Source organism: Castor canadensis, chromosome 7 (genome assembly GCF_047511655.1).
Source record: "Castor canadensis chromosome 7, mCasCan1.hap1v2, whole genome shotgun sequence".
Taxonomy (NCBI): domain Eukaryota; kingdom Metazoa; phylum Chordata; class Mammalia; order Rodentia; family Castoridae; genus Castor; species Castor canadensis.
Genome location: NC_133392.1, coordinates 616,143 through 687,245, shown reverse-complemented (window position 1 = coordinate 687,245; position 71,103 = coordinate 616,143). Strand labels below are relative to the sequence as shown.

Here is a 71,103-nt window from a genome sequence, read left to right as displayed (position 1 = left end):
AAGGCACAGGAAGGGCTCTTGATCTCGCCTGAGGAGAGCAGGCTGGGCTGCTCCAGGTTGCTCCATGTGGTACAGACAGCAGCTTTAATGCTATGCCTAACCTTGACTTACTCCTTTTCAAAAAGCAATAGTTTTGACCTATGCTACTCCATGTTGCATAAAGCACCAAAACAGAACGACTCTACATCTTGTTTACACATATAAGCAACTACCATCTGTCAGCACACCAGGAGGCACAAACTGACAGCTTATTTGTGCCAACAAACAACTACATCAAATCATATCGGAAACCCCAACACGTGAGCTCATCTATCACACTAGATGTAACCCCCTCACCAGGACCATAAAAGGAAGAGCACCCAAGACCGAGATGTGGCAGGCATACTGACCCTTCACCTGGTCACTCGTCAAAGTCTCATCCAGGATAATTGTCAAAGTGAAGGACCTCTGACCCTGTCCCCAGACTCTGGCTCAAGTGCAATTTCTCCCGCATGGGACACACAGCCCACTTCAAACTGACCTTGGAAATGGCCTGCCTCCCAAACCTGCATTTGACAACTCTGCACCTTGAACAGCTCTGCACCTATAGTTCCTAGAACTTCTTACCTGGTCCCCTGCAGAGCCTTTTCCTTATAGAGACTTTTCCCTACAGAGCCTTTTCCCCCCCACAGAGACTTTTCCCTATATAGCCTTTTCCCCTGCAGAGCCCTTTCCCCTGTAAAGACTTTTCCCTACATAGCCTTTTCCCCGGCAGAGACTTTCCCCAGGTCTGCATCAGCTCTGTGCCTGTACCTCCAGCACAGCCCTCTGAACTCTGCCGCCTCTTTAACGCTTTCTCAGCATTGCCTAGATATTGTTATTGTGTGAATTGCAACGTGTGATCTGAGAGTTACAGGTGCCTGAGCAGAGAAGGAGGAAAGGGGCTCAGGAAGACCCACTGATGCCTTGGGAAAGCAGGTGAGGACCAGATCAAAGGCTATGTGCCAGTCCTTACCCTATAGCCCAGGATCACAGTCCTTGGCCCAGCTGGGCCCCTCATTCAGTCAGTGAGCCCTGTCCCTGCTGGAGGGGATGTGGGATGAGGGGAGGGCATGGCTCCTGGTCGGTCTGACATTGCTGGATCTGTGGTGTCCTGAGGGGCTCTGGAGTCTGAATGCTTCCTGCCCTGGTATGGAACTCCACGGCTTCTTGGCAGTGTGGAAAGCAATGAGCTCCACCGTGGAGCTCACCAGCCCATTCTGCATGCACAGACAGTCCCGTTCACAGTTGTTTGTTTCTTGGATCTCACGGGGCCACACACCTTGACAGGTAAATCCAGGGTCCCACGGCAGGAACTGGGTCTCAGATGCAAGGACCAGAAGGTTAGGTTGATTCTGCAGCTACATTTGTCACAAGTCAGTCACTGCCCTGTGTGTTGACTCCAGCACTGGCCAGCTGAGTGAGTTATCTCTTCATTCAAAGGAAGATTCAGGAAAGAACCAGATCACTTTCCTCTTAAGAATGTGCTAGCATACATGAACATGCTGAATTAGAGCAAGGTTATTCCAAGTTACTTGGCACCACTTTCTGCATCTCAGTTTTCCAACAAAAGCTGAAAGAGCTCTGCTCAGCCCCAGAAGTGCAGCCCACTGTGGGGCAGGTGGTTAACATACAGCCCAGGCTCCTGGATCAGCAGGGAAGCATGGTCCCTCTGACACCAGACCATTGTACTGGCTCCAGAGGTCACACTTCGGGCTGTGAGCTGTGCTCCTGAGAGACAGGAGGTAACTCGGTCCAAGGAGAGTCATAAAAGTGCTGCCTGAGCTGTGAGGGACAAGGATGCAGAGCTGTGTCCAGAGCCAGGGTGGCCAACAGACCCAGGGGTGTGCTATAAGCACACGTGAGGCTCAAAACTGCCCAGGGCTAAGGTGTCGTGGCCTGTGGAATTCTGGGGTCCCTGGCTACGGGTGGGATGCTAGCCTGGCTGAGGTTGGCACAGGCTGGGCTAACTCCCACTGCCCCCCACCCAATGCCTGTGCCCTGGAGAGTCAAACCTGGAACCAGGCATCCCAAAGTCATAACGGGGCCCCACTGACATTGGTCCCACCATTCATGGATGGGAGTGGGCCTCATGGTCCTTGCCTGAAGCCAAGGCCTCCACAACCTACAAGGTGACATACGAGAGTCCCGCTGGTCTCTCTTCCCATTGGTCCCAGGTGAGCTGAAGGGCATAGAGGTGGTGCAGGCACCAAAAGCCATTGAAAAAGAGATAGAATACAGGAAGCCCCTGAAAGCTCTGCCCACAGAGTCTACCACAGAGCCGGCACAGGGGACCACATGGGCATGGCCACTCCTCCTCGGTCCTGGTCAGGGTTGGGGATTCTCACTTGAGGATACCCAGAAACAGTGTGGAGGCAGCATCTGAGCTGTGCCAAGTCAGAGGCCATCATGAACCTTGAGACATGGCTGATGCCAGGACATGGGCTGGAGAATGGAGCAGAGTCTCCCTACCACTAAACAGGGATTAGTTGGATTGTCCTTAAACAATGGTCACTGCCATGTGCTATGTTTCTGGTGGACCTGGGGTAGGAAGGCCAGGGCCAGACCTTGATGCTCTGCCCAGCCACCCCATGACCTTGGCTGAGCTTTCCCCTGCAGCCTGAGTGTCCTCGAGCTCCTTTCCGCCTGCCACCAACTGGTCTGTGCAGAGAAGGGCTGTATCCCTCAGCCCAGCCATGCCTCACAGCTGCCCACTATTCAGTCACATACAGCACCTATCCACATCTGTCTACACAGACAGACACCAGCAGATAGAGAAAGGACCCTAGCCGGGCAGCATGACCAAGTCCCACTCAGCTTCTCCCTGGACCCTTGAGCACTGGGGGCCACCCTGTCACCCTCAGGCATGTGGTGGAAGTGACCCCTTCAACAGCCTCGTATGCCTGCCCACCCCACGGGTGTGAGGACACACTGTGCTGGGACACAACCAGGGAGTTCTTCCAGCAGCCAGGGCTCGTGCCCTGGACAATCAGAGCTACATGTGGCATAGCAGACCTGGCACTTGCCAGTTGCACAGCAAGCCTCTAGGGGTCTCAGGTCTGCTCTGGAATGGGATGTAACAGTCCGTAGCGGAGGCTGGCCTGGTGCTCACCACTGCCCTCTTGGGGCGCCTGTGGCCACCAACCTAGGTTTGTGGACATTGGCTGAGCCTGCAGTTCTGACTATCTTGGGAGCCATTCAAAGTGACTGGTCCCCTTCATCCATCATGGAACAGCTTGAAATCGGGTGGAACGTGCAGAATACATAGGGCAACATGGGGCCATTTCCTCTCCTGAGATACGATGAGCTAAGTCAGATGCTCCAGCAGCCCCGAGGTCATCCAGCCAAGAGGCTAAGGAGAGACAGGAGAAACCTGCATCTCCCCAGACTGGGGACTCAAGTCTGAAGGGACTATGGACAGCAAGGCTGCCCCTCCTGAGGGAGGAGGAGCTAGCAGGTCCAGGGAGGTGGGATGGGTAGGTGTTCCTGCCTCAGGGGACCTCTGGGAGTGCCTGGGAATGAAGGGTCCTCAGGATCCACCCCCAATCTGGGACAGAGGCAGGCCACCTATGCGGACACAGCCACATGGCTAGGTCTCAGCTAGGAGGCCAGCAAATGGAGTGAGAGCTGCCTGATGACCCACATTGGCCCTCACACCCCAGCAAAGGGAGCATCAGAGAACCTTGCACAGAGGTTTGGGACATTTTGGTGTCTTCTGCCAAAGATAGAGCCCAAATCTGCCCAGAGCTACCAAAGCCAAGCACAAAAGCCAAGGAACCCTGTCTAACAGACCACCCCTGGGGTCCATGTAAGCCTAACCCAGGCAGGGACAGAGGGTAGACAGAGCTGTGAGGTGTGGTCTGCAAGGACTGTCCATGCCACATGAACTGTGAGGGTCTCAGAGGAATCCCCAGGCCCACAGCAGCTGGTGGTTACTGGGACACGGTCATGGTCACTCCCAGCAAGTGCAGGCAGAGAGGGGGCAGAGGTGGGACCACAGAGTATGATGGGGGAGCAGCTGGGAGTTTGGAGTGGGTGAGAGCCTTGGCATGGTCTGGCCCAGGTGTGCTCAGAGGTACATTCCCCTGTCAACCCACGGCGCAGGGACGCAGCTTCGGGGCAGTGTGGTTAGGCACGGTCATTCTTACAGGGAGGAGAATGGAAGGAGTAAAGCGGATAGGCACTGTCAACTTGACCAGTGAACTAGCCAGATGGATCCCACACAAGGACAAAGGGATTGTGACATTCACAGAGAGCCTTAAGAAGACCTTTCCTGGGATCTCTCCCCTGCAGGAGGCTGAAGTCACACATGGGGGAGTTTGTTGGCTACAAGATCCAGGAGGCATTTGAAAGCAAACTGCATGACCTCCTTCAGGTGCACATCAGGGCTGCAGGATGACCAGCAAGCTCTTCCCCCTCCATCCATCTCAGAGTCTGACAGCAGAGGCCAATCTAGCCTCTCAGCACCAGGGGATGCCCTCTTAGCACTAGTGTAATCATCACCTCAAAGTCAGGGAGTAGAGGCCCAAGGCCACAGGCCCAGGAATCCAAGCCACAGGAACGGGCCAAGGTCACAGGCCCAGGAATCCAAGCCACAGGAACGGGCCACAGAGAAGGTGCTGGGGTGGAACGTCCTGCCCACATGTGGGTTGTTGTGAGCTCACTGTCCACACCGGGTCCCAGCATCCATTCCAGAGCCCACAACACACTAGAGGGTTGGAGGGAGCCTGTGGGGCTCACATCAATCCTGTGAGTCTGCCAGAATGTCTTCAGAATGGCTCTCAGCTCAGAACTAATTTAGAAGGAATGAAATAAATTATATCGACCTTGCTGAAAACCTTGTCCAGAACCACTCTCCCTGCCCCCACACGTCGCATGAGGAAGGAGCGGCAGTTTCTGGCTCCTGAAATCCTCGAAGACAGACATCCAGACCACACCACCATGTGGCTCTGGACAATCCAGATCCCACCCCAGAGGCTGTAGGTCCATGGGGGTGGCTGCTCCCTACAGAAGGCTGGGTTTTGGGGTGGACAAGAACCATGTTCTTAGTTCACCAAGGGTGGGGTACAGGTGCCCATCAGACACAGGAGAGGGACAGTGGGTCTTGGCCTTCTACTGCATCTTCCCTTCACCAGCTGGGTGAGCCAGAGCAGAGAAAGTGGCTACAACTGAAACCCAGGAGCTAAGGCTCCAGGTACCCTGGACCATGGCACAGAGCCTCAGGAACAACGTGTGCACTGCCCAGTCAGCCATGCCTGCTCCCCGGGGAGCTTGTGAGTTGATGCTCTGTGCAGGTGGCTGAAGCAGGTGGGGAGGGAGGGAGAAGAATGCCAGCAGCCCCCAAGGCTGACTTGGACAGCTCAAAAGGCAGTCAGCAAGGACAGGTGGAGGGTACATATGACCAGCACTGGGACCGCCCACTACCCGAAGCAACAAGAAAGAAGGTCTCTTACTCTAATCAAGATTGCACGGGTCCCAGCATGAACACCACCCTGCTGGACAGTAGTGTGCATCCCGCAGCTCAGATGTAGATCAAAACATGACAGACCTCTCCAACATCACAACTTCTTTGCCCAATAGAGTCCGTTAGGTACTTTCAGGAGATCCACTCCGTGGGTCTCAGGTGAAACAGATGCAATAAAACTCAGAACTTCCAGCTCACTGTCATGGTGAAGGGCTGTGGGGAAAGTGTCGTCTTGTGAGAACTTGGGGGAAAGAGGACAAGGCAGGCGTGGACTCCACAGGAAGGAAGGTCAGCACTGAGTAGACGCAAGGTCCTGTCTACTGACCTCCCGGCTTCTCCCTTGCTCACAATTTACATGTCCTGCATTCTCGTTTTCTATTTCCAAGGTCCACAAGAGCTGGGTTCAGTCTCCATCCATCAGGAGCTCCCCCAAGGACTCTGAGCAATGGGGCATCAGGCACCACCTCTCCTTCCTTGTCTCCTCCCTCACACCCTTTCCTTGCATCTCTGTCCACTGTGTCTGCTTCATGCACTGCACAGTCAAAAGCCTTCTCCTTCTGGGAATCTCCTGGCCTCTCCAAACCCTCACACTGAGCACTGTTCACTTCAGGAGTTTTGCTTTTGATTCAAATAGCTCCTTTTCCTCTGGTTTCCCTCCTAAAAACTCAATTCTGGTATATGGTTATGACATTATCTTACATGTCAAGTCCACTGAATAAAGAGCTTTCAGTGTGCCATGGTTTGTCTGGAGTGCGAGCTTTCCCTTGTCCCTCACGTGGGCCTGTGCCTCAGCCTATCGCTGACCCAGGGCTGACCTCCCAGTGAGGGGCTCTTGACTTCACTTCCCACCGTTGCCTTTGTTGGGGTCAGGGAAAGGAAACTTGTTGAACAATCAGCCTTATTGTTGAGGTGGGAAATTCTAGACTCCTGGTTTGTCCCCATCCACATCTGTTGTTAGGGCCCTCTGAGTGTCGTCAGTGTGGGACAGCCCTGAGGATTGTCTGCAGGGCTGCTGCTTGTCTTTCTTCCCAAATGCATAGTGGGATTTAGAGCACTTCATCTTTTCCCTGAGAAATAGGGTTCTCTACATCCTAAAGTCAGCACAGTGATTTAAAATAATCCAGAGAAAATAAAGGAAGTTGGGTTTCCTGCGGAAAGGAATTGGAACCCCCTGCCTCCTCCTGGAACTCCCAGGGCCACTTTCCTCCTACCTATGTCATCCAGGTCTCCGCATGAGTGATGTGACTCCTCAAGGTGCAGAACCTTCCTGCCCCACAAACTTCCCAAAGTCAAGCAGGAAGCGTTCAGCAGGCCGAAACTGACTTGACCTACCCGGTTCCTGGCACTTCAGGGAGTGGTGGGGCACTGGCCTGGCCCTTCCAGTCCACCTTGAGAGCCCTCGGAGATTGCGGTGCTAGACACTCACACTCATCATACTCGCCAATCTGCTCTTCGCTGGAGACGCTGCAAAAGGGAGAATGAGGGGCTCTGTGTTGCCTGCATGGTCACAGGTGAGAACTGCCGCAGGAAGGAGTCCCTGCTCTCCCTTCTTTGTGCGTTTCAGTACAGGACGCCTATGCCAGTCTCTAAGGGCACCACAAGGCAATGGGCGAGGGGTGAGGGGGCAACTGCAGGGTCAGAGAATGGTAGAGACGGAGGCAAGTGGTCATCCACTGGCCAGTTGCATGCTGCAGCTGATCAGGTGGGCAGGGCTCTCCTTAAAAGCTCCATGGAACCCCAGCTCCTGTGACTTCCACATGGCAGCAGGCAAACACCTGTGACCTTTGCAGGGCTGTTTAACACAATGAGCTGCAGGGTGCTGGCTTCACTAAGTCAGCATCCAGAGCCCAGCATAGAAGGGCCGTCAATTCTGCTTGAACTGACAGAAGAGCCCTGGCCTCTATGTGCCAAGAGCCCAGGCCTGAAGCTCTCCCAATTTCACCCCAATGAGCCCAGCCTCCTCCCTGGACCCAATTTCACCCCATTGGAAGAGCAGCAAGCCTTTGATAGTCATCTAACTGCTGTGCTAATACATTTTCAGGGAAAAGTCAAATGAACACAGCACATTAACTTTCTGTCTTTACTGTTATATAATAGAGTCAACCAGCCAGGAACTCCTGCTCTTGAGGTGGCCCTTCAAGGTCATTCCTCTAAGACTCTACTTCATGCCCAGGTGATAAGGTCTGATATCACAAGGCCCCATGTAAAGGTAGCCCTCCCCACCTGACCATCCAACTTGAGCCCACTCATCCAGCAGGGCATCAGGACCTAGAGGCACAGAGAGACCAAGCAGCTGTCCCTGGGAGGTTCTGGCCCCAGCCAGCGGGGGTCACATTTGCCCTGGTTAGGCAGGGGTTCCATCTGAACTCATCTGTCATAATACAATAACACAGTTGTTTGGGGGTTCCAGCCCTGGATGACCCTAGAGACTTCCAGGAAAAAAATGAAAACTCACTTCAGTTGTTACCACACTGGCCTTTTCCAGAAAGCCCAAGGTGCTGGCTTTCCAGGGCTCAGGAGGACCACTGTCCTCTCAGCTGCCCTCACCTGTAGGGAAACCCTCTGCAGAGCACAAACTCCAGGAATGGCCATGGCACCTAGCAAGAGTAAGAATAAAGCACAGAGCTCTCACCTGGAACCCCCTGAGAAGCACTGCTGCCTGGCAGGGCCAACTCTCTCTCAGCTACATCTGACCAGGCTCCAGATCACAGGCCACAGTCCCTCAGCCCATGAGTGCACTTATGGGATGGTCCATGGATCAAGTGGGAACCTGCCTCCTCCTGTGTCATATCACATGTGTACTGGCCCCTAAGGGTATAAGCCCAGAACTGGACAGAGAACCCCCTCCCCTTTGGAGATCTCTTGTAGCTCCAGTTGTCAGCCAGGTTAGCCCCACCCCAGGCCTCCAGATCGGGTCAAGCTCCTGCCACTAGAATCTCACCACACTGGCCCCTGCTGGTTCAGGGCTAGATGAGGGTCATCCTTGCTCTGAGCCTAGGCCCCATTGGGCCAACACTAATCTTCCCCAAGCTTCTTAGCCAACATCCTGCCCTGTACTCAAAGGTGCACAGTGGACATTTGATGATTTAGGCCTGCACTCAATTTTGCTCTGCACTGGGAGCATAGGAGAAAAAAGGGCTCTAAGAAATGAGGCCTGTGTCACATTCCAGCCACACAGTCAAATGCAGACACCCCATTAGGAGGGCACTCATTTCTAAAGGTTAAATATGATGGTGCTTAAAAAGTAAATCTAGCTGTTTAAATTTAGGGCACTGAAAAAAAGTTCAGTCAAGAATGTTCTCTGGCTCGAGGCGGGCAGCACTTCCCTTGATGGTGAATCGGGCGCTTTGTGTTTGCTCCCCTCCTCCCTCAGGGTGCCGGATGCAGAGGCCTGGTTTCTGCTGAAAGTCACTGGCTAGCCCCCTCCCCTTGTTCCATTGACAGTTAAACATCCTGCTAGCCAGTGAGGTCCAGAAGGAAATGGCAAGGAGACTGACCCATCATGAAAATGCTGATGCCCTCCATCTCAAGTTGCTTCCCGGCCACCTCCTGGGCTAGCCCTTACTCATCCAGGAACCCATTTAGGGGACGGGTTAAGCACTGGTTTGGGGGAAAGACAGCCCCACAGTTGCTGTCTGGGGGTTACACAAGCAGCCAGGTTATAGTGCATGAACGGGTGGTGTGTCATGCATACGCCCCTAAGAAAGCCACCTAATCGAAAAGCAGACTTTGAACAAGCCTCCAGAACACTTGCCCTGACTGGAGGTATTCCCTTGAGCCCAACATAAACAAGAACATGCTGGAGGTATGCCTCAAGTAGTAGAGCACCTGCCTAGGAAGCATGAAGTCCAGAGTTCAAGCCCCACTACCAAAAAGACCAGGATCACATATCACGCTTTTCTACTGCCAGTGATGGTCTCGCTGGGTGGGGTTCCTCACGTGAACATACCACAGCTGATTATTCTATCATTGGTGAGTATTTAGGTTGTTTATTTGGGCTCTTATGAATATACTGACAAAAACAGTATTGAGCTTTTCTTTAGGAAATATAAGCGCTCATTTCTCTCAGGTTATAAGGTGTTAGATGGAAAAATGGATGGGTGAATGAGTGGATGAGTAGATGAATGAGTGAATGGGTGGATGACAAGTTAATGGGCGGATAGATGATGAGTAGGTGGACGGACGGATGGATGGATGGATGAGTGGATGAGTGGATGGATGGATGAGTGGATTGATGGAAAGGATGCATAACAGTAGTGGACAAGAGAGAGGAAGAAAAAGCGAACAAATGACCAGAGTGTGGACAGAGGTGAGGTGAGAATAGAGGATGATTTCACCTTTCACAAAAGAGGAACAGAAGTTGAGTGCTAACAATTTATTTTAACCCCTGAATTCATTGTACTTCTGTGAATACAGACAGCACATGGAGGTGGACATACATTGATCGATTTCACTAGGAAACTTTTCTTAAAATTCAAGTATTGAATGAAATATGTTGGAGCAAAATCATGCCTGAAGCCCACTAAAAAGAATTATCAGCTCATGAGGAACAATGAATTACGGTAGTTAAGAGACTATTCTTTACTCCCTCATGTGAGATCAGAGCTGGAGCTTCTGTACGCACTACCAATGCTGCAGCAAAGCCCTATGAATGCTCCCTTCGTGGACACTGAGGAAGGGCAAACCAAGAACAAATTATGTTTGTTCAGTAAATTTGTCTTAAACAAGGTTGTCATAAACATACAAATTAGTTTAACAGAAACAAACATGTTTGGGAGTTCCTTTGCTACAGTATGAAAATTATTCCATCTTATGCAAAGAGATGATAGGTTTAGTGCTGTTTTCTAAAAACAGTCATTGCTGAGTACAAACCAGAGCTGGTCTGGTATGGGGTATGTGAGATAACAGACTTGCAGACACACAGACAAGCTCCATGCAGTGGGAGTCCCTTCCCCATGTCAGAGTGCTGTGGCTAGGTGTGGCTGCAGTGGAAACAGTGTGGCTCCTTGTATTCTGGTTGTTCAAATGCACCAGGGTCCACTGGGAGCATGGATGTGCCTCCCTAGAAAAGGAGCTCTGCTCACCTGTGCTGGGCCACCCGCCTGATGACCTTTCCCCTACTGGGGACTGAACCTGGCTAAATCCAGGTTCAAATAACTGTCATGGGTCACCATATGTTGTCAATTTGGTGCCTTGGACTTTCCTGCCCCTATTCCTTTTGTTTGTCCAGTGCTGGAATACTGGGTTGGGGAAGATCACAAGTGGAGAGTGAGGTACAGATCCATAGGGTGAACCAAGGCTATCAGGGGATACTGGCTGTCATATTTTTCAGGCCTCCCAGGCCTTACATAAAGGTTTTGCCACCATCTGTGCAGCCTTATGACATACTCACTGCATTGTGTGCAGGTCTATAGCAGTGTGGCTTAGAGGGAGTATCCAGTCTCTTAGTCCACTGCTGGATGGTGCAGAAGGCTCCAGAACGTCCTGCACTGGAGAGAGGCAACTGTGTATCCTGACCTGCATGGTCACATCTGGGCAGCAGGCAGGCCTGAGGCTCCCAAGCCCAGCCATACACCCATCTGACACAACTCATAGTGGCCTCAGCCATGTTCAGCCAATGACCCATTCTTATCCCCACCTTTTTACTCACCTAACCAGTCCCTCCTTGCTCCTGGATATCCAAGGAGCTCCTCTCCATCTGGGGTCCCACTGTCCCACCATGAGGCCATGGCTCTGCCATCCAATTCATCTGGACCCAGGGCTGTCAGCTGCAGGCATTGACCACAAAGCTGCCTGTGGCCAGGATGGCAAGTGACAGCTAGGCTGCAGCAACACCGCCCCCCCCCCCACACACACACACTGCTGACCTGAAGCATCCCCTGCGCCCCATTCTTGACCTTCAGCACATGGGGCTGCAGGAGCACTGGTCACCTCCAGCCCTCACTCAGATTCAAGCAGAAAGAGACACATTTGCAAGGGCTCCTTTGTGAAGTGATTGGCCTGGGGAGCCCAAGCATGGTCAGCAGTCACTCAAGCATGTGACTAATGGCTTCAGCAGCCATTGCTGAAGAAAGGTCACCATGAAGCCTGAGGGCTTTGCAGATGACAGGGGCTGGGGAAGAGTGTGGTTGAGCATGGAGCATTCTGGCTGGTGCCACAGTCCAGCTCAGGGACAGGCTGGGGGTGGGGAGGCGACTCAGAGAAGCCTGTCCCTGCAGAGTGGGGACCTGCCTGACCCCTAGGACCTCACAGGTGCATATTCTCCCAGATGGCAGCCAGCACTGGGATGGAGGTCCCAAACTAGGTGGTGATCCTGGGAGGAAACTCAGAGAATGCAGCCACATGGCAGGGTCCCCAGATAAGGCTGGGCTCTGGGTTAGAAGGTATATTCCTTGTGGACCCCATGACAACCAGGTGTTGCTGCAGACCCTGCAGAAGCTAAGTGTGTGCCCAGAAGGGCAATGCTGGGGTGCAGTTGAGATCAGCTTTGGTCTTCCCTCTGGGTTTATGAGTGGTCTCAGGCCTCAGGAATGGTGGCAGGATTGGTCTCCAGCACCAAGACTCCAGCACCTCAGGGACAGCTCACTCCCCTAAGGACCCAGAGCTGAATGGGGCCCAAGTGTGGCCCAGCCGGTCCCCTCACTGAGTCCTAGAGATGCTATATGGGGTGGAGACCACCTTGGCCTGTTCTGACAGGACCGCGTGGCCTCCAGTGCTCCAGATCCAACCCCTCAACGCCCACTACCTGGCAGCTCTGTCAGATTGGAGCCTAGAGACACCTCCTCCTCCCAGCATGGGGATGAGTCTTGGCCCATGGCCACATCCATGGAACCCAAGCCTGGGCCCCACATTCCAAGCCTACTACTTGCCCAAGTTCTCTGAGGCTCCTGGAGCCACTGGCAGTTCATCCTTTTAATTAACTCATGGCAACTCTGACCTTCTGTCACCTCTGTGGGGCTGGGCATGGCTCCATTGGGACACAGGAAAGATTGCCTTGCTGAAGGAGCTGCTTAGCACAGTGGCCTGAACAGCCAGTTTTAATTACTGCAAAACCCTTGGGTGGCTCTTTATCTGTTTCAGACCAAAACCAATAAACACATTCATGTATGTCTAAGAAATGGCAGACTGGGGCTCAGCACAGCCCTGACACAGAAGACCCTGGGTAAATCCAATCCTGTCCTTCACTGCCCTGAGCACCATGGCTCACACTTCTTGTGCCCACATCTGGGAAGCAAGTGGTGCAGTGACCTGCAGGCTGCCCTTCCAAGTCCAAGGCAGGGCCTGTCCTCACACTGACCACAGTACATGCCCAGCCTCTGTGGATGGTTCAAACCATAGCAAAGGAGGAATGGAAACACATCTGACATTTCCTTAAACCACTGAGAGATGTACTTGAGACTTTAACTGCATTGGCCAAGGATATTTAAATCACCCCAGTACAGGGTAACAAAACCACCTGCTGCCGGTGTAGGGCCAAGTGTGAATGTTCAGGAGACTCTGTGGTGCAAAGTCCTTCAGCTGAGACAGAAGCCCTCTTTCTGGACCCACTCATGCACTGACTCTGCAGCACAAGGCAAATAGGTTAATCTCCCTTGCCAGGCTCCTCTTCTTCAGCAAGGGCTTCTTGTTAGGAACAGAATCCCTTTAGACTAGGGGCAGGTCCAAAAGGAGGCCAATCAGAAAGGGAGGCCAAAAGAGGAGAAGAGGAGAGGAGGGTGAAGGAAGAGGAAGAAGAGGAGAGTGAAAGAGAGGAGGAAGAGGAAAGTAGAGGATGGAGGAGAAGGGAAGAAGAGGGCAAAGAAGGAGATTGTATGAGGAGGGAGGAGAAAAAGAAGGATGGAGGAGGAGGTGGAGAAGGGTAAGAGGGAGAAGGAGGAAGATGGAAGAAGAGGAAAGTATCAGGGTCCTCAGTTCATTCCATACTGGATGGAGGTGGGACTCCAGCCTTGGAACCCCTCTACCCACTCTAGAAGGGAACACTTGCAATGAAAGTGTTGCCATGGAAACTATTTGGGGTTGAAATCTGGGTGTGTTTATTGTGCAGCGACATCTCTCACTGCACACAAGGGTGTGTCCCTAAGAGGGTCACCTGGCAGGCAGCCCACACCATGGGAACACAGATGGGTAGCCCCTCCAGAAGATAGAGAGGCCACATTGGCTTTTCCAGACAAATGTGCCAGGTGATTTCTGCTCTGTACCCATTTTTCTTAGCCTCTGCAATTTCCAAGCCTGGCTCAAGCATCGGTCCAGCCTCCTCCAGAAATGACGCCCACAGGGTTGTCCAGGCCAGGGGCACAGATCAGCCGGAATGAGCCCTGGGCCTACAGGTGAGGTTTTTCCAGGGAAAGCCCCAGGCAGCAGGTGGGCCTCAGAAGTAAAATGTCACTCAAGGACAGAGGACCAGGTGTGGTGGCTTCTGGTGACCAAGGACAAACTAGAGCCTGCTCCTGGCAGAGTCGGTGCAGGGCGTAGTCACCAGGCAGGGAGCTGAGCTGAGGCTACCTGAGGATCCCGCTGAATGACTCCTGAGGCCAGAAGACAGCATCAGGGCTGATGTGAGTTGGCTGTGGGAGCGAGGCAGGGCGGGGCTGCAGTTCTAGTTGGGCTGTCCTGGTGAGGCTGCTTCTGCAGCCTCCTCATGGATGCAAAGTGCCAAATCTACATGTGTTTGTTACACCTGGCTGGGAGTTTAAGAACTTTAAGTATCACATTTACAGAGTGGTACGTCACGCTTCTAGATTTCATTTCCAATTTAATACCGTCTATCTGAAAGTGTTTTCCTCTCACACAGTCCTTAACGCTAAGCAGGAATGATCAGAGCTCCTTCAGCACTGCTTCCAGCCGCCGCACCCATCCTGGCAGCATTTGCGGCTGCTTGAGACCTGAAGTCATTAACCTGCCCAGGTGGCAGGGCTGCGCAGATGGAAGTGCAGCTGCTCACGAAAACGGGCGTCTTGATTTCTCTCTACCATCCTAAGCAAGCAACTCACCAGAGGCATCTGACTTGCTGGGGGAAATGGCTTCTGGGATCAGCCTCCTGTTTACCTCCTTCTTGTGCTCGTGGCACACACTTCCTGCCCAACCATCCAGCTACACTCACATCCAGGACTCATGGAGTTGCAAGCAAATACCCCTAGGCTGGGCCAGGGCTGCAGGACACCCAGCGAACCCCCAAGGAGCAGATCAGGAGCTTGGCCAGCTAGGTCCCATGGCCTCCAGCTGGCAGGACATGGGACTGCAGGGGCTGAAGGCTCCTGGTGTGACCAGGGCTAAGATGCACAACTGAGGTCCATGACAGGGGGTACAGCTCCTGCATATTAGCTGGTGGCAAGAACCTGATTACTTCAGAGACAGCAGCAGCCTGTAAAACACACACTTGTGTACGCACATTCACACGTGTTTAGTTTTTATCATGACATTTTCCGTCTGGTACAGTGGCAGAGAGAAGGGCACAGGAAGAGTCAAGGCCCAGTCTCCGTGACCCTCCAAGCACAGCCTCCCACATCTCTGTCATGCCTTCCTCTCCTCCACACAGACTATTTTGAAACAAACCCCAGACATTTCATCATTGCCTATAAATATCCACCATGATAACTGAAAGATAATGACTATTTTGTAAATATACTCATAATACCACTATCCAACCTTCAAAAGCCAGTGATAAAATTCCTTTATTTAATCAAATGTTAAGCCCAGGCTCACATTTTCTGGATCTTCATTACCTTTGCCCCTAGGCTGATGGGTGGGTGGGTCACTCAACACCCCCTGTCTGCTCCTCCTGGCCTGTCACTTCCCCTCACATTTCTGCTGAAGCAACCTAATCTTCCATCCTGCTGTCCCCCATCCTGGCTTCACGGTGTCCCTTTGGGTACCCTGACATGTTCTGTAAGTGAGCAACTGACTAAGGCCTGACAATTGGGAATTCTTGTCACATAACTAGTGTCCCCTCCCCCAGTGGTCATCATGGACAGTATCTAATCATTAGAGGCTGAAAAACCAACTGTCCCCTCTTCTTCTTAGGTAGAATACTTCTATAAAGAGAAACTTCCTCCACCCCAAGGCAAATGTGGGTAGGAAAAACAGAAGAGCAGTTCAGCACCTGAACCAGCTCCCAGGTGGCACCCTGCTGAAGAAAGGCCCACAAGGGTGAGGACATAGAGGGAGCCCACACTTCCAAAGGCACTAGGAGCAGGATCCAAGCTGTCCTGTCCTTACACTCCTTGTGAGCTCTATGAACATAGGGTTGAAACGCACAAAGGGCACAGAGGGACATCTACCAGGTGCAGAGAGCCCTGGGATGCTGAGAAGTCATCAGTTCTCATATTTAAAAGCTGTTTGGGGACATTTCCCCAGTAATAGATATATCTAATGGGCTATCCAAAAGCCATACTGGCAGAGAGCCTGGGGACTGAGTTCTTCATAGTCTGTCTCCTACACTACCAACTCAGCTCACAGTGCGCATGTGGGTCACTCTTCAGATGACATCTCAGCCCCAGGGGACGGCCAACATCCAGAACAGGTCCCCTTGGGTCCTGCCTCCCTCCAGAAGGGATCGGGGCTTCAGGGCTCTGACCATGTGTTCATCTGCAGGGTGTGAGGAGGCACCTGCTTTTCTCAGGGTCATAGAAGGCCAGGCCCTGCCTGGCCTGCAATCATGAGAGGGAAGAGACCACAGTCCTGAGCCTCCATATGGCCCTTGGCACCTCCCAGCAGAGGCTGGCAGCTGCCCTCTGTGCCTGAGGCTTTGCCCACAGCACAGCTCTGCCAAGGTGGAGCCAGATGAGCCTCACCTGGATGCTTTCCAGATGGAGGCCAGTGCTACAGATACGATCCTAGCCAGCTTGCTCTGGGGTCATATCTCCCCCACAGCAAAGAAAAACCAAGGTGGAGAGCCCCAAATCCACCATTGCATTCTGCTCCTTCAACAAATGTCCTTCATAGCCCAGTCTCAGTGCAGGCCAGGGGGAAGTCAAGAGGCCAGGCATGGGGCTGGCTCCACAGAAGCCTGGGAAGATCAGGAGTGCTTAAGTCAGATGAGGGGGGCATGGCTCACAGCTGGGCCTGGAGCTGTCACTGTCCCTACTCACCTCAAAGGGCCACTGCTGGGATCTCAGGATACCCTCCGTGAGAGCCCTTGGTCAAGTAAATTCCAGCAGTGGACAAGAGCTGGGTCCCTCCTGGGCACAAATCAGGTTCCATGATGTTGACCTCAGGAAGGGCTGGGCTGCACTCTGGGCTGGGCTGCACTCTGGGCTGGGGTCAGCCTTTTTTGGCTTTTTTGGCTGGCCCCACACAGTTCAGGGCTGCCCAATAACTCTACTGCAGCTCTTTTGCCCTTCCTCAAGCCACATATTCCCTGCATCCAAGGGATGACCTGGTGACTCGGGAATGGACAAGGGGAATGAGGGAGGGACCAAAGGTCACCAGTCTGGTGCTAACCAGTCTGCTGGGTACAGGTCGCATTTAGAGCATCCTTCATCAGGGTTCTGTTAAGGTAAGGATTAGCCAGAAGTTTGGGATGGCAGAGGGGACAGGTTAATGGGGTTCTGGTAATGCTCACCCTCCCTTCCCTACCACAATGTCCCCTGGGGTAATGCGCACACGGGTTCTGCTTTTGATACCTGCCTGATCAGCCTTTTCTCCCCGGGTCTATAAAGTCTGCTCCTGCTGGTCATTCTCAGTGTGCCTAACAGGAGGGTCACCATATGGTCTGGGCCTGGCCTGGACGCCTTTCCCAACATGTTGACTATCCCTGGGCCCCTCTCCCTGTGGATCCAATCCCAGCACTGCCATCTGTCCATGAGCCATGGCCCCTCCAGCTCCTTCTCTGGAGTTGGCACCCTACAACCCCAGCTGGCAGGAGGGAGCCGCTCGCTGAGGTGTGGTCCATTTGAGCACAGAGGCAAAGATGTGGATGTGGCAGCAAACTGGTGCCCTGGAGGAGAAGGGGTGAAGGTAGCTGGGGCTTAGCCCTTCCCTCCCACCACCCCAGTTAGCAATAAGGGTGAGGGCACAGGAAGAACTTCTCCCTCTTTATCTCCAGCCCTCAACCCCAGCCCCTCATTCTTGCCCGCTGTTCACTGCCATCCCTCAGAACTACAGAGTTGTTCCTGGGGTTTGGGCTGATGGAAACCATGCTACTGGCACACTTGCCCACAGTGCCCTGGAAGCATAGGACCAGTGGCTGTGCCTTCATCCCCAGTAGCTCCGCTGTCCTCTGCCATCTGCCATGACTATGTTCTCAGAACTCCTTCCATGCACTGGCTGCAAGAGCCGTGAAACATATGGCCTGATGGTCAAATGTTTGGAATTTGTGAACTGTACTTTGAATGAGGATTTTAGCTCTTATAGACTCTACAGTACAAAGCATGCCAACTAACTAGAAAAGGGTTCGCAGCTCTGTGAGAAGCCAGCATCCAACTGCTTTCTGCCATGTAGTCTTCGGAATTCTGCCACGTTAGCTTTCTGTCATGTGACGCAACACCTGAGAAAATCAACTAACAGGAGGAAAGATTTAATTTGGCTCATGGTTTCAGAAGTTTCAGTCCATGGCCACTTGGCTTCTGGGCCTATAGTGAGGCAGACATCGTGCAAGACCATGAGGTGGAGCAAAGTGCTCTCATTTCATGGCAGGCAGGAAGCAGAAAGATAGAGGGGCTGGGCACAAGACATAGCCCCCCAAAGCCCCCTTCCTTCAACTAGGCGCCATCTCCCAAGTTCCCATCCAATTACGAATCCATCGGTGAGTTCGCCCATCAATGAGGTCAGATCCCTCATGAACCAATCGCCTCCCAAAAACCTTTGGCGATATTTCAGGTGCAAACCATAATACGTGGGGCACCTGGTTCTGTGACTGCTCTCCTGCACGTGTTCTGGCTCTGAGGTATGAGTTAACCCTTTATTCTTCTAGATGCATGATTGACAATGTGGTTTCTGGGAAGGCCGTGTCTTCTCACGAGGATTTGGTGTTGTCATGGGCACCTCCCTGCCCTGATAGCACCTCCATAGGCATCCCCAGCCCAGTTCGCCCCCTTCGTAGCTCTGGGCATCACCTAGAGACCCAGTGGGTGTGGGTGCTTGTTAATCATAACAGCTACCCCCCCAGACACCTCCCTGCATTACCTCGACAGGACCTAGCAGGAGGTCACCACCAGTTTTGCATCTTGAGGAGCAGAGAGATGAATGTTCAACACATTCACAAATTTGACCCCGCCACAAAGGTCAAGGGCTTCTACTTCCATTTCTGTTTGTCGTTGTTGCTTTCCCTTATTTGTTGACTTTTTGTTTGGAATTAATGTTACTTTTCCTGCCCTGCTTTGTAGTAGAGGCACATGGAATAAACCAAATAACGATGACTAAGAAATTAATTGAAAAGAACTAAATGTCCCAACCCTAAAATGTTCATTTTTATTGTTTAAACTGATTTTATTGGGTTTTTAACAAGGCAATACAAAGCAAAGAGAGTAGTATCTGAAAATATGGGAGCAAAAGAGCATAGTGAGAGCTGACCTCTCCCCCACACCCCACCCAGTGCACAGGGCTCAGAAGTCACCAGTGCAGAGCGTGGTACCCTCATACGTTCACACACACTCACCCGTACACGTTCGCGCACACTCACATTCAGGCTACCCTCACACACACGCACACACTGACACATCGTCCTCACACACCCCCACATTCACACACTCACACCCTCACAATTCAGTCTCCCACACACTCATCACACACTTACCTTCGCACATTCACACACTTGTACTCATACACGTCTTCCACACATTTGCACACACCCTTGCATTCACGCACATTTAAGCACACATTCACTTGTACATGCACAGTTGCACACGAGTACTCACACAGTGTGTTCATGCTTGAACACACTGTACACCTATATGCATCTGCACACATCGTGGTGCATCTATAAGTAGGGGTTCACACCACAGCCAGCTTGCCCTGCTCTCCGTGGCTGGCTGGCCAGTCCTCAGTCCTCAGTGGGTGGTGTGTAAGTTACTCCACCTTCTTGCCCCACCCATTTTAGATATTTGGATTGTTCCAAATTTCTGCTATTACCAACAGCTCAAAGTAGGAATGACTGGCTGAAAATTTATTAGAAACTTTTTTAAATGTAAGGATTATTTTTAGGCTTAAAGATATTTTTAAAGGAGAGGAAAAAACGTTTCAAGATGTAAAGAAGCAGAAGACTGTTCTGTGGAGTGACACAGTTGCTAATCTAGAAAAACCAATGCCTTGGTATCACTAATTTGTAAACAGATAATTATTGTAACAGAACTATCAGGTGGAACTGACTTGCTTTCACCAGGTCCAATTTGGTGAAATTGCTCTGGCCCAACTGTCAGAAGCCTTGGCAGAAGGCAGGTAGGAGAAGTTAGGCTGGCGGAAAGGGCAGGCAGCTAGCGAGGCTGAGCAGAGAAGGATGCATGTTATAGGCAGCCCAGGCTGGTCAGAGTGGGGAGGCCAGAGGCTCCAGGTGGACGTCAGGTCGGGCACCAGGCAGAGCTGCCTCAGTCTTGGCGCTCCTCTGGGACAACTCCCAAGAAACCTGGTCCCCGGGAGGCGCTGTCCAGGCAGTTTGCTCCCTGGAGTGGAGCTGTCTGGGCAGGCTGGTCCCCAGGGAAACTATCCAGGGAGGCTGGTCCTCAGGAGAGACTGTCCAGACTATCTGTCCCCAGGGACCAGGCTGCATGGACAGTCCCTCCCAGAACCCAGGCTGCTCAGGATCTAATCTGTTTCTCTGTGGACTGCTTCTGGGCCTAACCTTCATTGCCCTCCATGGTTGCTGGTGACCAGCAAGTCAGGGGGAAGGGGAGAGGAACCAGGGCAGGTGAGAGTTGAGGGGCTGTGAGTGGTCTGTGGTCTGTCCTCTGCTGTAAGAGGACAAGATTCTTGGGTCACCTACCTCCCATCGATGGGCCTCCTCTCTTGGCCTGAGGAGTGGGATATGGTCCGGGATCCTGGTTCTCCCTGAATCCCTTTCACTGTGTCCACTATCCATGATGACAGGCCAACCAGGGGAGGTGTTCCAGTCCTGACAAAGCAGGAATGAGAAACAAAAATGCCCACAGCCACCTCCACTCCTGGGAGGACCCCAAAGGTGACCTCTGCACAGAGAGTGCTAGATTCCCCCACACTGCCCAGAAGGCAGAATCTTTTCATAAAAACCAGGTCCTTTGGTTGATCATTTAGGTCTAGAAACTAGAATGGTTTCTAAAACTTAAAGCCATCTGGATAACTGATGTTTCTGTTCTGCCTTCATCCCACATTTGAGAACAAGACAAACAGCCTCAGCCTGCAGGGTGGGGGCACAAATCTGCTGCAGAAAGTCCAGCAGATCTTGTAGAAAAGTCACTGTCTACAACATTCCTGAGGCCCGTACTAACTCCAGAATGCAGAAGGGATTATCGGCATGGGACTGGAGACTTTCCATGTGCCCCATATCGCCCCAAAGCCGGTGTCCAGTGCCTGTGTGCTTGACCAGCTGACGTGACAGTGACTGCTATTGAATTAAGCACTGCAGTGCCTTTGTGCACCGCTTACCTCTCCCTGTGACGAGCCTGCATTAAAATTCTGTGCTGCTGTGGAGGTGTCTGCAGAGTTCACGGGAAGCTTCCTTGTCTTGTGTCTGTGGCTGGGTGCCCAGGCCACGCTTCAGCTCTGGAGATGTAGATGCTGGCACGTTTTGGAGACTGGTGAGCCTACCCAGTGCAGCCGCCGTGCCTGGGGCAGCTACTGTGGTATGTGCTCTCTGCCAGGCACTGACAGGGTCCCCCCTTGGTCTGTGGAAGCCATGATCCATAAAGGGATCAGGCCTCATCAGGGCCGTCCATGCATGTCCCCAAAGTCAAGAAGAATTTGCTAGTACTTTGAGACAATGGATTAGCAGGTGTGCACTGTCACCCTCGACACAGATGACTCCGGCACCCTCTGACCTGCCCAGAGCTGCTGTGTCATTGTAGGAGTGGGAGGGCAGGGTAGAGATGCTGCTGTCTAGATCCTGGAAAAGGCTGTGGGCACATTCCTTCTGTGGCATGGCCAGGATTTGCTTCCAAGTCCCACACTCTTCACATGCTTCTAACACACGTTACCAGAGCGCCAGGAGTCACAGCAACGTCCCATCAGCGGGTGACTGAGGGCATTGGAAGTCCACGTCCAGGCAAGGAGGAATCTGTGGGGCTTCAGGGAAGAAAGGTAAGGAATCCAAGAGCCACAGAGTTACAGAACACCCAATGTCACCGTAACAGCTGAGCACAAGCCTGTCTCTTTCTCTCTTTCTCTCTGGGGAGTACCCCATGGCTTCCCAGTACCTACAGAACAAGTGAGAATTCAATACACGACTAGAGCGGTGTCCCGGCTCCCCCTCCCTGGACTGTGGGTGGGCGAAGTAGCAAGCAGGCCACATAGCTCCTCAGTGGCCACCAGGGAGTTGACAGAGGCAGACAGGAGCTGTGGGTGCCTCAGGCCATCCCTGGGTCATCCACCATCCTGGTGGGAGGAGGAGGACTCTTGATGGGGCACCATGTCATGAATTCCTTCCTCCTCCATCGCCTACCCAAAGCTCCCACACACCCAAGGGTCCTGGGGAGGGGACCCTTCTTCTTGAGGAGGAGGAGGAGGGATCAGAGGCCCAAGAGGTGGAGGCCAGCAGGAACCAAAAGCAGTGGCCTGGGCCAGGTGATGGTTACACGGAGGCAGAGCAAAAGGGGTGCCAGCCTATTGAGACCCCCACACACACACACTCAGCCTGACCCCATGACTGATAGAGTCCCCAGAGCTCAGCCTAGGCCACCAGGGCCTGGGCTTTCCTAAAGACAGCCTGGACATGGACATGCCAGGGCCCTGCGCTTGGCTGAGGGACCTCCAAGGATTAAGTAGTGACAGGCCCCATGCAGGGAACACCTTTCACAGGTGGAACCCACCCAAGAACACTGAGGGTGCCTGGTTATTACGAGCATGGTCAGCAGAAGCTCCTGAAACAGCCAGCATCCTCCACAAGGTTGTAGTGGAGGCTGGACTTGACCCCGTCTCTCAGGGCTCCCACAGTGAGTTATTAAAGGTGCAGCTCATCAGAATCCTTTAAGTTTGTTAATTTTATTATTTGGTTCTCAAACTCAGCTTCCCCTCAGGGTGAAAATGAGTTTGTTGGCTTGACTCTGTTAGAAACAGTCTGCACAAATTCAGACTGATGCCATGAAGGTGGGGGGTGGGGGGAATACGGCTGGTTGCCATAGCAACCAGAGAACCTTTTAAATTCCACTCCATAGCCTGGGTGCTGCACACAGGAAGGCCAGGGTCATCGTCCCACGCCCTCCAGGGCCAGGCCACATGTCCCCAAGGCTGCCATTTCCACGTCTAGCTGCTTCCAACTTGAGTTTCTCAGTTCCTATGAAATGGCTGGAGACCAAGGCAGCTGGGGAGACTCGTGTTCAGAAGGGGCACATCTAGTCGTGGCACCAGCAACTGTGCAAGGCCATCTTTATTCTTGGGTTGTAGTATTCCTCACCATGTCCTCAGCAACCTCAGCCTCTGCAAGAGGGAAGATGGCTCAGTCACTGCCCCGAGTCCCCTCAGACTTCAGTCTAACCTTCAATTCTGTTAGCCAGGCTTGCAGTCTGTTTGGAAGCCTGCAGATTTCTGAGGCCATGAGGTGCAGAGAGAAGCATAGTCTCCCATGGTCCCAGGCTCTGAGTACTTGGGGCTCAGCCATCAGTCACTGTGAGGGGGCAGCCTCTGAGCTGGGGTAGGCTCCTCCCCAGCTGGGTCTTGTCCCTAACCAGGCACAAGGTAAGCCCCACTGGGAATGGAAAGACTCTCCCAGACATGCCCACAGCAGGAGGCAGCCAGGTCCACATCCTTGTGTGTCACCTCTCCCACAGAGAGGGCTTGCCTCAGTTAGTCAACTCAGAAGCTGCTGAGGAGGCTACAACTGTGGCCAAGACCCTAAGGCTTCAGAGGAGGCCAGAGTCACCTCTGTGAGGCTGGCTGGTTTACACCCTCACAGGATTGTCCCGGAAGGGAGGCAAAGCCTCAGCGTGATGAGGGGATCTGTTGCCTTCTGTTCACTGGAGGAACCTAGAAATTGAAAGAAGGGTCAAGAAGTTTGTGGCTCCACCTCCACTGCAACCTAGGCCAGGTCTCTCAGCCTGCCTCACTTAGCTAGTTCCTGAGGATACCTCTCCTATAGCAGGAGTGAGAAGATGACGACCCCAGAGCCAATACGGCCTCCATCTGTCACATACAGCCTGTAAGCAGAACATTCCTACGTTTTAAGTAGCTGGAAAACAATCAAAAGAAGAATGATGTTATATGACACTTAAAAATGATGTGTAATTCTAATGTTGGTGCCTGTAGATAAGGCTTCACCCTATCAGCCTGTCTGCCAGCCTTCCTACACTACTTCCTCAACCCCAACCATACTTGCCAGGAGGCCGTGGCCTCTAACTCTGACTCCTCCAGGAAAGGAACAAGCACACAATCTGCACATGGAGCCATAGACCCATAACCAGCACCTCCTTCCTCCAGGAGCCCTGGACCACCCCACGATGGGCTTGGAGTCCCACAGGACAGACAGGTGACCTATGTTTGCCTTTGTACCCCACACCTGGGGCAGATACTGAGGTGAGCCCACCTGTCCAAGGACCCCTCCTTGACCCTTTCCCTATCCACTTGTCAAGGACCATTGTTGGGATCCATCAAGGAGATCCCAGCTGCCCTGCAGTCACTGGGGCAGCTACCCTAGGAAGCCAGGTGGCCTGGAGGGCTCCTGGATTCATGGGGTGCTGTGAGCAGACAAATCCCTCCCAGGTGTCATATCTAGGGCTCATCAGAGTGTCCTCACAGAATGATAGAACAGAGGATAGCTGACCACACCACACTCAGAGGTAGCACGTCCCCAGCTGGTGAAAAATGCCTGCCTTTCCAATGTGTCCATGGGTCCAATTCTGTCTTTGTGAATCTCAACAACAGCTCATCAGGCGTTTGGGCGTCAGAGCCCTCAAAATCCAAGGCAGCTGGGTCCTGGTGACCCTCTGGAGCAGGTGTCAGCTTCCAAGTCCCTTAGGGGAGTGACGTAGGCATGGGGAGCTGAAGACCAAGGACAGAAGCAAGTAGGGGAAAGGGGAAGGCAGCTGAGGGATTTAACCTTGTGAAGAATCAAGAACTACCAAACCTGAGCCTCAAGCAGCCAGACTGAGCCAGGCCACCCACTGCAGGTGGGACCCCATGCCGCCTCTCCCCGACATTTCCTCCTCAGCCCCCAGTTCTACCTATGGCCCAGGCTGTGGGAGGGGTACCAGGTATGGAGCAGGAGGGATACTTTCTGCCCAGCCAGGCCCCATCCATGGGCAAGACTAGCCCTGCTGACTCACGCTGGGAAGGATTTGGTTGGCTTTGCCTCAGTTTAAGCATATTTGGATTTCAGAATATTCTAATACAGGAGAATAAAAATTCTTCCAAAATCAATCCCCTTTTTCACGTCTGTTCTTGGAGCCCTCAACAGACAGGGGTTTTCTTTAAAAATGAAATAACATCATTTCATCTTCCTTTCAGAAAAGTGCTCTAAGGCAAGCTGTCTGAATCTGTTGGAAGTGAGCAGCAAACCCTGGTCGGTTGTCTCTTTAAATCGGCTCTGCAGTGTGACGGGCAGCCGGCTGGGCTGGCTGGGAAGAACCATTCCTCTTCTGCCGCAGGGAGCAGGGCCACCGCGCTCCGCACCTCCCCCAGTCCCCATGGTTACGGCTCCTGCTTCCCGGCCGGTCCCTAGTCCCTGGCTGCCGCTGCCATGGAAGGCAGGCACAGGAGGCTGGTATCCCCCAGCCCAGAGCTGGAGCCGTCTGCCGAGATCTCCTTGAATGCCTGCTCTCCCTTGCTCTGACTCATTCCGTCCGGTGCAGAGCATCATCACCTCCACCGTGCGCTGGCCACAGCCTGTCGCCGGGCTGCAGTCCTGCAATCTGTTGATAACTCCACTAGCGAGCTCCAATCGAATGCTTTTCATAATGGAACGCTGTTCCTCCACACGGGGAGCCCGCCACATCGAGCCTGCAACCAGAATGACAAGCCTGAGACCTGTGCCTCTCCAGCTGTTTTTATCAAAATAGGTGAGAAGTTGAGCTGTGTTGTCCTGGGGTCTGAGCGGCAAGGGGGCCTTCGGGGTCAAGCTGCTGGCTGGCAGCAGTGTCCACTTCCGAGGGCCATTTCTCCAGCAAAAACACCATCCTAGGTGTGAGGTGACTCCTGCTATTGGGGAAGCTGGTGCTGAATAAGTTTGGGTGAAGCTGGGACATGGAGCCCCAGTAAGACTGGGCAGCTCTGGGCACAGGCGAGAGCGTCCATGTGGGAAGATGCCAGCCCCTGAGGTCCAGACACATCAGGCAGCGGAAGGTTCTGCCTGCCAGGTCTGGCTGTGCATTGGGAGATTAATTCAGGTTTATTTGATTCTCTTGATTTAAACTGACAGACATGTTTATCTGGCTTTGTGCAGCCTGTAACGATCGAGTTTAGCTCTCGTGTTGGGATGGTGAGCAAAGATTGATTTTTAAGTAGGAAGACGAGCGCTGCCTGAAGGACAGTATCTGGCTGCCAGCAGATTCCCTCCCAAGTCCCCAAGACTCACAAGCCCCTGGTCATCACCCAGCTCCCTGAATGCCCCCAAGGGAACCTGAGCCAAGGACTCCAACAGGCTGGCCCAGAGAAGATGAGCTGAGAAGGGGCAAACTTAGGAAGTGATGGCCGCTCCCTACAGCACCAAGGTGCTGACCAGCAATGGGTGCAAGGGCTGAGAGCAGATAGGGAGGACCCTTTACCATACCGCTGACCATCCACTGTCCTCGCAGGTGGGTGCAGTGTGCAGATCCTCAGTTGCCTTGCCACGGTCACCCTGAGGCACCCTGCCTGGGAGTTGGACTGTGGCTGCTGTTTGGGACTTTGACCTTCCAGATGGCCATGGAGGCTGGAGGGGAGAAGGGTGCGACATAGTCGGCTGTGCCAGCAACACCACCCCCCACTGATGCTCTCGCCTCTGTAACTCCGCAGGGCTCATGGTGAGTGCACAGCCCCTGGGGCCAATGGCTTGGCACAACCCGACCCATGAGGCAGCCAAGTCGAGGGCTGCCACCCCTGTTGGAGGGGCCTGGGCAGGGAAGTAAGTTGTGGGGTGGTTGCTCAGTTAGCTGTGGTCCAGCACATGTTCAACCATGGGCTGGGGGTGCTCCATGGGGGCAGGTGGAGGGTAGTGGGGTACAGCCGTGCCTGGATCTCTAGCTGCCTGTCCAGGTTCCCTCTGCTTGCTGGCCTGCTCAGTGCTGTTCATACTGATTAGTTTCAGGCACATGGCAATATCAACTCATTTAATCAATGGAACGGTGCCCGTTCCGAGGGGCTTGTGCCCTGGGAAACCTTGTCTGGCCTCAGGCTGAAGTCCCCCACCCCCCCACCCCCCCGCCCTGCCGCCACCACCTTCAGCCCGTTCACAAGGCCCTTCCCCTCCCCATCAGAAAGTCAGCCAGCTTCAGCTGAGGCTATGAGGAGGAGGAGGAGGAGGGGAGAGGCTTTTGCCAGAAAGAGGTACGATGTGGTCAGCTGTCTAGCACAGTGGCCAGGATCCACTGGGGCCCATCCTGAAGGCTCCTACAAGCTTTTATTGTGACTACTGCCGGACTGGAGTCCGGGAAGGTTGACGCTGAGTAAATAATGCATTGTGTGTGCTCATAAGGAACAGCTGACAGGGGCGCTCAGGCCGGGGCACGTGCTAAGAATGCCGATGGCCCACAGGACAACACGTCCACAGCCCAGACGCGTGGCATGAGTGCCTTGGTGCAGACCTGAGCGTCTGCCTCGTGAGTAGCGTTCTGTGTGAGTCACAGCCTCGTTTCCTTCCTGTTCAATTCAAAATATCCAAGCGAGAGAGCTGCTTTCTGCCAAAATTCAGCCTCATTTCAGAGCTGCTGCAAACCCTGAGGATGAAGGCTGTGTCCAGCCTCTGTCCCGGACATCCACGTCTGACAAGGTGACCTGCTCAAGGCTCAGGCAACTCTCAGAGGGCAGCAGGCTGGGCCCTGGGGCCCTTGGCTTCTGACCCTGTTGCCCCCCAAGTGCCACACCCAACATGGCTGTCAGCCTTCAGTTGGCATTCATGGTTTCCGTCCTCAAATTCAGGATGTTTGCAAAATGGTCACCTGCCCTTGGCAGGTGACAGATGAACTGATTAGTGTTTCAGGAGGCAGGTGTGGCCGCACATCTTGCCCTGTGAGACCCACTGGCAGGATGCAGTTGCCCAGCTCAACCCCACCTGTCCACCCCTCTCAAGCCCCTGGGCCTTCCCGGCACACATACATGAAGTGACTCCCTGTGAAAGGGTAGGTTTCCCTCTGCCTCCGCGTCTATGTGCGGGATCCACCTCGTTCTAGCAGAAGTAGCTTGTTTCTACTCTACTTGCTGTTATGTTAAATCAGCAGACACCAGACGCATATGGTCTTGCTCTGTCACCTGTGACTTAGCACCGAGAAAGCCACTCTTAGGGAACAAAGTGACATCTGTGTATAGCACTGAGGTGTGTGCAACCCTTTGCTTTCTTTCTGTCCGTCTCCTTGAGAGCGGCTGAGTCTGCTGGGCTGAGGGCCTGTTTCATGAGCACGGGTCCAGTTTTCCCAGCAACATTGTTCTGAGGACAGGAACTGAAAGGAGGGTAGATTGGTATGATGGACATAGTATAGGATAGGGTGGGACAGCATGGTGTGGTAGAGTATGGGGTGTTATGGCAAGTGTGGTTTAGGTGTAGCATGGGGTGTTACGGGGTTGCTCAGTTTGGGATCGTGCAGTGTAAGATGGTGCAATGTAGGATGGCGTGGTGTGGAAAGGCATAGAGGATAATGGGATCGTGTGGGAGGGGGTGGTGTGGATGGGCATTATGGGATAGTAATGGCGTAGCATGGAGAGTTGAGGGATAGTGTAATATAACATGGGATGTTGTGGGATTGCATAGTGTAGAATGGCATGGTACAGAATGCTGTGGTATAGGATGACAAGTGGGATGGGCTGATGTGAGATATCACAGTGTGATATGGGATGGCATGGTGTAGTATAAATGGCTTAGGATGGACTAGTGTAGGACAGTATGGTGTGACGTGGGATGGCGTGGTGTGAGATGGAACGTTGCAGGATGACCTGGTATAGGATGGTGTAGTGTAAGATTGAGTGGTGTATGATGGCATGAGATGGCATGGGAGCAGAATGTGTGGGATGGCATGGTGTAGGATGGTGTGAGTGAGATGGGGTGTATAGGATGGTGTGGTGTGGTGTGTGGTGTGTGTGGTGTGTGGTGTGTGGTGTGTGTGGTATAGGATGGTGTGGTGTGGTGTGTGATGTGTGGTGTGGTGTGGTGTGTGTGGCATGTGTGATGTGTGGGATGGTGTATGGTGTGGCGTGTGTGGTGTGATGTGGGATGGTGTGGTGTGTGGTGTGGGATGGTGTGGTGTGTGGTGTGTGGTGTGTGGTGTGTGTGGCGTGTGTGGTGTAGGATGGTGTGTGGCATGTGTGGTGTGTGTGGCGTGTGTGGTGTAGGATGGTGTGTGGCGTGTGTGGTGTGTGTGGCGTGTGTGGTGTAGGATGGTGTGTGGCGTGTGTGGTGTGTGGTGTGTGGCGTGTGTGGTGTGGGATGGTGTGGTGTGTGGTGTGTGGTGTGTGGTGTGGTGTGTGGTGTGTGGCGTGTGTGGTGTAGGATGGTGTGTGGCGTGTGTGGTGTGGGATGGTGTGGTGTATGGTGTGGGATGGTGTGGTGTGGTGTGTGGTGTGTGGTGTGTGGTGTGTGTGGCGTGTGTGGTGTAGGATGGTGTGGTGTGTGGTGTGTGGTGTGTGTGGCATGTGTGGTGTGTGGTGTGTGTGGTGTGTGTGGTGTGTGGTGTGTGGCGTGTGGCGTGTGTGGCGTGTGGCGTGTGGCGTGTGGCGTGTGTGGTGTGTGGTGTGTGGTGTGTGGTGTGTGTGGTGTGTGTGGTGTGTGGTGTGTGGTGTGTGTGGCGTGTGTGGTGTGGGATGGTGTGGTGTGTGGTGTGTGGTGTGTGGCGTGTGTGGTGTGGGATGGTGTGGTGTATGGTGTGGGATGGTGTGGTGTGGTGTGTGGTGTGGTGTGTGGTGTGTGGTGTGTGGTGTGTGGCGTGTGTGGTGTGTGGCTTGGGATGCATGGTAGGGTGCTAGCTCCTGGCTCCCTGTACTTGCAGTATTTGTGATGAACTGATTGGTAAGCCCTCCTCTCCCAATCCATGTCAAGTGTGTACAGTCCATGGCTTTGCTGTGTTGTGGATGCTGCACCTGCCAGCAGCAGCAGCAGGCCTGGGGTTCTCACGGAGAACTCACTTGGCCTCTGCCTGCTCTGCAGTCAGGGTTGGCATTGCTGCCATCAGAATGGTCCTTAGCCAAGTCTGCGAGGGACTCAAGGCCAGGATAGAGCCAGAGGCCCAGCCTGGCCCAGCCCCTGACGGAGGTGGACAATCCCAATACACGATGTGCGTAGAACACCCTTGTAACCATTGTTTCCCTTTCCACACATAAGTGCCCCACATTCAAAACTGACACGATGGGATTAAAAGCCCTGAGGCGCAAGGCAGGTAGATGGAGGACAGGAACCTCAAACCTGGCTCCAAAGCTCCATGAAATGCAGACAAGCCAGGGAGCTGTCTCTCTCCCCTCTGCCCCGGAAGATGAATCTGGAAGACCAGGAGGGCAGGGCTCCTATGGGTGCTGCTGTGAGGCTCCACCTATGTGGAGTCAGCTTTGGGAAGAGCCAGGAATCAGGACCCAGGCCAAAACTGGGTGGTGGGTCTGTGGTATCTCTGAGTGTGCAGATGTGTGTAAACTGACATCTGAGCCATTTCTACTCTAAATTCACCGCACAGCTCTGGCCAGGTTCTGGGGCTCAGGAGGTGGAAAGTAGCCTGGACCCACCTCCCCGACAGCCTTATAGGAGATCGTCTGTCATGTTTATAAACATTTCAGAGCTTTAGCAAGTTCTTTTCAGTTTGTTGTTTTTCATTTAGTCCAATGTTTAAATTACTGAAAACTACTAAAATCTGCTTTTACCTCACAGATGATGCTTTTACCATGGCACCTAATATTCCCCTTGAGCTATGGATTTTTAAGCAAACAACCACCAGTCCAGAGGAAAGGCTCCATGGTTTTCCCAATGCATTTTCCTCTAAATCCCTTCATAATTTCACTATCCCTTGCATCCCCCCATAGAAAGCAGTATCTGTGTAATGTCCACTTGAGGTAGCTTGTATTCTGAATGAACAAATAACTTATCTTGTCTTCTGCCTTTCACCAAAAAACACTTTCCTGAAAGGCTGATAGATCAAAAAGTGCCTTTATCATTAAAAAGGCAAAGGAATGCATCAAGTGCTAATTAAATCAATCTGAGTTAATTGACCCAGATCCAAGGTGAACCAGGAAGCTCCAGGAAAAGCGAAGAAGAACCAAGAAGATAAACCAGGAAGATTCAGGAATAGCAAGGAAGAACCAGAAAAACAAGTAGAGGAAGCAGGAAGAAAAGGAAGAAGAACCACAAAGAACTAGGTAGAAGAATCTGGAAGAAGAACCAAGAAGATGAACCAAGAAGAAGAACCTGAGGAACCACGAAGACGAACCAGGAAGAAGAGCCAGAAGGAACCAGGAAAAAGAACCAGAAGAGAAACTGGGGAGACCTGGCTGCCCTCTTGGTCAGGAGCCTGCAGCACTGGCCAGTGGATTTTTGCTGCAGGGAACAACATGCCTTCAGACACTGGCATCCTTGGGTTGAAGAGGTCACTTTTCCACTTCTTGCTGTCAGAGAGGCTACATTTCAATCAGACAGCTGACACATAACTGTCAGAGCACGGGTCACTGTGTGTCAGGGCCAGGGTACTCATGGCACTGTTGACTGTACGGCAAGCCTGGGGAAGAGGGGAGACCAAGTTTCCCAGGGAAACAGAGACATCTCCACAGTGGCTTCTTAAGTGACCAGGCTGCCTTGCAGACCCAGAAGTGAGGCGTTCCTGAATGCTCACCTGGGCCTACAAGACTGGGAGTGGCCTTCATTCCTCCCCTCCCCACCCCTGAGGGTTCTCTGGGCTGTTACCCCTGACCTCTTGCTACTGTATCTGCAGGTTCTTTTCCTACTTAATACTGCAAATAACCAAACAGTTCTGGGAGCAGGCAGGACATTTTTTAGAGGGCCAATGAAAGGAGAAGGGAAGCTCACACTGTGGAGTCACCTTCGCCCAGGGGAGGTCTGGGGTGTGGGTTTTTACCAGGACTGGGTTGAGAGTGAGGTCTACATGACGTCATCAGAACTTTTCATGGAGAAAGGAATCAGGACACCACCTCTTTTCTTACCTAATTTGCATACTTGGATCTGTCATGGAGCTGGTGGGTGCATTTTGATCACTATAAAGATACTATAATGAGCCCAGCATCGTCTGGAGCGTGAACATGGCATCCAAACCGGATCGTTCTGGTCTGGAGCTCCCACTGGGAGTGTGATGACTTGGTAGCTGGCGGGTGGGACCCTGGGATTGTCAGTATCCAAGCTTTAACTTTTGCAAACCAGCGGCACAGCTGATAGGACAATAGCTATGATAATTTCAGGGTTCAGTGTGCTGGCACTGTTGACACCAATCAGCTGGCTGGGGTTCTTCCGCTCTACGCAGATAGGAATCATGAGTAGGCCAGGAGAAGCTCTTTGAGTTATCCAGGGCCCTTGGCGAGTCTCTGCAATCCTCAGTGAGCAGCAGTGGCAGACAAGAGCGACAGCAGCAGGTGGCGCCCCCTAGTGTCATGACTCTTGCACAGACCCTTGGTGCTGAGACGTCAGCTCTACAGCAAGTCCTGCGACTCTGAACCTCCACCATCAGGACCTGCAGCATTTGACAGTGGTGGCCAATGTTACAGCTGTGACCAGAGTCCACAGTCTCCACCCTGGCTCCCTGTCATCTTTATGCTGGTCACTCTCATCACTGCCACCTCCATTACCACTACACTGCTGGGCCAGCAGTTGCCTCAGCTTCAGGCTTCCCCAATGCCTTCTACTCTCCATTCTGTCATTACCTCCACTGCCACCTCAGCTGGTTCTGCCACTGATGCTGACTGCAGTGATGGTCTTGCCACCAGCCCCACTGTCATGGCCGCCACTGCCAGCTCCACTCTTCCTACCGCTGCTGTGACCAGCTCCACTACTGATGCCAGGGCGGCCATGGTCACCCCCACTGTTGCTGCCATCTCTGCTGCCACCTGCTCGCTTTTCTTTGTGTTACCAGCTCAGCCACTCTACCAATGGTGGAAATCAAGAAAGACCACTCAAGAAAGGTCTTTAGTGGACCTAATGTTGCAACTGGGGTCAAAAAGTGTCTCCTGGATGATTTCCAAAGTAAGCCAGAAAGCCTGCTCATATAGTCAAAAGGGGTGACAAGGGTGTCTTCACCAATCATAGCAATCCCCTAATGCAAATGGGGGACTGTGTTGGCACCAATCATGGCACTGTCTCTGATGCCATCAGTCATGGCAGTCCCTTATGTAAATGAAAGGCTGTGTTTTCACCCATCACAGGCCTTCTGTAGGGCCACCAGGATGTGCTTCCTCTCTATCGTGGGTGGAAATGGCTTCAGGGTCATTGAGAGTTCACCCAGGCTTGTGATGGCAAAAGCCTGGTGCAAGCTGTTTGCTGGGTTAGTGCCTTCAGGAGTCAGAGTTGTGCTTTGGCAGCAAGACGTGTTTGTCGTGTGGCTTCCTCAAGGTATCTGTGGAGTGCTCAAGGCAGCTGGGGCTGGCGTGAGGGCAGTCTGGCTGCCTGGCTGGCAGTCCCTTGCTTCAGGCAGCCAAGGCCCCAGGACAGGGTCTAACAGCTGTCAGTTAGGAAGTCAAATTACCCATTCCCCCAATATCTCAGCAGATTTAAAGGAAAGATAAACATTAAAGGGGTGCTTATGATAAAGGATTATTATTAGCAGTGCTTTGACAGCATTTGGCAGTGCTCTAGCAATGCTTAACTCATGCCCCGGTGCCCCAGGAAGAGGCAGGTCCCTTCCCCTGTCTCACTCTGACCCCAGAGCTATGCTCTGGTTCCACGGCCTCAGAGGAACTTGTGTGCTGGAGTCAGGCAGATCCTGTCTAACCACACACAGGATCAGGTTCTTGCCTAAGGAACATTCGCACAGTAGACTCTTCTGAGAGGAACTTGCCCATGCGTGAACTTCAAAATATAAAACATATCTCTATTTTGCATTGCCTGCTTTGAATTTTAAATGTCACCTCTAAAAATGCAGAAAGGCATTGCTGATCACTCTGATTTGGAGAAAGAAAAAAGTAGGGAGCCAAATCAAACTCCTGTTTCTTATAAAGCTCGTCACCTTGTCCCTAGTTGCAGAAGTCCATCCTCACACAGGTGACATCACTGGGCCCCAACCTCCAAGGCTCACAGAGCTGCTCAGGGGGTCAGAGGCCTCCCTTGTGCCCTGACCCCCTTATAAGGCTTCAAAATTGGGTCCTCAGACAAGAAATAAACTCCCCACTCCAAGTCAGTGCTGCCTTGGCTGCATGGCTGTGGCTGGGCAGCACCCTGTGAAAACCCCTCCACACATGGAACTGTTTCCTGAAGTCTCTGCCTTTTGCACCAAGACAGTGCTGGTTTCTATGTGGCTTCACCTGAGGGGTTTGCATTGTGAATACTCTCATTGTGTCCAAATGCAAGCTCTGCTACCCTGGAACACACACGACAAAACGCAGCTCTCACTCTCTGGACATTGGGGATGCCGAGATGAGCCTTCCGTTCGCCATAGCCGTACCTCAGCACCTTTCCATCAGAGCCAGAGCCTAAAACCAGCAGGAGTTGGGCCCCTGAGTGTTCTCACGTGGTGGCCACCGAGGAAGGCCATGGAGGACTTATGAGCAGTAACGTGGAAGTCTTAGTTCCAAAGGACCAGTCAAGGAATTGTCCTTAAAGAATGAGGAGAGAGCTAGACAAAGGGATGGACCACACTGGGCAGCTTTCCCTCTCTCTAATGTCTAGACCTGAAGTTAGTAGCAGTGGTCAAGTGGTGAGTATCCCGGGAAGGGACTGCCACTGACCCCCATGGAAAGACCCATGTGCTCAAGACACCGTTTGTGACTGTTTGAAAGTCAAGTTCTCACAGCCTCATGGTGCATTCTGCCTCTCAGCAGCCTCGAGCTCATCGGATGACTGGAATATTAGGATTTCACCAGGAATTGTGCTTTTCCGCGACTTCTGGAGTTGTTTCTTCCTGGCAGGAAAGCACTGAGCTATGACATAGCAGAATGGCCTTGGCAGTTACAGAGTCCCACACACAGGGACCCCCATCACCCAATGGCAAGCACCCAGCAGTCAGGGCACCCAGGAGAGATATGTGTGAGCTCCCTAACAGGCTGAAAGCCCCCCACACTGGGGCCCTCACCAATGGCCCACCACACTGCAAGAGGGGAGGTATCTGCTGCTTTGGATCCGAGGGCACTCAGAAGACCAGAAGAACTCTGCTTCACAGAGGGAGAGAGCGAGAGCAGCGTCCCCAGCCAGGAAAACACTCAGGGGCCAAGGTCCAGAAGGCTCCGTAGGGCTGAGTTGAGCCACATGGGTGGGTACTCAGCTCAGAGGGAAAGAGCTGCTACATCCTGGGGAAGCAAACCATCCCGCTGTGTCTTCTGGTCAGATCGCCCTCCTCAGAAATCTCACCACAGGTGCCAGGTCCTCACTCAGCACAGGCTCCTTGCGGGTGTTGGCCTGACCAACCTCCTGGAGAGAGCTCTCTGAGGCTAGGTAGGGTGTGAAAGCCAAGGGGGTTTCTTTGCAAGTTGGGTGGATCTGCAGGAATTTTGACCACAGACCCCAGGGCCTTGGGCCCAGTGTAGACTGCTTTCCGGTTAGATAGACCAAACGTGGAGGTCTCCCATGGAGGGTCCTGCAGGCCACAGCATCCCTGCCCTCTGGGCCTAGCTCTCCAGGGTCCCTAAAGAGCCCAAGATGTAGTGGGAAGAAAGGATACGCAGGGTCATGAATCCTCCCATGTCATCCAGGGAGCCGCTCACATTCTACTCACATCCACACATGCCCTGACTCAGACTCTGTCCTGCCCATCCATGGCCCAGAGCACAGCGAGCACCAACCCCAATCAGAGCGTCCCCTCAGGACCACGGGAGCAGAGACTTGACCTGTCTGAAACAGGGGACCCAGAGAGGACAAATCCACCACCAGTTCCGGCCATTTCCAACCTGGGACATTATTCCCTCCATTTTAGACGACCACAGGGAAAGCCATGCTCTCCTTTGAACTCTGACTTTGAACCCTTTGCTTTGGATGCACTGCACAGTGAAGCTGGTGATAAGAGAAGCAGGAGTGAGGCCCAGGGGAGGGCCTATTGTTCAAAGCAACTTTCCTTTCTCCATCCCCTCCCATCGACAGCACTGGGGTCTGTGTCTTGCCCTGGGAAGCGTGGAAAAGCTGAGTACCAGTGAGTGCAGGCACACAAGTGGGATGGGATGGTTTCACCGCCTCTCCATAAGGCAGGTGCTGCTAGCAGGTAAGAGTGTGGTGCAGGCTGGTGTAGAGCCCTGCCCTCTGCCAGTGGCGTGGATGGAAAAGGGGCCGGCGGCAGCCTGAGACTCTCCAGAAATGCCGCTCTCTGGGAGGTGCTCTCAAAGACTCTCTCAGCTGAGCAACCCTAGGGAGTGTGGGTACCTGGGTCACTGAACAGCATCCTTCTCAGCAGGCAGTCTTGCCCCCCTCCTGAGAGACCATACAAATCACAGCTCAAATTAGGAAATACCTTGAGCCACCTGCAGGGGGCAGGCTGAACCTGAAGTTGAGAACTCAGGTGACCAGCCCATGCTGGCCAAGGCTCTCACGCGGTCTCCTCTGCTTCCTTTCCAGGATTTGAAGACCGTCCTCTCCCTGCCCCAGTACCCAGGGGAGTTCCTGCACCCTGTGGTGTACGCGTGCACCGCAGTCATGCTGCTGTGCCTCCTCGCCTCCGTCATCACCTACATCGTGCACCAGAGGTGAGGCCGGCACAGGTGTACCCACCCTGCAAAGACATCATGCCCCAGGCAAGGTGTCACCACTCTCCATACAGCAAGGAGTCCCTAGAGGGCACTCCACATACCACCTTCACTCCAGCTTGCCCACACTCAAGATGCCCATTACAGTGGCCAGCAGGGGACAACGCTGGGGAAAGTCCAACCCCTCTACCATGCCTCCATCGAGCCCTCTCAAAACAGTGAGCATTCTTGTCGAACTGGGTAAAATATGCCCTTCCTGCAATGGGGACATGTTGATTCCGTGCCCTGAGAGCACCCGGCCAGGCCTGTGGAGCACTTGAAGTGCTTTCTGTTATGCCTGTTTGTCTGGGAAGGGGAATCTAGGCAGATTTCTCTTTCTGAGCCTGTGTTTGGCCACCTCCATCTGGGAGCAGGAGTGACTGCCACATGGGAATGCACTGGAAAGTGTGAGGACAAGTCACAGCCACAGCCAAATCAAAAATCAATGTCATGGGTCATGCCAAAGCATCAGCCACATCCACAATCACCAGCAGAGGTTTGGACGAGTCCAAATGCCCTGGTCATGGGCCATACCCAAGACGGTGATCACAGGCTTGAGTGGATCTAAAACTGTTGTCTTCATGTGCTTGGGCTGCTATAAAGTGAATAGTTGACAAACAGTAGTTTAGAGTATGAACGGGTTTCTCATGCCTCTTCCATGATGGAAGAGGAAGGCGGGCCTCTGGGGTGTCTGTATAAGGGCACCAAATTCACTCACAGGAGCTCTGCCCAAGCACCCCTCTTTCCAATACTGTCACATTGGTGACTAAGCTTCAACCTAAGAAATTGGAGGGTACTCAGCAGTTTTGATCATGGGAAGAGGCTAGGGCTTGATCTAAGCCACAGTGAAGCAAAGTCATAACCAAGCAACATTGCTCCTGTGTGGGCAGCGCCTTAGATTGTTGGGTGGTCATGGAGATTGTCACAACCATAGGGGACACCCCAGTCCAGGCCATAGTCAAGGCAGTAGCTGGGGTCATGCTTAAAGTCACATAGTTATGTGTGACTTTCCAAGGATCAGACATCTGCTCAGAGAGGAAAAAACCCATCCTGGGAACCGGGGGCCTGAATTCTTTCTCTAAGAAATAGACAAATATAATCTTGGGCCTCAACACCTCATCTGTCTAACAATCTGAATGGTGGAGGTTTGGCAAAACCCTTCCAATGTACCACTGTATGGTGACCTCACACAGTCACCCGGCTAAGGGGGACACAGCACAGTCGATGCCTTTTCCATGGTCTTGTCCCTTGGGCATGCTACTCCCAGCCCTACAGAGGGCCTGCCATTCCCATGGTGGACAGAGATGTGGCATGGATGAGAGCACTTGTTTTTCCCGAACTGCTGGTTCCTAACGTGAAATCTCCATTGGCCACAGCACCATCCGGATCAGCCGGAAAGGCCGTCACGCGCTCCTGAACTTCTGTTTCCACGCAGCTCTGACCTTCACCACGTTCGCCGGTGGTATCAACCGCACCAAGTACCCCATCCTGTGCCAGGCGGTGAGTGCCGTGCACCTGTGTCATGCGACAAACATGAAAGTGTGTTTATCAGTTTTCCTAACGAAGGGGGAATTATCTCATTCATAATTATCTTATGAAATAATAGTTTAGTGTTTGCTCAGCTGTGGCTTCTGGAAGGAACCACGAGGCACCTACCTAGTGGGTTCTCCTATAGTGTCACTCTAACATCTGATCATAAAACATGGATTTTCCATTGGGCCAGCTTGCTCTGAGGCCTGTGGAGACCTGATCCAGACATCCACTGTCCAGCAAATGGTGATTGTCCCAGGAGTCAGGACATAACTCCTCTCTTAAAGAGATCGTGAAACCCTCCAGAAGCCAAGTTCACCTTGCAATCAGGAGAAGCTCAGCCACGTGTGGCTGCCAGGTTGTCCAGTCCATGGCAGACCATGGTTCACCTGACCCCAGCTGAACCTCAGAAGAGCACCCCTGGGCACTTCTACTCTGCCTCAGGGGAAGGGGGAGCTTTGAAGCACCCCAGCATTGAAAAGAACAAAGTCACAAAGGGTTGTCTTCACACTGTGACCTGGCTTGACTTTGGTTTAAAAGGAGAACATATAAACAATCTCTAGCCTGAGCCCAGCCCACAGTGGAGACCCTCCATCAAAACCAAGGCTAGTCCTGCCCTGTTGGGTTGTGGCTCTTGGCCAAGGAGGGGAGCCCAGTTGCAGCTCCAGAGTACTGTCTGTGAGCACACACAACCCCAAGGCCTGCTCTGTGACCAGAGTGTGCCAGCTAAGCAAACATCTATTGAGAGCCACAGAAGCAACCTCCACCTGATTACCACACTGAGGACAATGGCCGTCAGACACACTGACCTGTCTACCCACACAGGCAGTGCAGGTGAGACTCACCCTAGGGGATTCGTGAGCGACAGGCTGTTCCAACAGGGTTGCCCTGGAAAAATCCAATGGCAAGCACACACCCTCTGTCCCTCCCAGGTTCCCAGGCCTGTCTGACTCCGGCTGCACAACCAACTTGCTTTCCTAGCACTAACACAGTTTGAGACCGGGAGTGTTCTGTGAGCAGGACTCCCACACCTTGGAGACAGAGTCCATGCCCTAGAGCCTTGGGTGCCACAGGCCATCCTGAATATGTGCCTGCATGACACATCCAATCCAGGAAGCCAAGCCTGCTGCCCAGGCTTGCGCAGGGCAGAAAAGCTGGCAGGACAGCACATGCCTGAAGTGAGGCCAAGGCAGATAGCTTCCTCCATCCCTGCCTCTCTGTAAACTGAAACAATCACAGTGAGGGCCAGAAATCCCATCACTCCTGCCCAGAGCCATCGGAAAAGCAATCAAATGGGTCGTTATCTTTATGTCTGCACTTTGCCACAAGTGCTCCACCATGAGGCCATACGGCCCACTGGAATTGCCTGAGGGCCTTGGGGAAATCCCACCAGGGCTCTCTGGAAAACCTGTGACTGTTCTCCCCCTCAAGCCAGCCTGATGAGGATCTAGAGGCTGGGCACCTCAGGTCCCCGGAATTCAAGGGCTTGTGTCAGCCTAGGAGAGATATTTGGAAGAGGTGAGTCAGGTCTAGAAGGATCTGAAAAGTTGAGATCTGTGAAGGAAGGGACTGCTCCATTCATCATGACAACCCCAGGAACCCCAGACACAGGGGATGGCCCTGTGCCACTCAGATGCATCCCAGCTACAGGCTGCTTTTCCAGAAGTAGGAGGCCTCCTTCACTCACCCACGTCTCTCAGCAAACATGCCTGCCAGGCGCAGGCCATGCCGTGGGTGCTGCACCAGCCGAAAACGCACAGGGCCTGTATCATGGAGCCTCCCTTAGGGTTAGCGCTGCACTACAGACATATGCAGCAAGAAGAGAAGCCATCGGCACAAGGAGACGCTATGCTGAGGGGAACGGTGAGGGACAAAACTCAGGTAAACAGGAGCAGCAAGGTGGAGCTGCAGCTCTGTTGCACGGCAATCCCCAGCAGGCCTGGAGGTTTAACTACCCTATGCCTGAGCACATGGACAAAGTGTCAATTACCACTGAAGTTCCCTGAGCCAGAGCCCAGGTTGGCTCTGATCTGCAGCCTGGCAGCCTGGAACAGGAGCTGATCCAGCTCACCCAGAACAGCGCTCCCTCTATCACCTGCTAGAAGGGCAGATGAAGAAGCAGACTGTTGAAAGCCAGTTGTGTCCGCCATGACCAGTCAGTCACCCATGACTGCTGCCCCTGTGGTTAAGCACAGGACCCCCAGTCTTCTCTTCCCCATCTGTAGCTCAACATCACTACAGAACTACCAGGAAAAGTGGTCCAGAGTGCTGGATGGCTGGAGAGAACAGACAGTTGTCATGGAAACAGAAAGATGACCGTGAGCCCTATTAAAGTACTGACATCATAAACAAAGCAGGCGGCTACCATGAGTCCCACGTAATTAGTGTGCGTCATCACTGGCCCTGGGTCCGGAAGCAAGGGAGATGTCCTGCCCTCGCCTCCTTTCCGTGGCACAGTCTGGAAGCCAGGGCAGCACCCTGTGGCCCCAGTGTCCAGCTTAAAGTCTGTGTTTGAGTGACAGAGCCTGCCATGTACACCTTCTTGTAATCCCCAAGCACACAGCCTGGACAAGGCTCAGCCTGAGAATGAAAAAGCCAGAACTCCCGAGAGCAGGCTCACTCTCCAGCCAGCCATGCTTCTCCCTCCTCAAGGCCCTGGGTCAGTGTCCCAAGGCCAAGGTCAGGAACCCTTCTGAGGATGAGTCTCTGACACTTCTATTTGTACACGACAATGACAGCCACACTGAAGACCTTCCTTCAAGCCAGGGCCAGACCCATTGGGCCACCTTTGCCCTATACTCTCGGATGCAGAGAACTCTGGCCGCCCATCCCAGTACTTCCCACCCCCAGTCAGACAGACTGAAGCCTGCATGCTTGGGAGGTCCACACTGGCTCCCATCATGCCTGGGGTCAGGAAGGCAAGGGAAGGCTGAACTTGCAGGGCTTCCGAAAACATCAACATCTCTTTGGTCTGTCCACCTCCCTCAAAATCCTCGTCAATTATCACCAAGTTTGCTCACAATTAGAATCAGACTCTGGATTTGATAACTCATTATGATGATGCATGTTAGCTTCATTCAGGGAATCTCTGTATTCCTTAAGCCTTCATGTCCTTTCCAATTATAGCAATATTTTGCTTGTCATTTGAAAATGTCAGGTTACTACCTCAAAGGTAGCCTCATTTTAAGGAGTCAGATGGAGATGAGGGAGTGCAGCATGTGAAGTTAGCTAGGACAGAAGAGCTGTGGATGGAACACAGCTCTGGCCTCTGTTTCCATGGTAATGAGTCACTCTGATGTGCACGGGTGGGGGGTGGGTCATCCGAACCTGCTCCCCAGACTGCTTTTCCTTATGTGCAATGCCACACCTGATAGCCAGGTGGAAGCCCTGTCCTGGGGCTGTGCCCTCCTTCCACCTGGGGGTCCCTGTATGGAGCCAGAGCACACTGGGAAGTCTGTGCAACATCTCCGTCCCCATCCCCGCCCCAGGGATGGTGAGGATGCCCTCAGAGGCAGGTGTGCAGCCCACAGTCTCCCCATCCACTCTAACCCCTCACACACAGAAGGCGACCCCAGCTAAGCTTTCAAGGGTCTTGGCCACCCCTAGTGTGTCCCCTCCTGGGCTCATTTCTTGTCCCTAAAGAGCTGCAGAGAGGTTGCCAAGGTTCAGCCCACTCATGGTCCAGGAAAGCTAGGCTGTGCATGGTGGGTCAGCTGCACTGGGGTGGCTGGCTGGCAATGGTGGCTGGCTGACACTCTCCTCTCTCAGGTGGGCATCGCACTGCACTATTCCACACTGTCCACCATGCTGTGGATCGGAGTAACCGCCAGGAACATCTACAAGCAGGTGACCAAGAAGACCCCTCTGTGCCCGGGTGCAGACCAGCCACCGTACCCCAAGCAGCCCCTGCTCAGGTACTCGCGTGCGTGCAGGCAACCCTGGGTCCAAGAAACTCCTGACCCTGGAAGCTTCCTCCCCTGAGGATAATCCTAGCCACATAGGCGGACTTGGGGGCTGGACGGGTGGAAGACTAGGGCAGCAAGCAGGGGTGGATAGGGCCCTGGGGCGGGGGACAGCATGGAGGACCTGTTGGTCTGGGAATATGTAAGCCCCTGCACTGGGTGGGCCTTTTGGGCTGCCCCGTTACTGGCAGGAGGTCCTCTGTGCCCCTGGGGAGGCCAAACTTGGACACAGGATGGTTGTGTGGCTTTGGTTTACTTCCTGGTCTCAGAGACGCTACGGAGCCTGCTCTCAGCTAGTGGAAAACCATAGCACACTCGGCATTAACCTTGTGGTGACCATGGCCTGGCCTCTTGGAATTGGGTGGGTTGGGAAAGGGGCCCTGCTCCAGCTGAGCGTCTCCTACCTCCTCCTCAAGGGGGACCCACAGAGGACTTAGGAGCCATGGATGCGCTGGGGCCACAGGAATGGTCCTCAAGGGCGAGTGCAGGGATGGTTGCCTCCCTCCTCCCACAGTCAGAGCTAGGGAAACCCCGTAGGACCAGCCCATCTGGGAGATGGCAGACGTTGCCCTGACTTCAGCAGAAAACAATCAGGTTGAGGACCCTTTAGATAAGACGATGCCTGCATCCATACTGCACAGCAGACGTCAGCAACAGGAGGCTGATGGCTTTGTCGTATGCTCTTGCAAATCAAGACTGAACCATGTCTGGAAACACCACAACGAAACCCCTTTTAAAAAATGACCGAACCCCAGACTGCAGTCAGCCAAAGCTAGGCTCAGAGCAGCTGGCCTGAGAGGCCTTGGGTATGGACACTGACCTGCACAAAGTGGGCCTCACCTGCCTCAGTCCCAGAGATCAGAGACTCCTCAAATGCCCTGCTTGGCTATGAGGTTGTTGCCTGCAGGGGCTGAGTCACCCAGCTTCTCCAACCGGACCTGAACTTGAGGGGATACCTGTCTACTCGTTGGTGTGTCTCTCACCAGCGGAAGAGTGTTCGGAAGCAGATGGAGCAGTGTCCTGCACGGTTTAAGTAAACGAGGCTGATTTCCTCCAAGAGCATTCTGCTGTTTGATCTTCAGGTCCAGGCAGACATGCAGCCACATAGCAGCCTGGGGGCTGCTGCACTCGGGCCAGAGAGGCAGCATTTCATTATCGTGACTTTCCTGCCAGGGCTCCCAGGTTTAACAATCACTCTCAGTTGTGTCTCCTTATCTGTGCCTGATCGAAAAGTCAAGTTTTGAGAGGTGGAGGCCAGGAGTTCCTGTACTTTCTCTCTGATGTCTTCCAAGTGCACTTCACAGAGCCGGGGTCCAGGTGCTGCTGGAGTTGAGTTTGGGGCTGGGCCAGGCCACCACATCCATGGTGCAAATGGTACTGATCATCATAAAGGGAACTTGCCATTCTCAATGTGCCTGGAAGCCCACCATCCCCACCCATCTCTCTGTGCCTTAATGTGCTGTGGATGTCCCCACAGTGCTGTGATCCTAGCAACATCCCTTGGTCACTGGCATGCCGGGCTCCTCCTATTTCCCCTAGGCCCTTTCCCAGTGGCTGGCTGTGGGTTTGATATGCACACCACCCACAGGTGCATGCTTTCCGCAAATGTATGCCCCCCTACAAGTGCACATCCTCTGCAGGAACATGTCTTCTGCATGTGCATGCCCTTCACAGATGCACATTCCCTACAGATATGTGCCCTTCACAGGTACACACCCTCTCCAGGTGTACACCCTCCACAGGTTAATGCTCTCTACAGGCACATGCCCTCCTCAAGGGCATGCCCTCTGCAGAAGCACACTCTCCACAGCACAGGCCCACCATGGGTACATGTTCTCCACGTGCGCACACCCTCTGCAGGTGCAGACACAGGAGGGTGGGGAGATCAGCTTCATGCTCCACTGAGAGCCTGCTCCCTTCTGTTGCTCTCTGCACCTGCCCTTTCTCAGGGAGACCAGAGACCCTGAGAAGGAGTGGAGGAATTGATAGCTTCCCCTCCAGGTCCCCTGAGATGCACTCTGTGGTGGTTAATCCTGATTACCAACTTGATTGAATTGAGAGATGCCTACAAGATTAGTAAAGCACACTTCTGTGTGTATCTGTAGGGCATTTCCAGAGAAAAATGACGTGAGGGACAGTAACTGAGAGGGAAATACATGCCCTGAATATGGGTGGCACCGTCTAACAGGCTGGGAGCCCAGATGGAATAAGAGTGGAAAAGGAGGAAGCCCGCCAGCGTGTGTGAACCCCACTCTTTCTAAGCAAGTGCATCCATTGCTTCTGCCATCACCCATGGACAGCAGACTCCAGCTTTGTCAGCCTTTCAATGAGGACTTACACCAGTGACTTCCAAGGAGCTCCCTGGCCTTTAGCCTCAGACTGGGGCTGTATCGTTGTTGTGTCTTGTTCTGAGACTTCCAACTTTTGAGCAGCTACTGTGTTCTCTGGCTCTCCAGCTTGCAGACAGCCATTGTTGGGCTTCAGCCTCCAATGGTATAAGCCAATCCAATAAGTTCTCTTTTATAATTACATATATTCTGTTAGTTCTTTTCCTCCAGAGACTCTTGACTAATACACCCTCAAACCTTGAGTCTGCATCCCTGGCCCCAGTCTCCAAACTCCTAAAGTGGCCTGTGCTTATCAACACTGACAGATATTAGTCCTGAGTTCCAAGAACTGCAAGACAAGAGCTTCAAAGTGTCTGCCAAGCACACATTCTGCTTAACCACTCTGGGTAGAGCACCCCATCCCTTCTCGCTGGACCCTTGGCCACGACAGGCAGAATGGCTGCTCCTGGGGGCAGCAGCAGGCCGGTGTTGTTGTCTGTGCAAAAGGATCCCCATGTGCTCAGTCCAGCCTGCAGGTTTCCAACAAGAGACAAAAGAAAACTGCCTCTGAGTGACTTCTGTGGGAACCCAGGGGATACTAGTGGGGCTCCACATTTTGAGCTGCCCTTCCTTTCTTTGAGGCCACGCCGGAGTCTATGGTCACAACACCCACCTCTGCTTGGTTCTGAGGGAGCAAGGCCCATTTTGGAGAGATTTCAAGGACAGCCATATGAAATGTTTCAGGACTTGAGTCAACAAATACCTCACAAGCCTGAATCCTTCTCTGTGTGGGCACTGGGTACGACGGGGCCAGGTCATCTTGGGTGACTCCTCTCTCCACAAGACAACCTATGACAGACACCCCACAGGTGGGTCAGGAACCTGCCTTCAGGTCAGGGAGAGGAAGGACACTATCAGGGCCTGGCAGAAATAGGTATCAGTCTTAGCAGCCCAAAACCTCTCAGCTGAGTGGGCCTCATTGCCAGACTGAAGTCACATCTGCTGACTCCTCAACCAGGATTGAGTTTCCATGACAACGAAAACCTAGGCTCTCAGCGGGGATTTTGCAACTTTAGATTGTAATTCACCTGGTCTCATCTCCCCTCGCTCCCAAGATGCACCCTCTATGTACATACAAGACCTGTGCATAGATTTGGGGGCACCCTGAGCACCCCAGTTAGAAAGCACTCCATGACCAGGCCCTCAGAATGGACACTGGGTGTGTGGAGAAGGAGCAGCCACTGGGGTCTCCTTCTTGACAGTGGGGTGTCACGTAACACCCAGGCCCAGATCCTGTGTGGCTGGACAAGTGGACACACAGACAAGGATCATAGAGCTCACATACCAGAGACAAGTCATCAGAGGCCCAGATCCCTCAGAGGAAGAGGCAGACTGGGGGTCTATACAAGCTCACAGCCCTGGTCTGAGGGTGACAGGCCTGGCCTCAGCTGCGGACTGTCAGGACCCCTCCAGCTCTGCTGCCACAGGGACCACACTGGCCTGCAGGCCACGTGAGGAAGCACGACCATTTTCATAGGACTGACCCTTCTGGGCACAAGCCTGGGCAACCTTTCCATCTACCGGGGTCTTAAATTTCCCCCAGCAATGTAGTACACAAGTCCTGCACCCCTTTTGATACGTTTTTCCCTCTAAGTGTTTTCTCTCGCGCTCTCTCTCTCTCTCTCTCTCTCTCTGTTTGGTGTTCCAATCGTTCTCCACTTGTGCATAGAAATATGACTGATTTTTCTATGTTGATCTTGCATCCCTAAAGCTTTGCAAGTTCCTTTTATTAGGCCCTAGAGTTTTCCTATACTTAGGATTTTTGTATATATCATGCCGTCTGTGCTACGAAGAGCGTTGCTGTTTCCACCTTGGTCTAACTGCTCTGGTAGAACCTCCATTCAGTGGTAGCCCGCTCTTTTTCTTAGTCTAGCAAAGATTCACCAATTTTCTTGACCTTTCTCATCTCTATTTTATCATGTCTGCTCTGGTCTTTTGTGATTCCCTTTCTTCTGCTCACTTCCAGTGTAGTTTGCTCTTCTTTCTCCTGTTTCCTTACAGTATGAAATCAGATTATTGATCTGAGACCTTTCTCCCTTAATGAAGACATTTACAGCTGCGAGTTTTCCTCTGAGCTGCATTGCTGTGTCCCGAAGGTGTATTGTATGGCTTTTCATTCATCTCAGAGTAGTTTCTAGTTTTCCTTGGGATCTCTTCCTTGGCCTTTGGTTATTTAAGAGTATGTAGTTTAATTTTCACAGATCATTAGGTATTCGTGGGAAAAACACCCTCCCTAGAAATGTGCTAAGACTTTCAGTGATGAAGGGAATGAAGGAATTCCCAGCTTGATCACAGGGTGAGGCGTGGTAGCTGCAGCTGGCCCATGTTTGGGCAGAGATATTTGCTACAATGATGAGATGAGACACAAGTCTCATTCCTTCCCTGTGTTTGGAAATTCTTCATCTGCTGAGTGGCTCTGTGGCCAGGACAGGTGCGACAGACAGGCGGGGAGGGACTGGGTGATCTCTCTTCCTGCAGCCCTGACCAGGCTTCATCTAGATACCACAGAGCAGACCCAGAGGCTCGCGGGGGTCTCCTGTGCAGTCGTGACTATAAATTGAGTGTGAAGTGAGTCCTGACCTTTGGTTCTATCTTAGGTCTCTGCAGGTGAGACACCATCAGGAACTGAGCATGAACCTTAGGACAACACAGTGCTGCCCTCCGCCTGGGAGGAGAGGGTCTGGAGAGGGACAGTCTCAGGGCCAAGGGACTGGAGGTCTTGGACAAGGACAGTGTGGCCTTCCCAGCGGGGAGACAATCACCTGGGGCAACACCAGTGCATGAGGACAGCAGGACCTACATTGAAGAGACATGGTGCTGGGAGAAGGAGGGTGGGTGCAAAACCTGGACGTGAAGGGAGGCCCTGGGAGATAGTTATGCAAGTGAGAGGGACAGACAGCATTGGACACAGCCTATCCAGGTCCCAAAAGGCACTTCCCAGTTCCCCCACACCAGACCTCTCCTAATTTGGGGACTTCTAACTTGGGCCCACGTGGTGGCCACTGTCAGAGCAACACCCCAAGCTCCAATTCATAGGACCCTTGGCAGAACCTAAGAACACTGAGGCCATGCCCAGCTCACGTCAGTGCAGACACGAGTGCCACTGCCTAAAGTGTCGGCCTCCAAGGCCATCAGGCCTCTCAAGTATGATCCCAAGGCACTAGGACCACACCTCTGAGTGTCCACAAGGCACAAGGACTTCCCCTCCCAGTGTCCACACGGCACCAGTGTGACCCCTCCAAGAGTCTACATGGCACCTGGCCAATCCCTCAGAATGTCCAGGACCTTCCCCTCCAAATACCTACATGGAACAGGACCTCCCCTCCCATTGTCCACATGGAACCAGGGCAACCTCTCCCAGTGACCACATGGTTCCAGGACCACCCCTCCCAGTGGCCATATAGACAAAGACCTCCCCTCTCAGTGTCCATATAGAAGCAGGACCCCTCTCCTAGTGTCCACATGGAACCAGAACCTCCCTTCCCAATGTCCTTATGGGTCCTGGACCACAGCAATGGCTACCTCTTTGCTTTTAGTGTTATACAGTCCAGCATCAACTCCTATTCATTAAATTTTGACACTGTGAATGGACTCCAACAGGGTCCAGTATATATTTGTTAAATGGGCCTTGAGTGATTCCCCTCAGTGTGCAGTTTGATTTAGATACTGTTGAGTGAAGGCTTCCTTCTCAGTTATGAGTGGTCAAGAAGCTAAACCACCCATGTGGGTGATCACACCCCACAGCCACCCCCCATCAGGTACAGACCAGGACTTAGGACTCAGAGGCAGTCACCTTCCTGGACATGGTTCCTATCCACAGCACGACACACACCAGGGCTTCCAAGGGCAGAAGACCCATGGGGAAGGGTTTGGTATTCCAGGGGTAGTTTTTCAGAATTGTGGAGGGGTCCACAGAGGACCTGCTCCTTCCTCCAGCAGCAAAACACAGCCAATGTGTGCCAGGGGAGGTCTGTTCAGAACTCTGCTCGGGTTCTTGCTGGATCTGTCTCTCTGCCCACTGCCACAGCCTCGAGTCCTCCAGAGCCCCAAGAGGAGCACAGGCGCCCAGCTGCACCACTGCTCATACACATAGCCTGGAGGGCGAGCTCAGCAGGCTCACAACCTGCACAAAGCAGCCCTGAATGGACCACACTGGGAACACCCCAAGTCAAGCTCCCCTCCCAGATTCCAGCCAAGGGGCAGCCACTGGAGTGGGTCCTCACCAAGCAGTGTTGGGCCTTCGAGTCTAGCATCTCCTGCACAGGGCTGGCCTTCTCATGGGAAAGCTGTCTCCAGCTATATAGTGAGAACAGAGGTTAACAGAAGAAGATTAAGTTAGAAATATGGAAAGAAAAGAACCTGACCCTTTCTCCACAGGCACCATGCAGCACCCTCTTCTGGAAGATCAACGTTGCTTACTTAGGACTTCACTCCAAAATCTCACTATCTAGGCTTGGTCTTTCCCTGATTCTCCTATTCACACCACTGCTCTGTGTCCCCTGTTTATTACCGCAGTCCAGGTGGCCAGACAGATTAGGAATCACAGTCTTGAGTACATACTCAGGTTTTATGCACAGCAGCTCTGTGGCATATTCCACACCCCTTAAGTTAGTGGGAATGTGGCTGACCCTGAGCAGGTTTCAGGTAGGCCAAGCCACTGCCCATCCTGGTGCCTCTCCTGCAACCCCGCGGGTCAGCCTCGCTCAGGGATGGTCTCTGGGTGCACATGTGTCCATCCCTCCGTCAACCACAGGAAAGTCACTTCAAAAGCCAACAGACCTTCTTGCTGGGATTTTGTAGACACCCAGAGGCTAATTCCCAATTTAGTTACATGTAATTACTTCTTAATTGTGCAGTCTGTTCTGCCCCTTCTGATAACATGCACCTAAGTAACTCCATTATTGAAAGTCTGCTGGTGGTGTTTCTGTTTGGAAGGACACTCGCAGTGGTGTGGAGACACCAGTGTTCCACATCAAGAGCACAATTAATTCAATTCCTCCCCCACACAGTGGGGAAAAATTCTGCTCAGGCACTAAGGACAGAGATGTTCCTGACCAGTGGAAGAGTGGACACCTGAGGTCCCTCACCCTGAAACCCATTCTTGGGCCACAGTGGCAAATTCTGAAGACTGCCATTGGCTTGGGACATGCTCAAGGCACTGACCAGCCTTGACCCACGCACAGACATAGGGACCACCGGGCATTCCAACCGTGGGAACAGCCAACAGGGTGAGTCCACCCCTTCTCCCCCTCTGAGAACTCACACCTGTGGACCAGTCCTCAAGAGAGCTGCCATGGGGCAAGCTGGGGTCACAGGCAAGTGGACAGACACCAGGCAGAAGATGGGAGCAAAGCTGACACCTCCTTATCTGGGTCCCCAATTGTAGAGAGTATCAGGAGGCTGAGGGATGCAAGAACCAGGGAGAGGGGGAGAGCCTGGACGCTCGTGTCAAGATAACGGCCCCCAGGAGACACTGTGGTGTTTTGAGCACCTCGTGAAGCAGCCTCCACATCTGTTCCCACCTATCCTTATGAATCCTTATGCCAGGAGGGGCCAGCCCTGAGCATTGCAGATGGGGAAACTGAGGTCAGAGAGGCATGGGAGCTTGCCCAGAGCTACAGCAGGACCATTAGGATCCAGTGCCCCACACTCTGGTCCAGTAAATTCGGTAAACATGTCAGCCCCTCACCCAGACAGACCAAGGCTATGATGGGGAACTTGTTCCCATAGTCTACTGGCCAGTGGAAAAGTGAGGAGGAGGGGCCACTGGGACACCAGAGGCTTCCAAAAGTCCATTTACCCCAACCAGGGGATCCAGCAGGAGCCCAGGGCCCATTGCTGAGCTCCCCCTGTGGAGGGCCAGAAGTTTCCAGGGGGCTGAGCAGGATGCAGAGAGGCCAGGGCCATGTCCAGCAGCAGTCCACAGGCCACACATGGCAGTGACATCTGGGGTACAGACTTAGCCTGAGAGTGTGCGTGCTCTTTGTGGCAAAAGTGTTCCCATAACCTGCCTGTGGGCACCTGCTTCCCAGCAAGTATGTCTCTTTAATCGGTTGCACTTCTGGACACGGGGGAGCTGTCCGCAGGTGGCAGCTGATATCCTGGATGTTGATCTCACTCTCCACTTGATTCCCATGTCTCTTGATTGCCCCAACCGTCCTTTCCCTGTCCTTTTCCCTGGAGGCCACAGGGGCTCCAGAGGCTGTAAGACTCAGTTATGCGCAGACACAGGTGCATGAAATACACCTCAGGAAGCAGAGGGACTGGGAGGCGGCTCAGCATTCTTTTTTTTTTTTTTTTTGGCAGCACTGGGGTTTGAACTCAGGGCCTCATGCTTGTAAGGCAGGCAGTCTTACCACTTGAGCCACTCCAGCAGCCCCACCTGCTCAGCATTCTTACACAGGGGAGTCCAAATGCCTCTTGTACATTAACCAAAACTTAGGATATCATCTTGTTCAATGTTAGTGCAGGTTCTTTTTTTTTTTTTTTTTTGGTGGTACTTGGTATTGGGGTTTGAACTTAAGGCCTCACACTTGCTAGGCAGGAGCTCTACAACTTGAGGCACTCCGCCAGCCCTAGTCAAAACTCCCTGTTTGATTTCATGGAGTTCAGAAGTCAAGATCAGCACATCTCAATGAATCCTGCATCTTTGGGATGTAAAGTCCCCAGAGTAGTTCTGGGTTTCTGGGCTCTTGTTACCCCTGCCCAGGGCAGCTCCTGGAGACCATGTCTACACTAATGGTCTCCAGGTGTCTTAGCTCCCCTAAGCTACGTCAGCCCCAAGTCCAGAACTGGCTGTCCTGGGACAACTGACCCCAGCACATCACAAATCCGAGGGCTGCAATCTTCATGAGTGGAGAAGACTGCACCAGACTGGACAGTCCGGGAGGACGGTCTTCAAGTGAAGCATGTGCAGGATATTGGAGTTGCTTATTCAAGGGTGTCCTGAAAGGGCCAAGAGATCAGAGTTCAGAGGTGCCCAGGTCCTCAACCTGTGTGAGGCTGTGGACTCCCTGCCCACTCCACACTCCCAGTCATGAGCCCTTCCTCACTGCCAGCCCTCCCCTAGGCTGGGGGATTCCTCTGAAAGGGAGGGGACACATGAGCTGTACTTATGTGGGAGGACAGCAATTAAGAGCAATCCAGGAAAATTAAGCGGGAAAGCTCAAAAAAGATGTCCCCAAAGTGATACTGATGGCTTCAAGACCAAGGATGTAGATTGTTCTACAACTGCAGCCTACAGCCAGGGGACAGAGCAGTGACTCACCAGAGACCCAGGGAGTAGGTCACAGGCACCTGACCCTGTCCCAGCCTCCTGAGCCACCCACACTCCTGGGCCCTTTGTCAGAAGAAGTAGCCTCATCCCTCCAGAGAGCCACGTGCCTTCTATCTCCCCAACCTCCAGGATTATTGCCAGTCCTTGTGTGGCCAGCATAACCCCAATTCCTCCCTGCCTTCCAGAGCCCAGAGCCATGCTGTGTACCCTACACCATCCCTGCAGTCACTCCCCACCCCCCATCTCACCCCCTCCTGGAACTCTCCTCTACTTCCCATCCAGATCTCCTCCTACTGCCAATCTAAACCCCCTAGGGTCTGCCCTTGCTTAGATCCCTAAAGTTTTATGTGCCCAACAGGGACTTCCTCACCCTGATATTGTGGTTAGGACTGACACAGCCTCTTGAGGGGCCTGGACTGTACTTCTTAGGTCCACACCAACTATAGGGTCACTAGAGAGGCCCAGCACATCCCAGCCACAGCTGCCAGGATATGAGCCCCAATGAGTGCTGCTCTCTAGGGTACCAGCTCCAGTAATCAGTGGTCACTGCCTCTCCAACCTGACCCATCCCTCTGCTCACCCACTGGCTCCAGCACCATCTGCTCACTCAGGAGGGCAGTGACCTGGCCTATCCGCAGACAAAGCTACCTGTGATAGTGAAGAGGCTGGGTGGGAACAAGTGTATTTGCATGTCAAAGTGTGTGTATGTGGTTGTGCAAGCATGTGCATGTGAGCTTGCCTCATGTACTGTGTGTGGTGTGTGCACACAAGAGTGGGCAAGTATGTAGCAGGAGTGTTGTGCAAGCCTGCATATGTGCATGTGGTAGTATGTACAGCAAGAGTGTGCAAGTGTGTGCTGTGAGTTTGTGCGAATATGTGTGTGGTGTGAGTGCATTGTGAGGGTGTGCACAGGGGTGCCTGAGTATGGTAAGCACGTCAAGCATGTATGTACTGGTGTGGGTGTGTGTTTTTGCAAGTGTGTGTAGACATGCATTAGTGTGTTACTGTGCAAGTGTGCACAAGGCATAGCAAGAGGCACTGGGCAGACACTGGCACCCCTGGCTCCCTAAGCACCGTAAGGGCCAGAGCTCTTCACTCAGGCTGTGACCACCCAGCTGTTCACACAAACAGTGGGCTTATGTGTGAACACAGAAGCCTGGGTGGGAGAGGAGGGCTCTTCCACAGTTTGTCAGTGCCCATCCAGGAGGGCAGTGACCTGGCCTATCCACAGACAAAGCTGCCCATTATGGTGAAGAGGCCAGGTGGAACCTTTTCACACTGTTATTCTCAGTTTTCCCCAGGCTCTCTGCTTTCCATGGCCCATAGTGTGACTGCATGGCATGGCCCAGCATTGCCCACCCCGCCCCCGGCTGTACAAGATGGATCTGTGCCAGGCTACAGCTGGTCCAGCTCCACCAAGGACAGTCAGCACCTGTCTCTTGTGTTCACAGGCTTTGGCTTTCATGGTCTCCAAAGTGGTTTTGCTGGAGGTCCCTGTGCTGTAGCCACTTATTCTGTTGTCCGTGCGTAGGACTCTCACAGGCTGGATATCTTGTGTTGGGGGGGGTGGCGCGTATAGTCTAGTTGTTACGAGGACCCATTGACCCATTTCAAATGTGAATGATCACTTATCCTGGCCCCAGATATTGATCGGACCTCTCCCACACATCATTCACATGTCCCTTGGTCCTGGATGACCTTGACATTTGCTCAGGGCTGGTCCTTGGGCTCCCTGATCTGTCCTTCGGTGGAAGCCTAGCTTGGCCTTATTGCTCTATCCTTGAGGCTCTGTCCATCAGGTTCTTTCTTTTCCTATGGTCCTGTCAGTGTGGCTTCGCCCATATGGCCCTGTCCACCCAGACCTGCCCGTGCAGCAATTCTCTAAGCTGCTGTGCCTAGTGAGCCCTCGAGGCCCTCCCACCCCTTTCTTCTGACTCCTCAGGATCTAGCTAGGGTTTCTTTGAGTCTCAGCTTCCCCCTTCCTTTCTAGAAACTGTCACTAAAGAAGGAGGGTTGATTCCCATAGCCCAGACAGTGTGAGCTGCACCTGACCTGGATGTGGGAGACCTGAGTGTGAGGTGTGGACAAGGCCAGACAATTCCTGAGGCCCAGAGTCATCAGGAGCTCTGTGCTGATACACTCGGAAGACAGAAGCCTCCCTGTGGGTTAGGAGGAGTTCAGTGTAATGTAAGGCAGTACCCAAGCGTATGTGCATGTTGCATGTACATGTGTACGCATGCAATGTGTGTGTGCATGTAAGAGCCTGAGCATGTAAGGTCACGTGTGTGTGAGGTGGGCATGTATGTGCATGCATGTGAGTGTTGTGTACTATGGGTGTGTGTGTGTGCGCACACGCACACAAATCTGTGTAATAAGAGATGACAGCAAAGTCTGTGAGCTCATGCACACTGCAAGCTGCACCTGCCCTGGATGCTGGAGACTGAGCTTGAGGTGCAGGCAGGGCACCTGAGGTCCTGTCACTGGGGACTCTGTTGACTGGTGCTGATTCACTCAGAAGGCAAAAGCCTCCCTAAGGGCTGATGGGAATCGGTGTAACATAAGGTGACAGTCAAGTGACCGTGGCATGTGGGAGGGTCCCAGAAGAAGATGTACAGGGAGCCCCCATGCTGGGAATCAGACCCCACTGGAAAGGTTGTGGCAGCAGACCACCACTGTAGAGGGCTGTTGGCAGTCAGGCCAAGTGGGTGCCCAACTGAGGACAAGATAGGGCTGTACAAAGGGTCTAGACCCCAACAGCAGTCCCTGGATGAGGCAGGACTACCCAAGCATCCAGCATCCACACAGATGACTGCCCAGAGACAGCAACAAGAAGTGGTGAGCGGGTGGGAAGTGTCTGCAGCGGCCTCCAGTGCCCTCTGCTTGACGAGCAGGGAAGGAGTCCACAGACAGAATGCCACCCTGGGGCTGGGAGCTGGAACTGTGCAGGAGAGGGGCAGCCTCCCTGGCCACCAGCTCTGGACAATGTCTCTCCTCTGAGCAGAGGGCAGTGATGCTGGAGGACCTAGAGGTCCTGGAGAAAAGGCCTGCAGCCTTGGGGAGGCAAGAATGAGCAATGCTGAGTGGTCCAGATGGGGGCTCTGGCAGGGTCTCCAGAATAAGCTGTCCACAAAGTGGTGACAGGGGTCCATCCTGGGACACTGGTAGATCTCTTCTCATGGGCTCCGTTGGGTTCTGGGGTCACAAAGGGCATTGCAATTTCACCCTCAACAGAGCCATTCTTGTCACATTACTTCAGATGCCTGCTATGGACATCAAGGGGACGGGACCTTGTGACCTGAGCCTGTAGAGGTGAGGGTCAGCGTGGGGAATGTGACCATCTTCAGGTTTACAGCGGGGTCCTGGGCTTCCCCATACACAGCGGCAACAGGACCCCAGAGCTTTCTGTGCCACCACCAACTATGGGCAAGAGCAGAGAGGCCCAGTATGTGATGACAGGTCAGCTGAACACGGACACCCAAGCACTGGCTGGCCTCCCACAGCCCAGCAGCTGGAAGAAACTCTGGACAGGACCTGTCAGGCAGGCCTCTGAGCACAGCTTGCCTGTGCATTTTCCTGCAGTCATTATGAGCAGGGTTGTCCTCCTACCATTTTGTCCCACTACCCGCCTGTGTACACAGCTGGTGTCTTCCCACACTGTGCAGGAATCACAGCCCTTCACTCCCCTTGTCACACTTGGAGAGCGCAGTCTGGAAGTGTTTCCCTTTAAGCTCAGCAGGCAGTGCCCTCACTCACTCAGTGGCCAGAGTTGTCCTGTGACAGTGCAAACTGCCTGTCTCTTCCTTACCTGACTGTGTGGGGTATGGTTCACACTCAGCCACAGAGAAAGCCCTCAGGGGCTCTCTGCCTCCAGCATCACTGGGGCAATCCAGGGCCTCCCCGTTACTTCACCAGAAAATGGTGAGGACCACCTGCGTGTTGAGTGCTTACTGTGCGTGGCAGCTATCTAATTGTACAGGATTGGTGAGATCCCCACTTCATGGAAGGACTGACAGATGAGTAGGCAGGTGACATCAGGTACACAGGGCAGTGACATGAAATAGAGCAGCTGGGAAAGGGTCAAGGCTGGAGCTCAGTGAACAGGGTCTAGAGACTGAGCCTAGAGGGGATGCACAACTGGCCATGGCAGGACATGGAGGTGCTGGCCAGTGGCCTCTAGTGTGGGGACAAGGAAATGGGGCTCTCACAGGTAGCACAAACAATGGATTTGATTGTCTTTTTCCTTTTCACAAAGCCATCCCTTCCCTTGAGCTTAATATTGTGTTACAGAAGAAAACTGACCCCTGTAGTCCTTGTCATTAGGTTGAAGCTGCTGCCTCTTGTTTTTGGGGTTTCCTGTTTCCCAAAAAGAGCCCCAGCTCTTTCCCACCAAGTGAGGAGGCCCATGGCTTCTCCCCAGGAAAAGCAGGGCCTCTGAGGTCAGGGAAGCCCTCAGGTGTTCTTTCTTTAGGAGAGGGAGGGCCAGGCCCACACAGGGTGATGGGTGGGGAGGTTGGGAAGGAAAGGGTCCACACCTGGGAGCCATGTGAAACCAGTGCCACCCTTGGCTCCCAGGTGCTATGAGCAGGTGAGTAGGACAGGGATAATACAATGTGGACAGCACTGCTTCACGTCAACCATGATTCCCCTGATATGGGCAGAACTTGGGCAGGGTCTGCAGGTGCACCAGGGGCCTGGGAGGAGAAGGGACCTGAGTCAAGGGAGTGGAAGCTAAAGTCACAGCCAGACGTGGTCCAAGAGCCCATAGCAAGTCTGGGAACTGAGAGTCCAACCTGGACCAGTGACTCAGAGGACATGTGTCCTTCCAGAAGTCCCTTCTGGCTGCTGGGACCATGGGACCTGGTGGTTCCCAGTGGGCTTCTTACAACCAAAGCTAGGAGGAACGTTGGTGGGTTCAGGGGTTGGGGCTGGGGCTGAGCATGGCCATGCCAGGACAGGTCAGGAGGCTGATGACCAAGCCCACTCCAGCCAGATTCGTACCCCATTCCGGCCCCATCCAGCTCTGTCCTTTGGCTCCTGCCCCTCTGTGGCCACCTCAAACTGGATCTTGTGCAAAGGGGGCTCCCACTGTCTGGGTGGGCTCTGCTTCCTACAGGGAATGGGATCCCACTGGAGAGACACTTCATGGTGGGGCAGAGGCCCTCTCCCTACCACTTCCCCACCTTATGAAAATGCACAAAGCTGAAAACCAATAGCCACCACCCAATTCCACCATTACCCCTTCAATATACCATCCTCCACTTGTCCAGTGCCCCCACGCCAACTGTCCACCATCTTTCTTCTTCTTCTGCCTTTCAAAGTAAGCTGCAGACCTCATGCATGCCCCAAAAGTGTTCAGCAGGCCAGCGTTCAGTGTACAGGGTTCTTCCCACCATGTGAAACTCACTTGCAGCACTCACAAGTACACAGAGTTGGGGCACAGGCTTGATGGAGAACTTGACCATGAACACAAATGGCAGTCAGAGGGGTTCTCAGAGGTTGCATTTACCAAGTACTGTGTGTGTCACTGAGGACATATTCAAGGAGGGAGAGGCAAGGGGAAGTAAGGAGGATAACACCAGATATTCAGAGGGTGGCACCGCCTGAGGCTGAGCAGTCCCCCGGGGGATGTCCCTGGTGTCCTGCGTTCTGTGTGAGGGGAAGGGAGCCTCTGAGTAGGCTGTGGTCCTGGCAGTCTCTCTAACGGTTCTTATCACCTTCATCACTGGTGCTTTATTTATCTGCTCACTTTTGTTTGTTTCCTTTTGATTCTGACAACTTTCGCAACCATCACCCCAAGTGTCCCTCATGCCTGGCCACTAGTGCAGGCGTGTGTACACACCATGAACACACCCACACCCACACCACACACCACACACACCACACACACCACACACATCACACACCACACACACCACACACACCACACACATCACACACCACACACACACCACACACACCACACACACCACACACACCACACACCACACACCACACACACCACACACACACCACACACACGGCACCTCTGGGACTGTCGCATCCCGGGGTGAGTCCCCTGGCGTACAACTTCCCGTAAGTGAGACCGCCAGGGCCCAGGGCCTAGTTTTGTCGGGAGCACTTGCCCAGCAGCACAAGGCCCTGGGTCTCATCCCAGCACTGCAAAAGAGAAATAAATAAATCGCCTTGGCATGCAGGAGCCCCTTTTGTGTGCACCGTCTTCAGCTCAGAATGATTTTGGAGCCATCCACAGAGCTGTGTGTGCTGTCCACACCCCGCTGGTGGACACCTGGCTGTGACCATTTGAGCAGTGAAAACTCCCAGACTTCCTCACGAAAGTCCTTCCACGATGCGTGCTTACGTTTCTCCTGCCTGAGCGTGTCTGGTCACAGGTGGGTCTGCCTTGGTTCTCTGCAGTCTTCTGCCCACAGTCAAGGAGAGTCTCCCTCACCCCACGTCCTCACCACCGTCTGGGTGGCTCCTCTTCCTGTCAGGGACTCTGGTCTGGGAAGACTGTGCTTCTGTCTCATGGGCCTAGGCAATGACCTTGAGCACTGGTTCACACACCTGCAGCCTTGAGGCATCACATCTGCTGAAGTAGCTCCTCGCACCTTTTGCTGCTGTCTGCTGGATTGTTTAAAACCCAGTTGGGAGGCTGCACGTAGTCAGAGGAATCCCAGGCGTTTCCTCACTCCATAGCTGCCTGTGCGTTTCCCTCAACGGCGCCTTCGGTGAGAAGTTGCTATTTGTTTTTCATGTGTGGCTCCGACTTTCTGTGAGATGCAAGACACCCCCTGCCTGCCAGCCGCTGTGACAATCTCTCTGGCGTTTCCCAATAAAACTCTGCGGTTTTGACTTTTCCTTAAAGGTCTATCTCTGGGGAGGGTGCTGAGGAAAGATGTCACTGCCTCATACACGCGAAGCAAGCACCGTACCACTGAGCTCCCCAGCCTCTCTTTAGGTCAGGTTGTGTACAGTACAGGTTATCAGCCAAGTTCCCACATGGAAATTCCGACCACCACGTGGAAAGGAAGGTCCTTTCCTCACTGCATTGTTCAATGCCTTCACAGAAATCACTTCTTTGTGTGGCTGGGGGTCTATCCTGGACCTCCCCTACACGACTGTGGGTCTTCGCTGGGCTTTTTGTCAGTTGTCCAGTCCTGTCTGTAGGACACAATGTTGTGATGAGGAAGTCTTTAGTCGGATAACGTGTGTCCTTCAGGATGGCTCTAAGTAGTCTAGGTCATTTACATTTCAATATCAATTTTAGAATCAGTTCAGCTTTTACAAATAGACACTCTGCTAGGAGTATGAATTTGATGATGCTTTGTGCCACTGTAGTGGCATTTCGGTTCCATTTTCAGCTGTCTCCTACAATACGTGAACATAAAATTGATATCCGTGCATGCTCTGGCACCTCCCAAATCACTTGTTAGTCCCTGCAGCTGTCTTGCAGACTCTCAGTTTTTCACGCATTTGGTCATGTCACCTGCACGTGGGAACAGGTGGCTTCACCTTGTATCTGGTGTAAGCTTCTCATAGGTGCTTTACAAACCGAGGTAATCGCCTTCTAGTCACACTTTGTGTGAGTTTGTGGTAATTTTGCCAGATCCATTAAATGACTGGCTGTGAATGCAGCCAGTCTGTGTTATATGCTGAACTACAGCGACGATTTCTGTGAATCATAAACTGACCTCACATTTTTAGACCACTCTTACTTGATCTGGGTGTTTTTTCCTCTCCATAAATTCCTAGGTTCCATCTGCTGATGTGTTATTAGAGATGTCAGTGTCTGCCCATGAGGGGTATATAAGTGACTCAATTTCTCAATGCCTGTGTCTGGTTTGGGCAGCAGGCTCCCCAACCCATGACCTCAGAACCTGAGTGGGCAGCCCCTCCCCCCATCTGAAATCACTCACAGGAGATTGTGGTATGGAATTATGTCCTCACATGGGAAAACCTACCAGTGAGCCTGCTGGATATGTCCAGATATCGAAGTCCATATTTTTATTAGAAATGTGACATTAAGATTTTCTGACTCTTCTTGTTTTAATTTTGGGAATTTGTATTTTCCCTGGGAATTTCATCAAAGTAACCGAGTATTGGCATGCAGTTATTTACTATACATACTTATTCTTCCTTGAATGTCTGTAGGATGTATGACATTAACTCCTCTTTCTTAACACTGGGCATTTGTCTTTTCTTTTTCTTATTCCGTCTAGCTAAGAGTTTATAGCTTTGTTGATTTATTTCAAAGAAGCATTTTCACTATTTTTTTCTGCTTATTTTTTTTCTTGAATAAAACCCAGATATTTGTGAGTAGATGGCTATATAAAAGACAAAAAATGAATTCTCAAAAGTAAAACAAAAAACAAAACAGGCTGACTAAACTCTAGACCAGACATATTTGAAGGGAAAATTAATAAATTGAAACAAGTTTTGGGCTAGAGGTGTAGAGCACTTGCCTAGCATATATGAGACTCTAGATTTGATCCCCAGCAATGGAGAAAAAAAAAGGAAAGGAAGAAAAAATGTGTATTAGTTTATGCACAAAGGAGATGAAGAGAAATTAAAAGCTATGACTATAAATTGAGTGATACCAATTTACATCTAACTGGGAATTCTTTTTTTTTATTCATATGTGCATACAATGTTTGGGTCATTTCTCCCCCCCTGCCCCCACCCCCTCCCTAACCCCCCCCACCCCCCCTTCCCCCCCATCCCCTCGCTACCCAGCAGAAACTATTTTGCCCTTATTTCTAATTTTGTTGTAGAGAGAGTATAAGCAATAATAGGAAGGAACAAGGGTTTTTGCTGGTTGAGATAAGGATAGCTATACAGGGCATTGACTCACATTGATTTCCTGTGCGTGGGTGTTACCTTCTAGGTTAATTCTTTTTGATCAAACCTTTTCTCTAGTTCCTGGTCCCCTTCTCCTATTGGCCTCAGTTGCTTTTAAGGTATCTGCTTTAGTTTCTCTGCGTTGAGGGCAAGAAATGCCATCTAGTTTCTTAGGTGTCTTACCTATCCTCACCCCTCCCTTGTGTGCTCTCGCTTTTATCATGTGTTCAAAGTCCAATCCCCTTGTTGTGTTTGCCCTTGATCTAATGTCCACATATGAGGGAGAACATACGATTTTTGGTCTTCTGGGCCAGGCTAACCTCACTCAGAATGATGTTCTCCAATTCCATCCATTTACCAGCGAATGATAACATTTCGTTCTTCTTCATGGCTGCATAAAATTCCATTGTGTGTAGATACCACATTTTCTTAATCCATTCGTCAGTAGTGGGGCATCTTGGCTGTTTCCATAACTTGGCTATTGTGAATGGTGCCGCAATAAACATGGGTGTGCGGGTGCCTCTGGAGTAGCCTGTGTCACAGTCTTTTGGGGTATATCCCCAAGAGTGGGATTGCTGGATCAAATGGTAGATCGATGTCCAGCTTTTTAAGTAGCCTCCAAATTTTTTTCCAGAGTGGTTGTACTAGTCTACATTCCCACCAACAGTGTAAGAGGGTTCCTTTTTCCCCGCATCCTCGCCAACACCTGTTGTTGGTGGTGTTGCTGATGATGGCTATTCTAACAGGGGTGAGGTGGAATCTTAGCGTGGTTTTAATTTGCATTTCCTTTATTGCTAGAGATGGTGAGCATTTTTTCATGTGTTTTCTGGCCATTTGAATTTCTTCTTTTGAGAAAGTTCTGTTTGTTCACTTGCCCATTTCTTTATTGGTTCATTAATTTTGGGAGAATTTAGTTTTTTAAGTTCCCTATATATTCTGGTTATCAGTCCTTTGTCTGATGTGTAGCTGGCAAATATTTTCTCCCACTCTGTGGATTTTTCTGCTCTTATTGTTGTCATTTCTATCCTTTGGCCTAGATCTAGTTTGATCTTGTTACAATGTTAGGTCACTAAATTTCAGAACTTTCTTTTTTCTACAGCTATAAATTTCCCTCAAAGCCTTGTTTTACCTGCATTCCAGTAATTTGAGTGTGTTTTATTTTATTATTCTGTTTAAAATACTGTCTAAATTCCTTGTATCCATGAATTATTCACAAGTGTGCTTTCAAATCTACAAATATTTGTGCTTTTTCCAAATATCTCGTTACTAACTTCTCATTTAGTTGTGGTCTGAAAATACACTCTGCATGATTTCAAATCCTTGGGATTTCTTGAGACTTGCTTTGTGGCGTATGGTGCCCTGTCTGGTGGCAAACAGGCCATGTGCACTGGAGAAGTGTGGGATTCTACCATTGGGTGCAATGTGCCACAAAGAGCAGTAAGTCGACTCGGATATCTTATTGTGCCTGTCCTCTCTTTCTTTGCTGGTTTTTCGCTTAGTTGTTCTGTACTTGCTGAGAAACGAGTCTTCAAATGACTAGCTATATGGGGATTTCCCCTCTAATCTTGTCAACTTGTGGTCTGAGCATCTATTTATTTATTTGATGGTACTGGGTTTGAACTCAGGGCTTTGTGCTTGCGAGGCAGGCAGTCTACTGCTCAAGCAGTACTTTTTTTACTCTGTTATTTTGGAGATACGATCTTGCTTTTTGGCTGGCCTGGACCCTGATCCTCTTATTTTAAGCTTCTCACAGTCTCTGAGATGACAGACATGCGGCACCATGCCCACCTTTTTTCCACTGAGATGGGGTCTCACAAACTCTTTTCCCCAGGTTGGCCTGGAACTGCAGTCCTTCCAATCTCATCCCTCAATAACTTGACAGGTACGTGCCCCTGCACTCAGCTGTTGGTTCAGATGGAAGTGGAGAGCAAGTCTTGTGAGTTATTTGCCTGGACTTAGCCTCAAACCATGATCCTCCTGATCGCTGCCTCCCTAGTAGCTAGGATTACAGGAGAGAGCCACGGGGTCCGGGCCCTTAGAACCCTTCCTTGGGCACCGTTAGGCGTGATGTCTACCTGAGAGATGCAGTCTGCGTTGAGCAGCTCTCCCTCTCTCCACCCAGCTTCTGCTTTACCTAGAGATACTGGGCTCCCAGGTAGATGTCAATGGCTGGGTTTTTGCCATCCATCCACTTTCACCCTTCCCATTCTGTGTTTAAAATCCTTCTATTTTATACCACACCTGGGGAGAGTCTTGCTTTTTCAGGATATTCTGGCAGTCTCTGCCTTGAACTGGAATTCAAATTTAGTGGAATTTTGAGTTGCTTGGATTGTGTCTCCATTTACCCTTTGTTTACTTCTTCCTCTTTTGTTGATGCATTATTTGGGTTTGGATTTTGTTTTCATTCCTCCTCTTCTTCCTTTTGTGTTGTTTTAACATTTTTAAATTTTGATTTTAAAGTGTTTATCAGCTTTTTTCCTCCTACTGTCTCGTGACTGCTTTTGCAATTAAAACCCAAATCTTTTCACAACCTATGTAGAGTACAGTTGCACCATTTCCTGCAAAACGCATAGAGAAAGCTCACAGCCACCAAGTACCTTTCTGCCACAGATGACACATGCACCCCGTGATGTAAGTCATGATCTCCAACAGGCAGTGTTTAAATCCTCTATTTAGCAGTTGTTTGGGGCGTGGCTCAAATGGTAGAGCACTTGCCTAGCAAGTGCAAGGCTGTGGGTTCAAACCTCATGCTGACAAAAAACAGACAAAACCACAGTCATCTGTATTTTGAAAAAAAGTAAGAGGAAACACAATCTTGTTTTCCCAACTGGCCCTGATGCTGTCTGCTCCTCCCTCATGACCCAAGCTTCTCTCTGGTGTCATATCTACCACATGAAGAACTTCTTGCAGCATTTCTTCAAGCACAGTTGGCCTAAGGACAAATTCTTAATTATATTTTTATCAGAAAGCTTCTTTATCACACCTTCATTCTTATTTGTTTGTTTGAGACAGGGTCTTGCTATGACCTGGAATTCAGTATGTAGCTCAGACTGACCTTGAACTCATGGTCTTCCTGCTTCAGCCCCCTGGGATTACTTTCATTCTCAAAGACTGTCTTCTTTGGATACAGAATTCTGGGAGGCACAGATTCCCAACAGAGCCCTCCTACTCCTACCTCTTTGTTTTTCTTCATTTTTATTAGAATATATTCATTGTACAAGGGAGATTCATTGTGACAATTCCAGATAGCCTTACATTATACATTGGTTAGATCTCCCCCAGCATCTCACCCCCTGGTCCCCCTTCCCACCCCACTTACAGCAGTTACAAGAGGTTACATTGTTCTATTTTGTATATGTACACAAAGCCCATCAACCATCTTCCCTCACCTTCATCTCCTCCATTCACCCTCCCCTCTCCCACATGTAACCCCCCCCACCCACGGTACCTATTCTACAGTCCTGTCTTTCATTTTTAATTCCAAAGTCAGTGTTAAGGGGTTTCTTGATGTATCCAGCCGTGAACATGCTGTACTTTGTCCAGTACAACCCCTCTATTATTCTCCCTTATCCCTTCCCTCCCAACCCCCATTGTTCAACAACTTTCAGTTCATATTGTCGTGTCCCCCACCTGCTCAGGTGTGATATATTTCGATATTGGTGACTCTCTGTCATTCTCTTTTCCTTTCCTTCCTCCCCTGAGTTCCATGGAAGTTCCCTACTCCTACCTCTTGGGTCTGGGACTGGGTTACTGTGCTTGTGGGGGACATGGTGCCTTGCTGTTCCCTTGGGGTATCTATAACACCAGGAGGGCTGTCCCCTTCTCGAGTCCTCTCTGAGGGGCCCCTCGGTATCTTCTTCAAAGGCCACCAATACTTAGCAGGACGGGCAGCTCTAGGTGGTGTTGAGTATCAGAGCCAGTGCACTTATCACCCTAGGCCAGGTCACATGTGCAATAGGAGGTCACTGGCAGGCTGGACTGGATGGCCTCTGTGGAACTGTTGGCTGAGGTGGCAGTCAGTTCAGGTCACAGCCAGCTACTGAGAGAGTTTGCTGTTATCCCTCCAAGGGCGTGGCTCAAAGGTGAGAAATTCACCCAGAAGCCACAAGGGGCTGAGTGAGCCCAAGATCCTCCTCCAAGCCAGGTGGTCAAAGTCTCCCACTGGTCACTGGACACCAGCTGACCAGGGGAGGACAGGGGAAGTGTGTAACCTGGGCTCTGGCTGAGGACAAGTCCAGAGGGGACTAAATTGAGCCACCAGCTCAAGACAGCACCTCAAATGTAAGGGCACCCTATTTATCATCCTCCACAACTCCGTGGACATGCTGGTTTCACCTTGGAGCCCGTCCCACCCAGGGCTCCATGAAGTCCAGCTGAGTCTGTAGCAGACCAGCTTCATCGTGAGCCCCACCAGCACCTGCAGACACCAGCCTTGAGCCAGGCAGGAAAGCAGCAACTCCACAGGGCATGTGCTCAAGGGGCAGCTTTCCCAGGACCCTGGCTACCTCTCCTTTGCACTGAGGAAGGGAGAAGATGGCTGGAGGACTTAGCCAGAGACTCCATGCTGCTACTCTCTTCAGGTTCTACCTCATCAGTGGAGGGGTTCCCTTCATCATCTGTGGGGTCACAGCTGCCACAAACATCAATAATTACGGAACTGAGGATGAGGACACGGCATAGTGAGTACTGGCCATCCATGAGAGAAGGGAGATTGGGGAGGGTGGGGCCATAGGGGTGGCCTGACATGCTGGCAGTATCAACCCCTGTTAGTGACCATGACCGAGGTGCCCATGGTAAAAGGATCCATGGAGACAAGCAGCAAACCCTGGGCCCTGGGAAGCCACTTAGAGCTATACCTTCTGTTTGCCTTCCTTCTGAGTATGCAGAGGCCCCACCTCTTGAAAAATTCAGTTTCCCATCAACTGTCTTTCCTTGGGCACCAAAGGCCTGGTTTTCCTTTTTTTTGGTGGTACTGGGGTTTGAACTCCGGGCCTCACCCTTGCTAGGCAGGCGCTCTACCACTTGAGCCACTCCACCAGCAGGCCTGGTTTTCTTTAGATGTGAGGAGGTCTGAAGGAGAGCAGATATGGATTCAGCACACCCAAGGTCCCACTCCCACAAGTGCCCGAGCCCTGGTGGGACCCTCCTCACTCTTAGCACCTCACCATCTTTCTGTACCCCAGGTTGGCCAGTTCCCACTCAAGCCCCAGTGAGCCAGCCCTCACGGTGCCTACCCCTCACTTCTGCCCACCCTTTCTGCCCAGAACATCCCCCCAGCTCCCCTTGACTTCCCAAGCACAAGCAGGAGGGGACCAAGCCCCTCTCCACCTCCACCTAGACTGTGATTCTGCCCCCACTAACCGAAAGCTGTATCTCATCTCTGACCAGCCTGGGGTGCCCCAGGCTCCTCCCCTGTTCCACCTGTTTCCTTACCAGCAAATAAAGCCAACCCACCTTGGGAAACGGGCCCCCCTTGGTCCTGATGGGATGGGGAGGCACACCCAGACGGGTGCATGCTTACCCGTGTCTCCCCACAGCTGCTGGATGGCCTGGGAGCCCAGCCTAGGTGCGTTCTATGGGCCGGCTGCCTTCATCACCCTGGTCACCTGTGTGTATTTCCTCGGCACCTACATCCAGCTGCGGCGTCACCCTGAGCGCAGATATGAGCTCAAAGAGCGAACGGAAGAGGAGCAGCAGCGGCTGGCGGTGCCCGAAGGGAGCCACTGCCATGGGGCACGGCATGGCACAGCGCCCACCTGCGATGCCCTGGCTGCCTCGCAGCTGCAGAACGAGCACTCCTTCAAGGCCCAGCTGCGGGCCACAGCCTTCACGCTGTTCCTGTTTACAGCCACGTGGACCTTCGGGGCATTAGCTGTGTCACAGAGTCACTTCCTGGACATGATCTTCAGCTGTCTGTACGGCGCCTTCTGCGTGACACTGGGGCTCTTTGTGCTCATCCACCACTGTGCCAAGCGGGAGGACGTGTGGCAGTGCTGGTGGTCCTGCTGCCCCTCCCGGGCAGACACTACTACTGCCAAGTCCAGTGCCCACCCCACACTCAATGCCAATGGGGACTTACTGGGGCACACAGCCTGCCTGCAGGACTCACCATGCCTTGGCAAACCGAGGGGCTTTGGACACCCACCTGCCGCCCACTGCAAGATGACCAACCTGCAGGCTGCCCAGGGCCATGTCAGCTGCCTGTCACCGGCCACCCCCTGCTGTGCCAAGATGCACTGTGAGCAGCTGATGGAGGAGGAAGCCCACGTGCACATGGCTGAGGAGGATGCCTTCCCACTTGACCCTCACCTGCACAGGTGCCTCAAGGGCAGAACTAAGCCTTCCTACTTCAGCAGACACCAGGCGGCAGCAGAGCAGGAGTACGCCTACCACATCCCCTCCAGCCTGGACGGCAGCCCACACAGCTCGCACACAGACAGCCCCCCCAGCTCCCTCGAGGGCCCGATGGGGGTGCACACACTGGCCTGTTGTGGCCAGGCCGACCCCTTCCCCATGGTCAGCCAGCCTGAGGGCAGTGATGCGGGTCCTGGGCTCTATGGCTGCCCCCAGCGGCTACCACCTGGCCCCGCCCACTTGGAGATGCTCCGGAGGACCCCATCCTTGCCCTTTGGCAGCCCCAACCAGAACGGACTGCTCCAGGGCAGTGTTGGAGAAGGCCTGCCATTTGGCACTGATGGAACAGGCAACATCCGAACAGGGCCCTGGAAAAATGAAACCACAGTGTAGCCAGGGCAGGAGCACATCACATCTGATACTCCTTGGAGTATCAGAGTAAAGATGGGGCCTGTCTGCCAAGTGAGATTGATGGTGGTGGGGCCACCAAAGTGACCAAGCAGTTCAGAAATGGTTCACACCACACAGCTGTGACCCCTTTGTTGTGAAAGACCCCAATGAGAAAACGCTTTGGGCCACCTCTGCTAGCACCAAGGTGGGAATGTGGCTGTCCACATATTGTTACCCACTTTCTCCAGGACAGCCTGGAGACAGAGGTTGGGGTTCTACTGTAGGAACTGCACTAGGCTGGGGAACTTGCATCCCTAGTGTGCTGCTGGGGGTGACCCGGGTGCTTCAGCAGAGGCTCTGCTGGTGTGTCATGTGTTCTAGGTTTTGCTCCAGGGGCTGTGGCCATTGTCGTCCAGAGCACCCTTGAACTGGGCTGTTTCCACAGTCCTCGTATCATGTCACATCTGCATCTTCACTGAGACCCACCTGGAGTGTCTGTCCACTCACCATCTCCACTGTCAATCAGCTGTCCTGGAGCCTGAGCATCCTGGGTGCTGGAGGACTGGCCCACTTGGCGCCAACCCACTCACAGTCTCTCAGGGCCATGCCTTTGCAAGATGCTCGAACAACTCTTAAGGAAGAGTAGACTTCCAGATCCAGCCGCTGTCATTCCATATTCTACTCCAATGTGAGCATTGACAATCTTGTGTTCTCCCTTCCACAAGAAGAGGGGCTCACCAGGTATGATGTCATCGTGGACAAAATTTCTTTCCTTTTCTGCATTTCCATGAACACCTGGACCCAAAGCCCCAACTCAAAGGACAGCTGTCATTGACAATGAGCCTTTTGCGAAAGCAAGTGTCCTGACTCTGCGGAGGAATCCCACAGAGGTGGGAGCCCATGTGTCCAGAGGGACACACCTGTGAGACTGTTACTGGCCGTTACTCTCTCTCTGCCTCCTCCCAGTCTGTAGCACACGTGTATACACACACACACACATATACACACAAGTACATGTGCACTGACACTTATGTCAGATACTCAGAAGCACTTGTGCACATGTGTACACATGATCACAGAATCACATGCACACATGCATGTGTACATTTGTGCGTGTGTGCACATGGGTACACATCACACATACAAGCACATGCACACATGTGCCTGTGTGCCCATGCCACACACTAACACACATACATTCACCAACATGCACATGCACACACCTGAACACCCCACACACGTGCGTGTATGCATATATCCACATGCACACACATACTTCGAGACATACATGCAGCTGGGCACCAGTGGCTCACACCTGTAATCCTTGCTACTCAGGAAGCAGAGATCAGAAGGATTATGGCTCAAAGTCAGTCCCAGGCAAATAGTTCTCAAGACACTATCTCAAAAATACCCAACACAAAAAAAAGGGCTGGTAGAGTGACTCACGTGGTAGATTGCCTGCCCAGTAAGTGTGAGGCCCTGAGTTCAAACCCGAGTACCACAAAAAAAAAACATGCACACATGCCTGTACACTGCCACACACATGCACACATACAGTGCTCACGTGTCCACACACACACACATACACACACCATGCACATGTGCACACACACAGAGAGCCACCTGAGCACTGGCTTTCCACTGCAGACCTGGGTGCCAGTGTCACTGTGACTCTCCATTGTGCTCTACCATCTGGGCATGTGGCTTCATGGGAGCAGAGCCTTCCCCATGGACGCCTTGGAGGAACAAGCATGGGCAAGCTATGAGCACCTTTGAAACAGCACACTGCAGAGCCACAGTGGACATCTGAAGACTGACACTCAGTATCTGAGTAACGAGCCTGGTGGCCCCAACACTTACAAGCTCGTCAGTGACGTTGTACCTCACCGCAGCGTGCCGCATCCAGTGCAGACCCTGTGTGTCCTTCAGGTCAACTGACGGGCAGCCGAGGACCGCCAGGCGATCTGCTCCTGTCACCGTCCAGCCTTTTCACCTGCTTCCGTAGTTGATGTGCGCAGAACCCGACGCTAACCTGTGTACGCGCTGTAGGTGCAGAACGTCCAGACAAAATACAGTGCTTTCCATTGTTTGTCCCTGGTGAGGCTGGTCAATGCATCTGTGTGTGTCTCTCACCCTGACAGGGAAGGAGGTCCAGTGGGGCTGGGACCTGTCCAGGCTGCTCCCCCTAGGTCCTGACCCCTCAATGTCCTTTCTGCCCTTGGCACCCCGGCAGAACAGAGAAGCAGCTCATCACTCAATCGAAGAAATTCAGCATTAAACACCGAACCTCCCTGTGTTTCCATATTGATTTAGCCTCATGAGTCCACCTGGGAGCAGTGCTGTGCACATGCCAGTTGTGTCCTGTTTGTGAAGTGTAGAGGTTCACAGTGTAACTGCACCAAGGGGTACTTGGCATGGAACCAGCCTGCACAGGACAGCGAGACAGGAGGCAGACAGACCCAGTCTTGCTATCTGCAGGCACGTCTGTGTCCCTGCCTTCATCTGTGAGTGTGCGCACGGGCATGTGTGTGGGTGGACGTGGTGTGAGAGCGTGCCCGTGGGTTGCCTGTGAGTACATGGTGCCCAAGTGCGCAAATGTGCCCGCAAGTGTGCATTGTGTTTGTGCATCGTGTGGAGGCCATGGGTGTGTATACACATGGGTGTGTGTGAGAATAAGCATGCCTGTGTTTGTGGGTTTGTGTGTGCTCTCCAGAAAGGCAGCAGGAGGTGCCCCATCTGCTCCAGCCTGTCTGGTTGATGTCTAACTCACCAGGGTGACATCCTGTGACAACTTCAGCCAACTAGAGCACAGGGAAGCAGGGTCACCCTACACTTCTGAACCCTGCAGCCCTGAACAAGCCCAAGGGGCCTGGCCATCTGGAGCCCAGCGGGTGTCTTCTGTGATTCCCGGGGAACACCCCAAAGCCCAGGTGGATCTGATCTGCCCACCACGTGCCAGAGCTGGTCGATTAGATCACGAGCACCTCCCTATCTCCTGATTCCTCCACAATTCCTCAGGCTACCTCTGAATGGGTCACCCTTGTGGGAACTTGAGCAGCTGAGAGGTCCCTGGGACTGTGCAGAATGGGCTGAGCTGCCCCACACTCTGTCTCTCTGGCAGAGACTGTGAGACACAGGTGGCCAAGGGGAGCTCTGGGCCCCAGAAGTCCTGCCTTCAGAGAAAGGTCAGTTCAGAGAACTTGACTAGGGTGTCAGGGCTATGGGCCAAGGAGCAGCCTTGGGTAGAACCTGTACACAGGTCCTGCTTCCCTGGTGCCTCTGAATACTGGCAGTGGAGGCAGTGCAAGAAACCCATCCTTCCCCGTCCTGTCCTACACTGCCCTGCCCTGCCCTGCCTTGTCCTGTCCTGTCCGACCCAGAGACTCTCAGTAGTTGTGGGCAGATACTGTGGGGGTCAACATGAACCTGAGCCTGGGGCAGGGGGGAGTCTTGGCCCTTAGTGTGTCAAGCCCTCCCCAAAGATCACAGATCCTGGGGCTCCTACATCACAATTTCTCCTCCATGCACTGCCCGGATTTACATTTGAGGCCAGAGTAATGGGCAGCATGACATATTGTCAGGCTGAAATGTTGCCTGCTGTAACTGAGACCAAAAAGTGTTCTGCGGCCTGCAAGTTGGGGTGGGAGGAGGTCTCTGGCCGCGATAGAGCCCAGCTCTGTGTCTGTAGGACAGGACAAGAAGGCAGGACAGTGGCTAGAGAGGAGGCAGGAGGATCACTGGACACAGGAAACAGGGCAGAAATGTCTTTTATGGGCAGATGGAGAGACTACACAGGGGTGTGGA

General features: G+C 52.6%; 1 protein-coding gene across 1 annotated transcript; it reads left to right on the top strand.

The window, feature by feature from the left end:
• Positions 1–25,149: 25,149 nt before the first annotated feature.
• Positions 25,150–69,400, top strand: Adgra1 (adhesion G protein-coupled receptor A1). The gene is made up of 7 exons (XM_074078020.1): positions 25,150–25,593; positions 26,329–26,535; positions 36,396–36,523; positions 37,939–38,062; positions 41,861–42,006; positions 65,136–65,234; positions 66,093–69,400. The coding sequence occupies exons 2-7, from the start codon at positions 26,533–26,535 to the stop codon at positions 67,300–67,302; spliced, it is 1,710 nt and encodes a 569-aa protein (XP_073934121.1). The 5' UTR covers positions 25,150–25,593; positions 26,329–26,532; the 3' UTR covers positions 67,303–69,400.
• Positions 69,401–71,103: the final 1,703 nt, after the last annotated feature.

Excerpts from the sequence above, each read along its gene's own strand:
- Adgra1 (XM_074078020.1), top strand. Across the intron at positions 36,524-37,938 it reads ACCTACATCGTGCACCAGAG|CACCATCCGGATCAGCCGGA; the intron begins GTGAGGCCGGCA and ends CATTGGCCACAG. Across the intron at positions 38,063-41,860 it reads ACCCCATCCTGTGCCAGGCG|GTGGGCATCGCACTGCACTA; the intron begins GTGAGTGCCGTG and ends CTCCTCTCTCAG.